The sequence below is a fragment of the Talpa occidentalis genome, unplaced genomic scaffold (assembly GCF_014898055.3).
Source record: "Talpa occidentalis isolate TD23 unplaced genomic scaffold, MPIMG_talOcc4v2.1, whole genome shotgun sequence".
Classification (NCBI taxonomy): Eukaryota; Metazoa; Chordata; class Mammalia; order Eulipotyphla; family Talpidae; genus Talpa; species Talpa occidentalis.
The window spans coordinates 11926712-11998800 of record NW_026555331.1 but is presented as its reverse complement, the minus strand read 5'-3'; the positions used below and the strand labels follow the sequence as shown (position 1 = coordinate 11998800).

General features: G+C 41.0%; 1 long non-coding RNA gene across 7 annotated transcripts; it reads right to left on the bottom strand.

Moving 5' to 3' along the window:
• Positions 1-19945: 19945 nt before the first annotated feature.
• On the bottom strand, positions 19946-61764 carry LOC119248360 (uncharacterized). 7 transcript variants are annotated; one of them, XR_008550565.1, is made up of 7 exons: positions 59917-60013; positions 58194-58292; positions 50937-51030; positions 49723-49775; positions 47604-47683; positions 23618-23938; positions 19946-19968 (listed from the first exon to the last, which is right to left on the bottom strand). It is a non-coding gene; the product is annotated as an uncharacterized LOC119248360 (long non-coding RNA). The 7 variants fall into 7 exon arrangements; XR_005126219.2 differs by lacking the exons at positions 19946-19968; positions 59917-60013 and adding exons at positions 22661-22980; positions 61617-61764 and having other exon boundaries at positions 58194-58234; XR_005125991.2 differs by lacking the exon at positions 19946-19968 and adding an exon at positions 22661-22980.
• Positions 61765-72089: the final 10325 nt, after the last annotated feature.

Sequence of the window (72089 nt, the reverse complement as noted above, 5' to 3'; positions counted from 1 at the left end):
CAACCATTGTGACTCTCAGTCCTGACTCTCAGAGGAGAAGAGCATGACTAACTGGAATGCATCCAGAACAGTGGGGCCAAAATGTTGAGCAACTCGATAATCACGTACCATTAGGAACAGCTGAAGGGACCGGGAACATTTGTTCTGGAGTCAGGAAGATGGGATCGCAATCTTAAAATATTTCACATGGCATCAAGCAGGAAGGCGGTAAATTGAGGCCATGAGATATTGAAAGGAAATCTAGAAGCCCTGGGTGCAAGTGAAAAAGAGAGGGTTAAGCAGAAGAAAGAAGTTTCCAGTATTTGGAGAGGTGCTACAGAAGGAAGTTTCATCTGATGATTCAAGTGACCAGTTGCCAAGAAATTGCAGGGGCAGGTGCTTCATGAGGTTTAGTGACATTCAGCCTCATAGACTTCAGATAATTATAGAAGATTATGAGACACTGAGGGAGGATACACCATCCATGAGATGCCATTGATAATAAATCATTATATATAATTACAAATATGTATAACTCCATTGAAAATCATCAGCATTTGTGTTCTCTTCTCAATGATGAAGTGGTAACAATAACAATCGGGGGCAAATGCTTCTGTCTCTACCTCTTCACCCCCCTTGAGAACGAAGATGCTTGAAATACCCCTTTGCCTAAGGGACGTTGGTGAGAAACCAGAGTGCAGAGATTTCCGCCCCCTCCTCCCAGTTGCTTAGGAGGGAGAGTGTAGGGAGGGGGTAGCTCCTGAAGAGGCTGGTACAGCTACAGGTTCTGAATTAAAGGAGGTGAGTGACAGCAAGTGTTCAATAGGATGGAGGGAAATTTTGGGTGTGGGATCCCTCAGACCTGCTTCTAGTCACACCACCACTTTGGAGAGACTGACTTCTGCAAGCTCAGTCCGTTCATTTATAAACTGGAGGTAATAATACTCACCTGTCAGTGATGCGAAGAAATCGAAAGCACAGCATGTAATTAAACACTAACTGTAATGTCTGTCAGGGGCCCCAATAAAGTCAGCTCTCTTCCTGCTCACGTGTACACATCACACCTCCCATCAGTATTCACCCTCAGCCCCAGCCCCACTTCTAACACCGAAGAAAAACTCCTCATCTGAAGTTATGATTTGGAACTTCAAACCAAAGTAAGTACTGTTAGGATATCTAGGAACTCCCAGGAGAGAGGGGGTGTGGGGAAAGCAAATGGAGCCTTGTAGGGGCAGGAACAGGACACAGTGCAGGTTTTCTTTTTTCTCTTTTTTCTTTTTTTTTTTTTTTTGTGGGACCCTCGCCAGCAGCCGGGGCAGAGGCGGTGGCAGCCTCGCAACCCAGCACTCAACCGCTGCGCCACCAGGGAGGCCCCACAGTGCAGATTTTCTGATCCCGCAGACCGGGTAAAGAAGGGGTCCTAGAGAGTCCTCTGTGGCTTTTGCAGGTCTTTTATTTAGATTTACCAGGCACATGGCAGGCAGGAGGCTGGCAGGGCTCCCAGCTCCCAGCAAGTCTTCACTCTGTCTGGGCTCTCTGGCCTTCTATCTGCTTCTCTTCTTCTCTCGGCTTCCACTCATTCTTGGCATCTGCTGGCATCCCCGTGACGCCGCCCTTATAAACTCAGTCTCTCAGCCCAGGTGTACCCACTCCAGGAGCCCGCCATCAGGCATGCATTCAGGACCACAGGGTTCCCTCATCTATCCTAATGGCGGGAGGGCAGAAAAGCCTGATACTTTTACCTTACCCTACAAGCGTTATTGACAGCCAGGGTCATAAGATTTAGTGTGGGCATCACAGAATTCCCAAGAAGCGACAAAACAAAATGGGGCTTGAAATTCCACGAGGGAAGCTCCCCTCTCTTAGCTAGAAAATCAGAACTCCTATTGACAATGAATTTTACACCAAAAAGAGCTCAGGCCTTTCAACCTTTTCCAGAGGGTGAGATTTGGTCCAAGAGGGGGCGTTGTCGTGAGGGCTTGGGAACCAGAGATGGCCAGGTCATAGGACTGAAATACTCAAAACACAAAGATACCAGAGACAAATCAGTGACCTCAGGGCTATAGTCAGGACATATCCAAGGCAGAAGTTTTGAATTTATGGTGCCACCAGGTTTGACTAGGCCACTTTAACACGTGGGGGAGCCTTGGAAAAACAGATGTCACAAACTCTCATTAAACTGTCAAACACATTTCCAGCATTTCCTCTCCCATCACAGATGATTATCAAGACACACACACATATGCATACATAGGGAGACACACACACGCCCCTTGATAATTTACTAGAAAAAAGCAGAAAAATGTCTGACAGGTTCATGAGATCTGGGTGAAAGAAAATTCTGTATTTTAATGTTTCCAGGCAGTAGAACTAATTCATCAAAGTTGCTGAGACTCATTCAGCTTGGCTACATTTCTTTAAATAGTTTCATAAATTTTGAAGAACAAATACCCACTATTGAGCACTAACAAGTCTGCCATCTAGTCGATAAGCTATTTGATCGCCATTCCTTCAACTCAGGATTCATTCAGCCAGCTCTTACTAATGATCACCTACATACTGGGTGCTGCCAACTTGAGGGCATGATGGGATGAAGGGAGGGCCCCTGTGGAGGGGCGATGGTAGCATGTCCTTTTCCCAGGTAACTGGAGAAGTATGGAATGGTTCAATGGGGAGTTAATTTGTAGGGGAAGAACTTCTTGGCAATAATGATTCCAAAGTACAGAGGATTCCTAGTGGGGATGTGGACCGATTCGCTCATAAGTGAATTTTAGGGAAAATAACAGCTCTGGATAAGCAGATTATAGTCGAATCTTATAAGGTCATTTTAAGTACTTAGACCCCAGGATCCTGAGATTGAAAGAAAGAACATGTTTTGCAAAGTGATGAGAAAACAGACTTGTTCCCAGCCCCGAACTTGAGACATGAAAGGCTAATTTCCAATGTGCGATTGGAACATGTGCTGGAGAAGAATCTTCCACATGGATTTGGGATGTTATACCATGAAAAACTGAAGTAGGTATTAAAATAGTGTCCATTTCAGAAGAGGCTGAGGATAAGAGGATGAGGAATTATTCCAGATCACTTAGAACCAGGCTGCCTCTTTGGACTCTAGTCCTGTAATCATCCTGCTGGTTTCTCCTGGTGCATGGAGGAAGGGTGAGCTTCAATGGACACACGGAAAGCTGGACATGGGGAAGCATGGAGAATGATCAAAGACATCTCAAAGTTCTGAGCAGATTTAAAGGAGAGAATGAGGATAGCATTGATAGAAATAAGAAAGGCTGCAGAGGAACTTCTTGGTTTGGAAATTGTTAATGTTTGGGTTAATCATGGCTGAAGATAATGATGATCATGAAAGGACCCCCCAAAAGCAACTAGAGAGTAATGATATTCAACATATAACACTTGAAGGCAAATAGCTTACGTGTATTTTTATATAGTGATTCTCATATTAAATCTAAGAAGTGTTATTAATGGATAAGTGGAGGTACAGAGAAGTTAACAATGATTCCCAGGGCAAATAAGTCATAAATGTAAAAACCAGGAACTGAGCCCGGTGGCTCCTAAATTCACACATTTATTCATTACACTTTACCGGAAGGAGATTTGGCAGAAATGCACAGAATCTATAAGTACACAGATGAGGAACCCCTGCCACATCCTTGGGTAAGTATAAGGTGTCTCTGCAGAGGAGAAGATTTAGGGAGAAAGTTAGCAAAGTACTTTTCACATGCAAGGGTATGATCTTTTTGTACAACTGCATTGCTTTTTTTCTCATAGAAAAATAACATAAAGAAAAGTGAAAACTAGTTCTGACAAAGTGTGTGACATAACTCAGGTCCCAGGAGAGTCTCTTTGTGGTGCTAATTTTTATCTGCTCACAAGACTGGCTTATTTATGTGGACCTATGGACAAATGGACTCAACCAAATAACAAAACAACCCTCAATTTTTATTCTTTTTTTTAAAGATTTATTATTTATGCATACAAGAGCTGGGGTGTAGGCCAGAGGTGTGGGGGGTGAGAGGATTCACCAGAGACAGAGTGGGGAGCAGAATAGGCAGATTGACAGAAATACATTGCTGAGGGGAGCAGTGGGCGAGACAAGAGAGGTCTGCTGCACCATGTGTGTCTGCTCCCTTGCCAGGGATCAAACTTGTGCTTCAGATAGCTGCAGATAGCTTCATAGTGCTGAGATTTAACCTCTTGTGCCACCAGGGAGACCTTCTTTTCTTTTTTAAAATCAGTTTTCTAACTGCACAAAAATAGAATTGAGCAGAATGAAGCCATAAGCAAGGACACAGACAAAGCTGTTTGTGTTTGCAGATGTGGTCAGGTCTAAAGTAGGTGGTGATTATCACAGTGTCACTATATTAATCTGTATTCATTCCAAAACTATGTCAATAAGATTACTGGTGATGTTTGCAGAAGATGACATCTTGATGCATCTGCTGTGGAAATGTTAACAGGCTTATAATAGAGAGACTTGGATTGAGGCAGAGCATATAGATAGAAGGTTCCTGCAAGTATGGTGGGAAAAATCATTTGGACAGGGTACTTGGAAAAAGAGTTGATTTATTAGTATTGGAAGGGTCCATGGGAGAAAGGAAGTGAGAGGTTATGAGAGAATGACCCCCTGCAATGGTGGGTGGGAGAATTCTTGCAGTGTGTGTGCTAGCTTTGCTGTGTGATGAAGTCCTTTTGGATTTCCTTAGTCTACACTGTCCAACATGGTAGCCAGTGGTCATTTGTGGCTATTGAGGCCTTGCAATGTTGCCAGTCTGAGTTGAGATATGCTGTAAGTGCAAGTATAAGCTGGATTTTAGAAATAGTGTAAAACATGTCAAATTTTTCATTAATAATTTACATTTGCTTTGATACTGAAAACCATTGCTATATTTTGTTACGTATATACTCAAACTTATTTTTTATCTGAATCTTTTCACCTTTTTTAATGTGGTGAGTAGAAAATTTACAATTCATCTGTGACTCAAATGTGTGGCTCAGGTTATATGTCTGTCAGGCAGCACCTGTCTTGAGTCTTTTGACAGGCAGGACATATCCCTGGTGGGAGGGAGAAGTCTCTCATGGTTTTGGTTTAGACCTAGGTGGGAGGGTCATTAGGAAAGAAAGGACATTGGCATCACTGCTCCCTGACCACAGAAAACCCATCCTGGAAGAAATAAGGTAGGAAGAGCTTTTGCATTCATGGGAAAGAAACTCTTTTGCATCTCTCTTGAGACAGGGGCAATGGTTGGCTTCCCAGGGGCTAAAATCCTGAAGTCCTGACAAGGGAATCGGAACCTCTGAGAAACAAGCTGGTAGCTTGAAGGTCAAAAACTAGACAAAAGTGCTGACTCCAGGACTGGGGGTCAGGATAGTTTCTTTTAATATAGTTCCTGCTCCTTGAAAAAGGTTCTAATTTGAACTCCGTTTATGCTTTCTGATTTCAATTCTTTTATGTTCTTTCTTAGTAAATATTTTTCTTAATTTCACTGCATCTCATGTTTGCCCTCGGAACACAGGGAAATTTTGAACAAGCCTAGGACAGGTCTTTCCAAGAAGTATGGCCTGTATCCAAGAAACAGACATGCTGATATGTACTGGGGATTTTTAAGTAAATGCTTGATAGGCAGAAACCTCCATGATGCCAGGGACCATGTCTTCAGATGTTATTGTTCACTGAACCCTCAGACCTAACATGGGGCCTGCATCAGTTACTAGTCAATGACTGAATCAATGACCCAAGAGAAAAAGAGGACGCAGTAAGATCAGCTGCATCTCCCCTCTCCCTATATGAAACTATTTGGCATATTTCTTGAAGGATTTAGCCTTACAGAAGTCAAAGCACTTACTGAAGTGAAAACTGGATGTTCCACAAATAATGAAGTAAGCCCCAATAAAATAACTTTAGTTACCATCAGTGGAGGAACTCTGATGAAACAGGGCCAAGGGCTTTACATGTATTATCTGATTATATCTACATCAAAGAATTAGCTATGATCTATGCAGCTAATGTAACAGTAAATCTCATTTTACAGGTGAAGGCACTGGGGTGTGAAGAAGTCAAAGAATCAGCTAAAATTTACAAAGTTCACAAGGGTGGAGCTGGAATTTCAATTCAGACAATATGACTCTGGAGTCCTTTCTCCCAATAACTATGCTATAATTGTATTTCAATTAAGTAGCATCCAGAAATTAAAATACGATGCAGAATGTCTCCTCATGAAGCCTTGCCCTTTGGTGGGTGAGTGTGAGGGCACATGATTGTGCCCAGGTGTGCCACCGTTAGGATACAGGGCATGGCTCCCTCTGTTTGGATCCATTCCAACAAGATAGGAATATTTCTTTGGGTTCAGCTATTGGAATAGCTTCTCAATATATTCACGTTTTTGGTTACATTAAAATTAGTGACTTTCAACATATTTGTGTATGTAATTAAGTTGATCTTCAGATTATCAGATTTTGTATTCACAGTTAATATATCTATTTTGGGTAGTTAATGCACTACCACTAGAACTGTGTTATTTAACACTACTACACACACACACACACACAGACAATGAATACATCCCTAAATGCAAAGAGCTTTCTCAGAACTACCTAATTAATACTGCAGTAGAACTAGGGAGCAAAGGAAGGGGTAAGAGCAGGTGCAGGCTTTTTTCACGTTTGAGCACACCTCACGCAGTGTTCGGAGGTAAAATGTTCAACAAATATTCATTGATTTGAACTGGTAAAATGCCACAAGCACTTTCTTAAGGTTTCAAACTTGGTTCCAAGGACCCCCAAATTACCTCAGTGGTCTCCACAGGGAGTGAGGCGCAAGTAACAAGTCAGAAACACTGAACCCCTCCCCAAGCAGTCAGCTCTGATCTTCTCTAAGTCATATGGAGATGCCATGGAAGATTTGGAAATAAGATTCTAATGAGAAAGAGCATATGAAAACCATTGATATAAGGAAGATCCATCTTTCCTTACACAGTAACTCAATCTAAGACTTTGGGGAGCTACAAAATAAGCAAAACAGGATTCCTGAGATGATGCTTCAGATGTAGTCTAAACACAGATAAGTGATGTGTTGGGGAAGGGCAGTTCCTCACAATATTAATCACGTGAAACGCCAGTTATTCAGCATGAGTCTTCTGGAGATCTGGGCCACCAAGAGAGTGACGTCTGCCACAGGGTAGACTAACTAATCCTCCTCGTCATTGTGTCCGTTCTCTTCCAATGCAAGTTTTCATAAGCAAAGTCCTGTCCTTTCTTTACTTCCGACACTTATGAAGTGAAATTCCCATCTGGCAGCTGCTACTACAAAGATAGAGTAGACGTTTCTGTGACAGGCTGGGGAAATTTTGGGGGCAACCCGACAAATTTGTTGATTTTCCCTTCTGCTCTGTGATGTTTCCCATAAGGACTGAGGGAGAAATAGAGGAACCACCTGACATGATAATTTTAAGGTGATTAAAAATGGGAAATAAGGTGTCAAGCTTTTCATGCCCAACTCTGGAATTACTTTAATTACAAAAAAATCTAAGAAAAAAACAGACTTCAGAGGTGCCCTCTCAAATGGTAAGAACATGCGGCAAAACTGCAGTGAATATTTTGGCAAATTTCCTTCATTAGTGTGTATTTTTTTTTTAATCCCAATGTAATCACAGTTCTGGACTTTTAATTTTTATCTTCTTTTTAAGTGACAAATAAATTGTCGGATGGTATTTCATCATCGTCCTCTCCCATCTCCTTAGAAATATAAATTGCTTAAGGGGGGGAGTGCTGTAATTTTAGACCAGAAAATACATGCCAGATGTCTTCTCTGAGCTGACCCGCCCAAGGATTGAGGCCTTAGTCATAAGGACAAGTTCTAAATATTACGGCAAAGCCCTCGGAATGATGGGTCTGAAGCTCACTTATACTTAACTGCTGGCATGCGGCTTTGTCTTGGTGTCTTGTATTCCCACTTCCATTGATGTAAAGGAAGCACCAATTAGATCACACTCCATTATTAGGGAACCAGGCACAAGCCAGCTGAGGCAGGGACCCGCCTTCTTGCCCAGAAACAATGTCAAGCCTGCCTGAGGGCCTCCCTCACACTTTGCTCTTGACATTCCCCAGCACACCCTATAAAGATGTCTAATGCTGTCCTGTTCACTTTGTTTATTTGAACTATATTGTCCAGGGCAGAGAGAAGGGAAATCTAGCTGGATCCTGGAGATGACAGCAGGGAAGGAAAAAGAGGCAAAAAAAAAAAAGACAAAATGGGAAAACAGGAAACAGGCAAGTGAGAAGCTCGGCAGGTTCAGTCAGGAAGCAGGATCTGTAAAGGTGCTAATCTCCACTGTGCAACTGGTTTGCTGGATGGTTTGCACGGATTCAGCGACTGTCTCTGTGCACCATGGTATTGCTTATTAGATAAGGGCACATCTTTGTTTTCAAGAGGAGTGGATGGTCTTTCCTTCCTCTACTGCTGTGTAACTGACTCCTTTTCATTCTTAAGGTTTCAACCTTAATTTTACCCCAGCCCTGACCTCCCTAGTTAAAGCACCATGAATGCAGCCTCAGTACTCTGTATGTTATTTCCGACTTAGCCCTTATCTGTAATGGATTTGAAATAGTTTATTTATTGTTGTTTGTTGTTGCTGTTATTGTTTGTGGCTTCTTTCTCTACATGTTGTGAAGTCCCAGAGAACACATTTATCTTATCACTACACTATCACTGATATATCACACCTGCCTAGCCCACAATAGATGTGAAAATATGCTTATTAGTTGTATGAATAACTAACAATGATTGAGTCTAGATGGCACATGAACAGAATGAGAATTTGGTAAAATGTCCTTTGTCACTGAAGTTATGTCTATCTAATAGGACTTTTAAAAATGCATTACCAAACACGACACTCAAGTCTTGTCAACTGATAAATACTCAAAATAAGTGAGAAGTCAGAAACTTCAGGGAATATATTTCAAAGAATTTCTATTATATTAATTCCTTAGAAAGGTTTTTAATGTGACATTTTTTGGTTAAGTTTTCTTAGCGCTTCTGACATCATTCTTAAAATACCCACCAAATTGAAACCCTTTTGTACTAATAAATTAAGCACATTTTCAATTCTTGGGTAGCCTAAAAAAAATGCTTCTATTTCTTTCCAAATATTCGATTAACAAAGAGTTAATTATTCTCAAGGAATAACTTATTTTTTTTTCACCAGTTAGGATGAGGGCTATTTGTTACAATCATAAAGAGGAAATTGCATGGGCCAACAGGAAATTTGGAAAGGAACTATTATTGGAGAAAATTATTTTGAAAGCTGAAATGAAGGAGGAAAGGGACAAAGAAAAATTAGAAATTGGAAATGAAGTCATTCTAGCCCCTCGCTAATAACCTCTGCTCCTTGGAGCTGAGGAGGCAGGACTAGGCAGGGGATTCCATACGGTGACAAAAGGGATGCTGAGAAGATCCTTCTAGCAAGCCAGGGCCATGCCACTCAATCTTTGCCCAGATGCAGCCAAGTCTGCTCCCTGATTCCTGCTTTCCTCATCTGCAAAATGGGAATGGCAAAATCTCCTTCAAAGGGCAATTGTGAGATGCAGTGAGGTCATGCATGTGAACTCACCAAGTCCAATTCAATTCGTATCAACTTCCTCCCATTCTCCAAATCCCAACCCCCTACACCCACCACCACCCCCGGAGCCTTACCCAGACTCAAAGTCACAGAATAAAGTGAGGCAACATTTATCTTCCATGTTCCAGTTCTCGCAGGGACCTGCCGTTTTTCCTATTAACTTTTTTTTTATGTTTTTTATGAGAGGACTTTCTCGCAGCTTTTCCCCACCGCCATGTTGATGTCTCTCCTGAAGGGATTAGGCTCAGTGATATAAGCCAGAAGGAAAAAGAAAAATATCGGATGGTTTCACTTATAACAGTATAAAGGCAGGAATGGGCACAGAGTAGGATCTCTATGACCGGAGCAGACGGGTGAAGGAGGAGAGAGTCCTGGAGCCCTCAGTGGCTTTTCAGGCTTGTATTGGGATTACCAGGTACACAGCAGGCAGGGGTGCTGGGGGGCAGGGAGGCTGGCAGGCCTCCCAGCCCCCAGCAAGTCTTCACTCTGTCTGGGCTCTCCGGCCTTCTCTGGTAGTCTCTGCTTCTCTCTGATCTGGTGGTTCTGCTTCTTCTGCTGGGGTCCCCGTGATGCCGCCCTTAAAAGCCCAGTCTCAGCCCAGATGAATCCCATCTACCTATGCCCACACCCCTACTCCAGGTGCCCGCCATCAGGCATGCATTCAGGACCGCAGGGTTCTGTCGTCTATCCTGGTGGCGGGAGGGCAGAAAAGCCTGATACTTTTTACCTTACCCTACACACAAAGAATTGAAGCTGATGTATAATGACTATAACGATTCCTACAAACTTACAATGCTCACTTATAAGCTCACTTATAATGACTATAATGACTCCTACACTTATAATGACTCCTACAAACAGGAATATAGGAGAACAAAATAAGACATAGGTGTAAAAAAAAAATAACAGTACAAAACACAACAAAGCAAAAACAGACAATTATAAACCAGAGACATCCTGCAGGGAAGGCGGGAGAGGGATCAGAGGGAGGGAGTGAGGAGCACAGGGGACTGAGGTGATGGTGCAAGGGTGCCTTGGGGAAGGAAATAAAATGGGGACTCAATCTGAGGGGGTGGGGGAAGCAAATATTGTCTAAAAAATTTAAAAAATGATGAATGTTAAAATAAAAAAATAAAATTTAATTAAAAAAGAATGAAAAAAAATAAAGTGAGGCAACAGTGACCTCCTCGATACAGAATCCAATACCATTGATTCTAATACTTGGGCTTGGCTTGTACTAGAAATCTAAAAATCTTTTATTTCATTCCCTGTGATGACAACCTTTCTTTTTTTTTTTTTTTAAGTGAATGATACTATTTCCCTACTGCATTAAACCCACTGTTGAAGACATTTCATTTCCCCCTGTAAGGGCAGGAATGGACACAGTGCAGGTTTTCTGATCCAGCAGACCTGGTAAAGGAGAAGTCAGAGTCCTCAGTGGTTTTGCAGGTTTTTATTAGGGTTCAGCAGGTACGTGGCAGGCAGGGGTGCTGGCCTCCCAGCCCCCAGCAAATCTTCACTCTATCTGGGCTCTCTGGCGTTCTCTGCTTCTGCTTCGGGCTTCTTCTCTTTCAGCTTCTTGGCTTCTGCTGCTACTGCTGGCGTCCCCGTGACGCCGCCCTTAAAAGCCCAGTCTTAGCTCAGCTGAATCCCATCTACCTATGCCCACACCCTATTCCAGGTGCCCGCCATCAGGCATGCATTCAGGACCGCAAGGATCCATCATCTATCCTGATGGCGGGAGGGCAGAAAAGCCTGACATTTTCTTTACCCTAAACCCCCCTTGATTACTGCAGCCTGTGAAATGACCAGGGTTGTAATCTTAATGATTTAGGTATGTATTTGTGTGTGTTAAACACATACATATTCCTTTAGAATCCATATATACAAAAATATATTATGAACACTTCCCACCAGATTTTCGTAGTCAAGCACCTCTAATCCAGATGATCTGGGGACCAGAAATTTGGAGTCCTCTTGTGGAGTCCAGTGCTCCGACCATTCTAGTTGGGAGAGTATTGCTTGGATCACAGCTGTATAATATTTGGGCTAATTTCCCCAAACTCAGATGCCAGAGTTTCCTAATATCAAAATCAAGCACGGAAGGATCAGAGAGGTCAGGGTTTCCATAGATGGTGTATGTGGGGCAATGATACATTGATATTGCCAGAGCTTCAATTCTTAAGCCACATTAATAAAGATGTTCAGTCCTAAGCAAGACAGAGATTAATCCCAAAGCCTTTGGCACTGATCAGGCCACTCTGCTGTTCAGAAACACCTCTTTTTTTTTTTTTTTTTTTTTTTTTTGAGAGAAGGGTATAGGATCAAAACAAAGGTGGTGGAAATTATATGGGGACTATAACCAAGATGAAAATGCATACATGATGCAAAAATGAAGAATGATGTAAAAAAAAAAACAGAAACACCTTTTAAAAGCCTATCAAAACAGTATTTGTGCTGAGCTCCAGGGTCATTCCATTTTTTTTTTTTCCCCTTTGGATCCAGGTACACGTACATCCAGGGACGTTGTTTGAACCAGTGCTGCTCTAAGCAATAAAACAACAGTGGTGACTAAGACAAGGCCCCGCTTTTCTTATCCAGGAGGGGGGAATGTTATCCAGGGTGGCCACAGTTTTTACAACTTGCCCCTGAGAATTAATCTAGGGGTCCTTCTCATGAAACAGGGAGAACTGAAGGAGATAGTCACAGACTTCAAATATTTGACAGAGAGTTGGGAGAGAGAGGGACTAGTTTTGTCCTGCCTGTTAAGAAAAGCAACAGGCACTCCCATGTCCCAGATAAGGTGAGATACGATTTACATGTTCAAAAGAGCAAAGGATTTCCTAGCAGTTAGACCTGCCTGATAATTAAATAGGAGTGTGTTTCATGTCACTGAAAGCATGCAAGGTGGAGGGGGATGATGGGACACATATCCAGGTATAAGATTCTTATCTACATTTCTCTGAAGCATGAAAAGAGAAGTGGGGAAGCTTCTCCTGGTAATTCCTGCCCGAACCCTGAACAGAGGTGACTGAGGTAGTCAGAAGAGCACAATCTTAGAGGCCCTAAGATCTGCTGTTGAACTCCAGTGTTGTCACTTCTCGCCACATTTTATTCTTCTTTCTATTCCTCAAACGTGCAAGGCTCGGGCCTCCCCGATGGTGCAGCGGGTGAGCGCTGGGCTGTGAAGCTGCCCACAGCCTCTGCAGCACTGGTTCGGTCCCCGGCCGCAGGGCGGGGGTCCCACATGGCGCACAGACCTCTCCTGCCGCCCGCTGCTTCCCTCAGCAGTGTATGTTATCTGCCTGCTCTGCTCCTCGCTCTGGCTCTGGTGAATTCTCTCACCCTCCCATGCTTCTGACTGTACCCAGTGCTTGTATAAATAATAAATAAATAAATCTTTAAAAAAAAGCATGCAAGGCTCACACCAGCCTTGGCTCTCCTCTATGAATGAGGAAGCTAATAAATGGGTACAGGTAGTCAGTTAGGGACAGGGTGCCCCAAGCCCCAAACCCATTTATCAATCTGAACAATCAATTGGAAGCAGGAAGGTGTCCCCAAACCCTGGTGCCCCAGATCCATTTATCATTCTGATTGGAAAAATTCATGGAACCAGGAGAGTGTCCCCCAGCTCAAAAAAGGAATGTTCAGAACACCAACACAACAGCAAAATGGCACTGGACCAAAGCTGGTTCTGGAAGGCAGACCAGGTAACTTGGGAAGACTCAGTATTAGCACAGGAGATGTGGTAGCCTAGGAAATCTCACAGGCCCACCCAATCAGCAAGAGACACAACAGAGAGACACCCAATGGTCATACCCCCATATCTTGCCCACTATTCCCATATAAGCACCTACTTCTTGCCCTCTCAGTAACTACCCATTTGGGACCCCTCTCTGGTCAGAGACCTTTCTTGTCCTTCCTATCTTTTCAATAAATCTCTTATTTTCTTTCACTTTTAGCTCGAAGACAAAAACCAAGAAAGAGTCTCCAGACTCCAGGCCTGTTTGAAACGCTGAAGTATCTGAAAACTCTAATTCGAAGAGATAAATGCAACCCCAATATTCAATGCAACATGAATGACACAATGGCCATGAATTAGAAACAATAGAGGTGTCCACCAAAGGATGAGTGGATAAAGAAGGTGAAGATTCCACTTAGCTATTAAAATGATACACTTAGCTATTAAAATGATAAAATCCTGCCATTTGCAACAACATAGATGGACCTAAAGAATATTGCGCAAAGTGAAATAAATCATATGGGAAAAAACAAATACCTCATGACTTCATTCATAAAGAAACAAAGCAAATGAGTGAACACATTAAAATAAAAATAAAATCTTAGACTACAAAATAGTGGTTACCACAAGAGAAGGGGGCAACAGGGTGGGGAAATTGGATAAAACAGGTCAATTGTATAGTAGCGAAAGGAAATTAAGTTTAGTTGGTGATGAGCACACAATAGTATATACAGATATTGATTTGTCTGTATGCCTGAAACCCATATAGTTATTAATCAATGTTACTTCCATTTAAAAAGGAAGAAAGATTGCTCCTTCTGGGTTTTGATAGATAATTCACTCCTTTGTGTCAACTGGACTATAGAGTTAATGGAGTACTTGACCCAAGACTGACCAGTTAGACACCTTCCCAAGAATTGCTGCAGCTACAATGCATATATGAGATGTAGATTTTCTACAATGGTAGGAGAGATGGCATAGATGCTCAGAATCTGTTGGCTACCTCACCCCCACCCTGCTGGAAGTCAACCCGGTATAAAATGAAAGCAAGCTGGCTCTCAGAGAGAAACAGAGACAGCAGATGAAAGGCTCAAATCAGAAGTCCTTAGGTCCCCAGGATAAGCCTTCTTGCCAGCTTGTGTTTATGTGAGATTTCCCGGCATTCTTATCAAAAATAACCCTTTTTGCTTAAATTAAGTTTAAGTAAGCTTCAGTATTAGTCATACAGTACTGATCAAATAGAAATCAACTGAGTGAGACTGTGACTGAGATAAAATGCAGGAAGCATTCAAATATTCATTGACCTTTTTAATCCATAAAAACATAGTACTTAGGTTACACAAACAGGACATAACAATGTAGATGATAGAAGCTGTATGTGTCCCATAGGAGTTTTCTCTCTAAATGGCCCAGAGCTCCCTGTGGTAGAGATGGGAGCCTGACTTGAAGCAACACTCAGCCTGACACAGACCCTTGGCTACACAAAATGCTCACACATCGCATTGGGAGGTGATCTTTGGCAGCTGACGAGGCAAGTCAGCATTTGCCAAAGGAGAGAACAACAGTGGAAAGGCCTCACTCAGGCTAAAGTTGCAGAGTTTCTCAGGGTCTCTAGCCGTGCTGGGTCCAAGGGCGTGCTGTGCAACTGAGTCATTCTGGAGGAAACCATTGGCTGACCCTGACCTGGGGGAGCACATCTTGAGTGAGTGTGGCCCACAGTGTTTAAAATGAAATATGCAGCATCAACCCACCCAGTCGCAGGGGATGCCACCCCACAGAGGGCTTGAGAAAGCTGCCCAGAGTGAGACATTGCATCCCACAGCCCTCCTCTGCAGTAGGAGCCTGTAGAGACAGAACTGCATTTTGGGGAGCAACTTCATGCAATCACTTGGTAAGAGAACAAACTAAACTAAGAAGCCAGATTTCCCCTCCTGGGTGACATCATTAGGAAGCACATAACTCAACCTTGCAACACTTATTCAAGAGAGACAGACATAGGAAGGCAAAAGAGTTTAGTAAAGCCAGCTGTTTCCACTTCTGAAAATAAAAATAACAAAATTTACAGTAATGCCAAGTTTCAAGTTTAACAGATACCTCCTAAGTCATCTGCAGGTCCTAGTGGGGGTCTTTTTGTGGGGCTGGTCGTCTTGGTTTTGTGTTGCCTGTATCTAGCAAACAGTATTTTGAGATAGCATGATGTGGGCTGGATTGGGATATTTGAAGATCTGGATTTAAATACTTGCTCTGTTACTCACCACTTGGGTGAACACGCAGGAGTCACTAATCTCTCTGAACATCATGGGGAAAATGGGACAAAAATACAATTCAATGTCAGAAAATCTACTAATATAGGAAAGCGCTTCTAGCAACAAATGGAGTGAGGTTGGAATGTGAGTATCAGTGTAGCTCTGGCTATACAGGTGGCAGCATGAACCCAAGTACAGAGGGAGGAGAAAGCAGTGAAGATTTGGAAAAATACAAAATGGTAGTGACATGTGAGTAGCCAAGGTGTTTTGATGTTATGTCTTGCTTGGAAGGGTCATACTGGAGCTTGAACTAAAGTGCTTGTACATTTTCCGGGAGGTAAAAGGTAAAACATACTTAATGGAGACAGACAGGATAGGGACTTGAATGTGGAAGAAAGAAAGGAAGAGGAGGAATATTAACTGGTACTGTGTGTTAGCTTCTGTGTTCAGAAGGTTTTTTTGCTTTCTCTTGACTCAAGTCCTATTCCATAACTTTCTTTGGTTCAGTCTTGCTTATCCTGAAAGACTAACTTCCAGCTTCTTTCCCCACATCTTAAGAAGCCCTATCAGCCACTTCTAAGCTTTCATATGCATAGCGTATAATTATCTCAAAATGAAACTAATATTACATCTGCCTTTCTCAACTGACACAGAGCTCCTTGAGAGCATGCATTATGCCTGTCCCTTTCTGAACACGGTGGTTACTAGAGAGGAAGAGGCAGGGTTAAGATGGGCTAAAGGGGATCAATTGTATTGTGATGGATGGAGACCAGCCTGGGGGTGCTGAACATAGTGTTGTATGTACACATGTTGATTATAAAATGCTTCACACATTAAACCTGTTAAGGACAGGGAGAGGGGCAGCCCAAACCCTGCAAACCTGCCTATTCTAAATGGGTTCTGCCATCTGCCGCATCAACACAAAAACATATGAGACTTTAATGGGAAGGAACTTTAATAAAACTAGGAAACAATACAGGAAAGGCAAAGAATCTAATTTTTAAATGAAGCACCCAGAGTTACCCGTCCCCTCGTGGGTAAAAGTCCATCCATATGGGATCGACCCAGAGCAAGGCCCCAAAGCCTGCCACAGTCTAAAGCATCTTCCAGTGGGGACCCACAGAAAAGGGTCAGAAACAACCAGACAAGCCCGGAAGGAAAAGAGAAAAATCAAAATCAAGATAAAAGCTGCCATGGTCACCTCCCCACGAGTCTCACCCACATCTGTGTCACCCAGTCCACGACCAAAAGACAAGCGCAGTTTCTTCACGTGTCTCTAGGCCCCATGCGCCTCCTCCAGGTCTCCTCCTGGCTCCATCCTGCTTCCTTCCTTCCTCAGTCTCCTCTGCAGCTTCTTCTCTCCCTGCTCAGCTCCACCCTCCCTTGGGTGGGGCAGGGAACCTGGAACCTCCCCCTTTCCTGGGAACACCCCTGTTACAAACCTACATAATGTTATTAACCAGTGTCGATTCACTAAAAAAGAATCTACAAAAAGAGCATCCAGTTTTATGGCAGCAGAGAGGACACATACGGAAATGAAAACTACATTTTGCAAAAGCAAAGGTGATACATCTGGGACCAGCTCAATGTGTTTTGAAAAGTACCAAAACTTAGGGCAGAAGCAGTAGCTCTGATGGAGGGAGACACAGGTGAGGATGGAGACACCAGAGGGATCTTGAGGCATTTTAATTTCCTTTAAAAGGCAAATTCCTTTCTTCCCCTCCTTCATCTCCAAATGCAAAGTCACCATTTACATTTCTATTAACCTCAACACCTTTTTCTTGTCTCCTGATTAGTCTCTAATCCTCAAGCTTCAACATCCCAATACCTGCCTAGCATATTTCTGAGACAGGACACCTAATGTCCCTGAGGGAGCCCATCTTGCTGTGACTGTCACCAGTAAATTTACTTCCAGTGTGATCATTGCAAGAATTTGTCTAGGGGAATGAATGATCAATCCTGAGTCAAGGGATTATGAAAACTTAATAGCATTGGAGCAATGTGGCTGTTAATGAAATACAGTTGGCTGCTCCTGCTATTTAGCACCCACCAACCCAACACTGTCAACATCACAATAAGATATTTATTCCCAATTATTTTACAGCAACAACTGAAATACAATATCATATTAATCATATTTATTATAAGTATCAATTTGAGAAATTTCTGACATGCCAGAAGATGAATAGGTTTATTATGAAAAGCAATTCTGCCTGGTGCCTGCTGACTGCTGCTGTGTAATAAATAGCTTCTGTAGGAAATTTAAAATATATAGATATAAAGTTAAAACAGTAGTGAAAACAAAAATAAAGCATTGATACCCTTCAAATGTCTGCTATTTCCAAAAGTCAAGCATAACCAAGATACTAAGTGCCTTTAGGACTCCGGAATATTAAAATAAGGTAGCAGAATATTCCAGACCCTGAGGAAAGAAAGCAATAGAAACTTCATGAGGAGAGCAAAGCAAAAGGGACATTGAAAGAAATGACATTTTATCAAAATACAGTGTTCTCCCACCAGATCCTCCTCTTACGAAACTAGCCCAGATATACTGCACTGGGGATGGTGCTGATACAATTGATATTGTCTACAAAATTGCTCCCTTATCTAAGAAGCCCCAATCCTTCAATCCTTTCAATCATTTCTAATATCTTCTTATTAGAAAGGTCTTCCTAATAACCTCATTACACACACACATCAAATCTTATTTATTGTATCTCTAATACCTCTGTAACTATATCTGCATTTGCCTCTTGTGATCATCCCCCACAGTAAACCAATTAAGAGGAGGAAACACATCTCAGATAAAATATTTTCTTGCAGTAAAGGTGTGTCATACCTGTCTAGTCTTGGACTAGTAAATTAGCATTGAGCAAAGATTTTGAGGTAGATTAAGATGTATCTCCTTGAGCATCTCCCAATTCAGGAAGGTGGTAGAGGTCAGAATTTATATTCTTGAAAAAGAGATCTATCAAATAGTGTAGCTGGCCTCACAAAAGGGAAAACAATGCCCTTTCACTTCCAAATTCAAATCAGGTGGCATCGCTTGTGGGAAGATGGCCATCCATGATGGAACTGTCAATTCTGCCTGAGTTCCTAGAAGTTCTTGTATCTTATTAGTGTATTGGTCACAATCTATGATGTTCCACTGCTCTTGTAGCTAGAGTGGAGGGCTCTGGGATTGAATTCATCTTATGTCCCTAGTGCCTACATATGATCAGGCCCATAGTAGGTGCTCAACAGATGCACACTGCAGTTTGAAAAAGGAGAGAACACAAGCTCACTGAGTGACTCGTATGGAAAAACAGTGTTCCTGCAATTCTGCCAGTAGAATGGGTTATGACCATAGAAATAAATGGCCTAGAGCAAAGTAATAATACCCTTGAGACCCTGAGAATATCCTGTTGTTACAGGATAGGGAGGGGGGCACCCTATATCAAACAATCAAAGCATACAATATCATAAGGTGACAGTCATCACTGACAATTTACATACATATCAGGTACTGAGAGGTTTTATGCACATTTTAGAAAACCGATGTTAACATTTCTGTACATGTCAAAGATTCCCCATTTTCCCAAGTGATGATGCTGCCCTTCTAGATTTACTTTACTAGGTAAGCCCAACAGGACAAATTCATCTAATGCCTTTACCAGGAGGAAAGGAAGAAACTTTGTGGAGTATCTCAGGAGCTCTACTGAGGTTCCACAAAATTTCCTTAGATCAACCAAATGACAGGCTACCAAATTTTTTATTTGAATTTAGATTTCTGGGAAGCTTTGCCATAAACATCAGAAAATAATAGCAACAACAATATTTAATCTCTATGAAGGCACCGGCGTAGTTTAGTAGTACAATGTTGACAATCAATCCATAACCTTTAGTTTTTTCCTCATAACTGGAGACATTTTTTTTTCAATGTCTTTACGCACCATGTATGTTTTAAACTCTTGAGGCCAAGACAGTTAGACATAAGGACATACAGACATACAACATATAGATGAAGACAGTTTTTTTTAGTTATGTCATGTGGAATATCTTATGTAACTGCAGTTTTACTCCATAGGTTCAGAAAAAAAAGTCAAAGTCCAAAAAATGTGGAGGGTTGCTGGCAGAAATCAGTTTCCAATTGTCATCCTACAAACCTAAGACTTTGGAAACAGGAAGAAAAAGTTTTATTAATCACAAGAGTTACATGACCTTGTTTATCACGTTAGGGTTTTTAGTGTTTAAACCTTTTATTAGAAGCCAATCCTGGGGTTTCCTGTACAGCAGCTGAAAGAGCAAAATCCACAGAGTTATCTTTTAAGCAAAAGGAGTCATCTTGTGTTAGCCACGAAGCAGGCAATCCTTGGGTTTCCTGGAACAGAAACTGAAAGAGCAAAATCAAAATATCAGCAATTAACTTTTAATTAAAAGGAGTCATCTCCTTATGTCTATTAGCCACTCTGGGACAGAAGCTGAAAGAGCAGATTTAACATCAAAGCACAGATTACACCTCCCCCACTCTAGGGAAGGACAACAGCAACAACAGGTATGAAAACCTGGTACAGTTACAAGATGCACCATAAAGAGTGCTTTCTGCAACAGACCTTCCTCGGTAGGAAGCAGAAACTTAGAATTTTGTCTTACACCAGCAATTAAATCCAGAATTTAAATGGCAAACATGCCCAAAACAAATTATGTAGACAAAATTCACAGCAGTAAATCCTTTAAGACTCAGACAAAATCTTTTCAATTTTTCTGATCCAGATTTTGCAAAAATTTAAATTTTCTCCAAGAATCCATCAAGGGGCCTCCCCGGTGGCGCAGCAGTTGAGTGCTGGGTTGCTAAGCTGCCCACAGCGTCTTCAGCGCTGGTTCGATCCCCGGCTGCTCCCCGGCCACCGGAGGAGGGTCCCACATGGCGCGCAGACCTCTCCTGCCGCCCGCTGCTCCCCTCAGCAGTGTACTTCATTTGTCTGCCTGCTCTGCTCCCCGCTCTGGCTCTGGTGAATTCTCTCACCCTCCCACGCTTCTGACTGTACCCAGTGCTTGTATAAATAAATAAACAAAATAAAATAAAATAAATCTTTAAAAAAAAAAAAAGAATCCATCAAGGCTACCAGCACTTACCAGTTACTGCTTAAGGCTACTCTTTCCTTAACACCCAGGCATACATTTGCTAATTTAAATACCACTGCTCCACAGTTGGCTTGAAAACTCCTCAGGCAGAGGTCAGGAAGTAGTAAAGACAAAGCAACATATCACTGAAGAGTCATTATTGCCTTTAGAAATGCTAATGAGATAGCAGAGATCACAAAAAGAAAAAAAAGTCCAAAGTCCTAGCAACAAGAACCTCTGAATTTTACAAGAGCCTGCCAAGTGGCCTCAGATGCCATCTTTGATCTGGCCACATGGTCCAACCTACGCCTAATCTTTTGAGTAAAACTGTTGCACAGAACAATTTTCACAAAATCAAATCTCTTAGCAAGTCATTACAAATTACACACAGACAACAGAATCTTTACAAAGCCCAAGCCAGTTTTTCAACACCTAATCTACATATAAAACAAACACACTTGAGAAAACAAAAATCACATTTGCGCTTATCGTAGCCATTGCCATAGGGAAGCCCACTTTCCCCATGGGGCTGACTAACCATGATGGCTCTGTCTTAAATCATGCTTGGTGCCAAATCTGTTACAGAACAGGGAGGGGGCACCCCAGACCCCGCAAACCTGCCTGCTTTAAATAGGTTCTGCCATCTGCTGCATCAGCACAAAACATATGAGACTTTAATGGGAAGGAACTTTAATACAGCACCCAAAGTTACCCGTCCCCTCGTGGGTAAAAGTCCATCCATATGGGAATGGCCCAGAGCAAGGCCCCAAAGCCTGCCACAGTCTAAAGCACCTTCCAGTGGGGACCCACAGAAAAGTATCAGAAACCACCAGACAAGTCTGGAAGGAAAAGAGCAAAATCAAAATCAAGATCAATGCTGCCATTGTCACCTCCCCATGGGTCTCTCACCCACATCTGTGTCACCCAGTCCACGACCAAAAGGCAAGCGCAGTTTCTTCATGTGTTTCTTGGCTCTGTGTGTCTCCTCCAGGTCTCTTTCTGGCTCCCTCCTTCCTCAGTCTCCTTTGCAACTTCTCTCCCTGCTTAGCTCTACCCTCCTTTTGGGTGGAGCAGGAAACCTGGACCCTCCCCCTTTCCTGGGGACCACCATGTTACACTGTGAGTAACTCTAGCATTGTCAACTGCTTGTAGCAGCAGTGTTGACCCAGAAAACAGAAATACCATTATGGTGTCTAGTATAATACCTGGCACATAGTAGGCCTCAAAGCAGTCAAATAATCCATCTATCTACTAGGAATTGTCACAAATATTGAAATCAATATGACTAAGCTATCTAAAGAGTCCTTGCCTTTTCCGTACCAGTGTAAATTTTTTGAATATCACTCATAGAAATACGCAACTAATATATATTTTTATTTTACCTTCATTATCTTACCCACAGCCCCAGCTTTTTCTTTCATAGGCTGGTGTAGCTGGAGAAGGGCAGTTTCTGGAACACTACTCACCTCGATTTTTGGATCAAATACACTATTCCAATCTTCACTCCAATTTTCAAAAGACATGTAGGAAATCACAGATCTGTATCGTTTCTTCCTTTGAAGTACTTTGTTGGGTAGAATTTATTTTGCATAGGATTATTTAAGATCACTTTTGAACTATAGCCTTTGTCTTATGGGATTTTTACAACCTTATTTTCTGCTGATACAAATGGCTTTTGATTCTTAAAAGGACAGAGCTGTATTTCCCTCACATATTTTTTAATAACTAAAAAGAATGTGTTTCCAGTAATAGTGAAGGTAGAACATTTTGCTACTAAAACTTAAGAAATGGGAGGTCTCATAATGAGATGCTGGAAAAATATTGAGGTGTTTTTGTTTTGTCTTTTTTTTTTATTCCATTCTTTGGATAACTGGTATAAAAATAAATAGACTGAAAAATATACTGAAAATATAAACAATACAAATGATAACAAATGTAACCTTTCAGCCACAATATTCCACAAACATATGCAGATATCATCTTTTTCAATTTTATTCCTGAAATGAGTGGGAAATAAACCATTGTGGAAGTTGAGTTTAGCATAAGATGTGGGTGTGGCCATTATAATTAAAGCAAAAGACCATTAAGTCACTCTGGAATCATTGTGCAGGAGTTGATAGCATAGATTTTGCAGGAGTTGATGGCAGTGGCTGGAGGAGCTGCAATTAGTGAGAAGGACTATTATCCTTCAACCTTAGTTAATAAACAGGAAGTGGCTGTTTCACAGGGATCCCAGAACTCTACAGACTGTGATCAAAAGTTAACTTAAACTGGGCAAATTCTATAGGAAAGAGTAAAACAAAGAATAAATGCAAGGTCTTTGTTATTGCAAGGGAGAGGAAGATAAAACAGTACAAGAAGATAAAAATGTATCCAACATTTTGGAGCAAGGTTGTGGGAAATTGGAACTTGAAACATCCTGTTCCATCAAGATAAGCAGTCCATTTGCTTTTATCTTACTTCTCAGAGAGAGTGAAATAGATGGGGTTAGATGCCCCAAAGAGGAAAACTTTAGCTGGAATCAATGGCACTGCAAGTACAAATCACCTTGCAGAGGAAAGCAAGCAGGATGCTTTCTGAAGAGAAAGGTGAGAGTCACAGGTCACTGATGACAGGGACACATTCTAAGGAATGTGTGATTATGTAATTTTGTCATTGTGAGAACATTACTGAGTGTACACAAACCTAGAGGGTAGAACTTACTAGGCCGTAGGTTAGGTATTGCCTGTTGGGACCGCTCATATTTGTGGTCCATTTTTGACCGAAAATGCACCTGCGAATGTGTTTGTGGAAATGATGGAAAAGGAATTGCATTTGTAGATGCATTTGAGGTCAACATTGATGCCATCTTCACAGCTCATCACACACAAAAAAAATATAAAAATATTCTCAGTTCTCTTTGTTGTCATGATTCTTACCTGTTGTGGTTGCAGGAGATATCAATGTACTTTTCATACAGATTAGGGTAAGACGTGCCTTCCATAGTCCCACAACCAGATAGGAAGGAAGGATTGGAAGTGGACACATGGCCAAATAAGATCTCACTAGCTTGAACTCATTCTTAACTCTGCATTGGAATGTGGAGTCTATGAGTCTCAATGTCAACATGAAAACTGCAAAAATGTTCTTCTGCTGGTTACAGTGAAGAGAACATGGTTCTGATAGTCAAGGCCCAGATCCTGTTTTTTCTGTGCTCCAAGTGCAATGACTGTATCACCACTGAGCTTCAATGTTGCAATCTAAAATGAAAAACAAAAACAGAAGGAATTAGATCAGGAGAGCCTGCCAGCTAAATCTGGCCCACCACCTGTTTTTGTAAATAAAGTTTTACTGAAACACAGTCATGTCCATTCCTTTACATAGTAGCTAAGGCTCTATGGTGTTGCAGTGACAGCTGAACAGTGGCAATAGAGAGTGTTAAGTGGTCTGAAAAGCCTAAAATGTTTATTTCTCTCCTTTTAAAGACAAAGTTTGCTGAGCTAGCACCAGAGAAATCTATGATCTAAACTGATCTTCTAAAAGATTGGGCATATAAGCTTCTACTTATGTTCACACACTGTGAAATACATCCTTCCTAATCTAGAACACAGAGCATGAATCAATAAGTAAAGCTATCCACATCAATGCTCAAATTAAAAATTTATTCACCTGAAAATAGAACAATTTTTCATGCTTATTATCATGTCTAGGGCTGTTATGAAGGGGGTGGAGGCAGAATTCCCTGTGTATTTTAAATATATTTCACTTTCATTATAAGATCACTGAGGCTTTTCTTGAGCAAGAGAGAGAGCGTGTGAAATAGAATAAGGCATCCAAATCAATAGATGAAATTTATTGAAAGGATGAGTAATTGGAGTAACGATACAGAATATCAAGCAGATTATTTAGATAGCACAGAAGTTTCCAGTTTGATCAGGTCAATTTGCAGGCCACCAGAAAGTACACAGTGAAATAGAGGGTTTGATCCAAGAGCCTTCTGCATTAGAAATAAGTAATTTCTCTCTTTAGCTATTTAATATCTTCCTCACGCTTAGAGGAAGAAAAGAAGCAATGATGAGAAAGGGAACTAATGAGATCATACAGCAGTTACCTGCACAGATAACAATAACAGAAGCCTTTTCACACCTGCTAATATTTCATATTATATTTATAGGTCTTTCCTCCGTGCAGACTTAAGGTTATGAGGAGAGGGGTAGATTGGGAAAATCCTCAAGTGGGCCTAGGGAAATAGTTGCCAAATGTACCTGGGTGTCATAACCACCCATGGAGCCAGAATCCCAGACATACTGAATCTTGGCTTCGGGCAGGGCACCCAGACAGTTACATGTTTCACTGGATGCTTAGGTCATCAGCTGTGTAGACAGACTTAGGAGTCCCCTCTGGAGGATAATATCTTCATTTTTCAGTGGTTAATATTGAAGCAACTTGCTGAAGAGTATGGCCTCTACCATCCCCACTCCTTATCCCATAGCATTTCCCTCTCTTTAAAATGCAAGTCCCCAGATTGGCCATGTCACCTACCATGGCCAGCCACATGAACCTCTTCATCAAACATGCTGATTCCTGGGGCTTCTGGGAAACTGTGTCACTACTTTGTGGGATGCTCTTTCCAATGTCTCCATGAATCCCTTCCCATTTCATCCAAGTCTCTGTTCACAAATCACCTTAACAGCGAAGGTTTCCTTGGATCTACCTTTATTTTCCACTTGGCACTTACTGTTACCTAACATTTCCTATACTTCTATGTCTGCTCATTGGTCAGTTCCTACTGGATACAGTTGGAAAGTATGTCAGAACAGAAAAGTTATCTTTGTTCACAACTGTATCTTCAACATTTATGGAGTCTTCATCTGGCACGTTGTACACTCTCAAAAAAAAAAAAAATTCTTGCAAATGAATGAATGATGAAAGAATAAGTGGTTCTTCTAAACATTGTCTGCTTGACTGCTGGTCCAGATCAATAATAGTCAATGGAGGCATGTAAAGAGTTTTGAAATCAGCTGGATCTGGTTTGAATCATTCATTTGTGACTCTGAGTCAGTTACTGATTCTTGCTGAGCATCAGTTGCTATGTGCAGAGTCGGGCACTGATACTGGAGGATTCTCATGAGAATTCCATGGAGCATCCTAATAACAAATCTCCAGGGAAATAAGCTTAAAGTGGGACTGAGGTTTAGGGTTTCCCCACCAGGAATAAGAGGTTGATTGGATTGGGACTGAGGTTTAGGGTTTCCCCACCAGGAATAAGAGGTTGATTGGATTCCCCAGTTGGGCTGCAGAGGAGCTCAAAGGAGGCTTTGGTTTCTTAATGCTGAAGGAGTGGGCGTTTGTGTAACTCTCATTTGGTGCCCTTTTGAAACACATTTAATCAAGATATTGTGAAACTGGGAGCAACAGGGAGTCTCCTCTGGCCAACATGCATTGGACCTTGTGCTAAGCAGGATGTGCCTGGCAGCTCTGCGTGCTCTCATGGGGCTGGCTGGGAATAGCAAGTCACTTCTACAGAACCAGTGAGCCAAGCAAGCAATTCCCTGTGGCCATGGAAAACAGCAATCTTTTACCCAAAGTCTCTGCGACTGAGATTTAAATTCTATAGTTTCCAGAAGAGAAAATGGAGAAAAGAGAAGAACATAGACAATCATACTGAAGACTTATATTTTTGATTACTTTCACAATCCAGCCAAGATTTCATTTAATCCCATTAATCTGTAGTTAGGATTATTGGCCTCGTTTTCCAGATGAGGAAACAAGACTTGGCAAAGTGTAGTTATATACTATATTATTTTGTTGCTCAGCACATGAGTTTGCGAGACCATACCCCAAGACTTGATTCTTTTCTTTATTAATTCTACAACTTCAGGAGCCATACCCAACTTTGTGTATTTGTGTTCTAGTTTATAATACTTCTCCCTGTCCTCTTCATCCTAGTCCTCCTTCTTCTTCTCCATCTTCATCAACATTTCTACTTATGGAACTGTTACTGAGATAAAATAAGCTACCAAAAATGAAGTACTAATCCCTGGGCCTTACCCAGAGTATGTGCTCAATAAATGCCAATATCGTCAAATTAATATTAGACTAAGTAATCCAATCAAGATTCTTTCATCAGCTGATCCTATGCTAATCTGCTTCTCTATTATAGCATCAAATTAATTCCACTGATTTGGGTGACAGCACAGACCTTACTGCCTAGGGAACTCATGTTTATCAAGAGCTTGAATTCCTGGCTTCTTGGTTCCCTCTGAACACAAGGCTCAACAATTCCAGTGGGAAAGTTGGATATCCGATTCTGAGAGTTCTTCAGGAAGTCTGGAATCTTCCTTGGAATCACATCCTCTTATGGCACCTCCCTTTTCTTCAGGATGCTGAGGACCTCTGGCCTCTGTGGACTTCATCCTCTCATACATTTGGTTCCCCTCACAATTAGTTCCTGGCACTATCATCAAAGTAAGCTCTCTCCAAGGACATGGAACAGGATGAAAAACAAATCTTGTATTGTAAACTTGAAGTGCGACCAGGGCAGGCACAACACAGGAGGGTTATATTGTGGGAATTGAGAGCCAGCGATGAAAGACAGCCCACTGCCTCTCTCCCAGGTGAATTGTGAGACTGTGGATGAGCCTCTATGCCCCAAATATTCCCACGTCAGGGCATTCTTAAGGAACAGAGCCTCTGAAGATTTCACCTAAAGTTAGAATCATTTTTCCTTTTTGTTCCAAGTCATAGCAGGGAAGTGGACTGGCTCCTTCTATCCAGAAAGTATCAGGTTTATCCCATAAAATCCTTAGGGCAACTGTGGTTTGCCTTCATCTCCTGACAGCACAGATGAGGAGAAGGAGCCAAAAGACACAGCATCTCTCTTCCAATGAAAACTCAACTTCAAAGATGAAAGTGACCACTGTTAAGGAGATGAAGTCACAGCCCCAGCAGGCCTTTGAAGCTGGAGGAGAAGATGTAAATTAAGCACAGACAAGCAGGGTATAAAAATAAAATCTTTCAAGGAAAAGCAAAACTTCTCTGCAATGGGTGTGAAAGTAAAGGAAGTGGGCCAAGGCGAGGAGGAGATAAACAGGATTACATGATGTAATCACACTTGAAAAGGCACATTAAATGAGAAATATAAAGAAAATACATGGAAGTTGTAAATTGTCTATTTTATCTGAGAACTTGTAAGAATCAAAGTGGAAGCAAAGTCAATATTCTCAATATTCAATTATGATAAACCCTCCTGGGGTCAGGAAACAGGATTTATTTATTTGCTGTTTCTGCAATATTGTTATTCTGGTATATGACAGAACCATGGGGTTTGGTAACATTGTATGGATAGATGCCAAGCGACATTCTGGAATTCCTTGTAGGTATTTCCTTCCCCCACCCCATGTCTCCTATTAGTCATTAATTCATGTATATATTCATTCAATCAACCATTCAATCAAAGCCAAAAGTCTTTGACTTTTCTTCATTTGTTTAAGTTAATCAAAAATGGTCATCATTGCTCATAACTAAGAACTCAAACTCACACAGGGCCCATGATGACTTTTTTTGACATTTCTTTACAGAAAATGCTAAATTTCATCTTTGGTTCTATTCATTGCTTTTCTGGCTTCTGAAAAGTCTGTACCATATTTCTGGCCTCTGGCCATGATAGAAGATTCTAAGGAACGCATTTTGCGAACATGCTCAACCACCGGACAAAATAGTACCTTGTTCATGTCAACTTCTCTGGTAATCCTCTCCTTTAACCAACTTCACATATCAAAAAATGATTACCTTAAAGAAAAATAGAGGATATAACTCTGCTACTAACCTGATCGTTAATGGACGTACCATAAATATATGTAGTCTATACAGTGGTCAATTACTGATCCTTCCAAAGCTATAGGTTTCTATAGTTCTGAGATAGCTCAGATAGTCTATCTGTCTGTCTATCTACCTACCTAGAAATCATATCTTAAATCATAGTTGGAATCAAGGAGGCATCAGATATAAAGGTTTCAGCCCACTGTCTGGCATGCAAAGATACTAAGAAAGTTGGTTTTCTCCCTCACTTCATTCTTCTAACCTGGTCCTTCAAAAGTCATGCTAGCCACCTTCTCAGCGCCTGCCCTTTGGGCTCATCACCTGGACCTGTAACTACAGACCATGAAGAATGGGAAATGGATGAATGACAATAGGTGCCTCTTTTGTCCCTTCCCTCTAGTTTTCGGGGTTGAATTTCAGCTCAAGGAACTCCTCTGCCAACCTCAAGTTTACAAGAGAAAAGGGTCATTTTTATACAATAAGTTGTCATTTCAGTCGATTCTCTATGCATGTTCTGTCATTTGAAATTTAAATGTCTATGTTTCTTTCTTCAAGGTACACACATTTTTTTTTTAATGGCAGAAAAATACTATGCTTGATCTTCACAAGCATCCTATTCTAATATGAAAGAATTCTGAGATGCATTCTCATTTGGGTGACTTCAGGATTGATTTTGTAGCAGCCCAAACATTCTTCCAGAATGGCCAGCCATCCAGACTTGCTTCACCTTGTGAAGCTATCGAGATGGTCACACTTCCAAACGCAAACACTACTGATTGTACATTTTTCTTAACTTCATATGAGAAAAATGGACATTTTATGGACCAAATTTGATTTTCAACTCAACATCTTCATTTCCACATTGGTGAAACAGAGTTAGCAACATTGCTTAGATCATGGATCAGGCTATTAAACAATTCCTTGGATTGCTTTTTAGAGTTTTTTTCTTATCTGAGTCTTAATATTAAAATATCCCTTGAATTAGTTCTTATAACTAAAGAACTGTAAGACTGGGGGAGAGCGCATTAGAGTCTTATCTGTAACATTAGTGTGCTGACTCACTAGGTAAAGAGTCTTCTGGTGGTTTTCCCTCAGGGTTCCTCTTAAACTTAAACTGATTTTGGGCAGCAACGATCATGTCACCGCATAGAAAAATGACCATATAATTCCATCATTCAAACCAGGATGCTTTGAGAGTAAAAGTGGGTGTGCTTAGTGATTAAGCCAGGACTGTGGGAATATACTGACATTGCTTTGGGGAAAAAAAAAATGGCTATTCCAAGGTTTTAACTCAGTTCACTTGCCTGTCTCCTGTAGATGTGAAGCTCCCTGCCATATTTAGTTTACTCTCTGCTGTCTCTGCAGCATCTGGCATAGTACCTCTCTACTTCAATAATCCTTCTGTGTCATGGCAATGTTATCACAATTTCATCTCCCCCAGTCTTACAGCTCTTTAGTTATAAGAACTAATTCAAGGTATATTTTAATATTAAGTAATGCATCAACTGTTCAACCTCTTTTGTTCACCTGGTTAACTTGTCCTTCATGATATCTGAATCCAGCTGCATTAGGGGTCATTTGTGTTCCTATAAGGTGTTGTCCTTCTGTCTTTGCTCTGACCACACTCTATTATAATTGCTGGTTTAGAGTAGGTGTTAGCCTCTGACTTACTCTGGGCTCTTTCATTTCTACATGTGAATGTAGTCCAGGGCTTGTCACAGAGAAAGGCAGCAATGCAATCTAGTTGATGACTTGATGAGTGGATACTTGAACAACAAAAAAATGAAATATTCACATTGAAAATGAGAAAATCCCATCCACCAAATTGATGTTTGGTTTGCTTGATATTAATTATGTAGGTATTTGGTAAAATATGGATAGCTAGCATGAGAGGCACACAGACTAATATAAACTTAAGGCAATTCCTGACATTAGCAAAGTAGGAAAGTAGTCTAGTCTATTACAAAGGACTAAATCTGACATCAGAGCTACCCATGACAAAATGTATTTAAAGGTGCACATAGGGCTGGTGCTCATATAAAAATCAACCTGTAATATTTGTTGCTGTTTAGCATTTTATTGAATCTCGTGGGAGAACAAAGAGAATGATTAAGAGCCGAGAAAATAAAATTCATGAGAAAAGGTTAGAGGAATTGGATTATTTAGCCCAGAGGAGAAAAAAAATATATATGTAGTCATTCAGAGAAATCTCATTATCCAATATCAATTCATTCAAACGAGGGTATAATTTAAACTGACAGCTATGTTTCCAATGAACAAATGACCTAGTATTCTTTTAAGAAGAAAAAAAAAATGATGTTCAGAAACCATTTAACTCAAATATCATTTTTTTTCTATCTGACTGCTTCTATTTAGATGATCAAAAATTTATTTTAGATGCTAACTTCTGGGTCACATCCTATATGGCAGTGGTCATTGCAGTTTACCAGCTATGCTGAAAGGGGGTCATGTCCTACTAGTTTCTGGCCCTTCATTTCCTATTCTCTAAAATGAAGGTGCTTGATCATTAATTCACTAAGTATCTATTGAGGACCTACTGAAAGCCAGGTTGTATGCTAAGTATTAGCAGTATGGAAGTTAGAACACAATTTGCATATTATGAGACATTTCCATTTAAGTCCCTCCCTTACTAAGCTCAGAGGTACCTGGAAGTCCATTAGACATGATCACATATATTCAGGGTGGTATGACCGTAGACAGGAAATTTATTAGCAAGGCATCCCTGTAGGTTAAAGCATATCCAAAATGCACCATTTACACTTGTAATCAGGGAAATGCAAATCAAAACTACCATGAGATACCATCTTACACCAGTGAGAATGGCACATATTAAAAAAACTAGCAACAACAAATGTTGGCGAGGGTGTGGAGAAAAAGGAACTCTTCTGCATTGTTGGTGGGAGTGCAAACTGGTCCAACCACTATGGAGAGCTGTGTGGAGACTTCTGGACCTACTAAACATAGAGCTTCCATAGGATCCAGCAATTCCACTCCTAGGTATTTACCCAAAGGACACAGAAACATCAACTCCAAAGAGCACCTGCACCCCTATGTTTATAGCAGCACTATTTACAATAGCTAAGCTTTGGAAACAACCCAAATGCCCAAAAATAGATGACCGGATCAAAAAGATGTGGTACATATACACCATGGAATATTACTCAGCATTCAAAAAAGATAAACACATGCAATTTGCAGCAACATGGATGGCGCTGGAAGGGATCATGCTCAGCGAAATAAGCCAAAAAGAAAAAGAAAAATACCGGATGGTCTCACTCATAGCAGGAATCTAGAAAACTTAAATAAGGGACCAGGAAAATGAATATAAGAAAGTGAAAATCAAAATCAACAAAAAACTATGAACCAGAGACACTTTTTGGGGGGTGGGGGGCAGGAGGGGAAGGATTGGGGTCAGAATGGGGCGTTTGCAATTGTATGGGGGAATATAAAAATAAAATTTATTATTTAAAAAATAAATAAATAAATAAATAAATACAACCAATTAAAAACAAAACAAAACAAAACAAACCCAAAAAAGGTTAAAGCATGGTTATTTCGATTTGCTTAATGTTTGGCCAGTCACTTTTTTTCTCTTTTCTCTATGCTTCCATATCTACATCTGTAAATAGATTTATAATCACTAACTATAAATTACTTTAATGGAAATTGTTAATTGGAACTGTGAATAGTAATTTGTAATAACTGCTTAAAAGTAATAGCAGTAAAAATTTAATGAGCAAAAAAAAAAAAAAAAAAAAAAAACCAAAATGCACCATTTAGGTGTTGGAGCAAAGGAGACAGAAAATTATATCATTTGATTTTTTTATCCACTTATTGCACAAAAGAAAATGAGTATAGAGCAAATGAGTTTGAAAGCTAGAAAAGGAAGGATATTTTGTGACTTGAGTACCAAAAACTGTTAGATTAAGGAAGTACCTAATGGTTAAGTGAGAAATATGAAGTTCATAGAGGTCAATTGACACACTCAAGTAGCACAGTAAGTTAGTAGTGAAATAAAGAATATAATTCTTGTATCCTGCTACCTAGTGTTTTTCCCTATCAATATTAGTTAATTGCATTCAGTTACTGTAATAACTAATAGAATGCAGTTGCTAATAACAGAATCACTATAACACAATAAACACATAAAGATTTGTCTACTATATAAGTCCCAGAGACAGGCTAGACGTGGCTGCATCAGGGACCTACACTTTCTGAGTCACTTGACCTTTTTAGGTATGTTGTTATCATCTTCATAATCACAAGAAGGCTGCCAGAGCTCCAACTATCACACAGTTTTTAATCAGGTATGTTGCTGCCTGGTTTATGTTCAGTTTTCTGTTCCTAATGAAAGACAATAAATATTGGGCAGGAAACTTAAAATCTATTTCATATCATTATTAGAGAACTTTCTACATAACTTGCAAACAAATGCATCACTACCCTTTGTTCTAGGCTCTTTTTCAAGGACATTTGATAGCAAACAGCTTTGGAAGCTAGAAATAGTGTATCCCTCTGGAGAACAGAAGGCATTACTTACCATCCACTATAATAGTTAATGTCTTTCTCAAGTGCAAAAGTTAGGCATGCTTATTGTCCATTATAAAAGTCCCAAGTTCCCTTCCTTGCAATACTCTCTACTGTGTGTGCAGGCATCACATAGCCCTGTCTGTGTCACTATATGAAAACTGAGGCTCAGAGAATTGCCCAAGTAAATGTTACCATCCTGGTTACTATTATTGCTCTATGTAATCAAGTGTCCCCTGTCTCTGATGCCAGGGTCTCATTTCCTCCACAAGCATCCATGCTGTTGTGACAGGTTAACTAGTTAGCATGCTAGAAAAACAAAATCTCACACCCCACATTGTGCTTGAAAACCATCCATAACTCGTTTTGTGTGATATAATATCTGAGGAGCCTAGAATGGGTGACTGATAGATGAATGAATGAAAGAATGAATGAATAAGTGAGTGAGAAAAAGACTCCAAATGGTGTTAAATGACCGAGGCCACTTGATATGAAATCCTGGCCATCCCACTTAGGAGCCTCACGACCTTCAGCAAAGTCACTAAACTTCTTCAACTTTAGCTTCTTGAATCAGAAGTCAGCATCCACGCCTCCACTTGCTCAAGCTCTGTTTACTCCCTAGCCTCCTACTGCTATTTGGCTTTGGGCCTCATCACTCCACAGCTCCTCTTTCAGGGTCTCCAGTGACTTTCTACTGCCATAGCCAACTGACCCCTCTCACTCCTTATCATATCCCCTGCTGCTCTGTTGACATTTAACTCCTTAAAACTCCTCCTTGCCTTGTCTTTGGTGAAAGCTTCCTTTCCTGGGCTCCCTTAGACCTCCAAGAAAATATTTATCTGTCTCGTATTACTTTCCTTACCATTAAGTGTGCCAGGACATCAGTTTGTACTCTCTACCTAGTTCTCAATCTGTAGAATAATGTCTAGACTATTTCATTTTCACAAAACCACCTCCAATAACACTGCATGTCAGGGTTTTTGCATCTCTATCCGGATTACTCTTCTGTGCACTGGACCTAGATTTTTTTTTTTTTTAATTGTACAAGCACTGGGTACAGTCAGAAGCACGGGAGGGTGAGAGAATTCACCAGAGCCAGAGCAGGGAGCAGAACAGGCAGACTGAGGAAATACACTGCTGAGGGGAGCAGCGGGTGTGGCAGGAGAGGTCTGTTGCGCCATATAGGACCCTTGCCGGTGGCCGGGGATTGAACCGGTGCTGCAGAGGCTGCGGGCAGCCTCACAGCCCAGTGTTCAACCACTGTGCCACCAGGGGAGGCCCTGGACCTAGAATTTTAAACCCCAACTCACCATCATTACCCGGATTCTTATTGGAACAAGCAAAAACACACTCAAAGACAAATGTATTATCTTCACCCCTTTTGGAATGCTTCTCTGGGGGAATGGCATCACTAGCCATGATTTCCCTCTTTAATGTCAGTAACCTCAGTCATTCAGCTGAACATTCCTATCCAGGTTCTCTTGTCTCACTCATAAATAATCTCAGATTGCTTGTCTCCCTTTCCTGTTGTATCTACACTAATTTAGGCCTCACATTCCCTGCAGCATAGGCCCAGCTTTCCAACCACGTCTCCACAGTCTTCCCTGTTGGATCATAGTCCCCAACAAGCCCCCGGAATGAAGCTGCCAAACAAAAATTTCACTGCACTGCTGTCTTGATTGAAACACTTTGCTCTTTCCCTCTGTCAAAGCAGTGCTAAGTCCCAGCTTTGCAGCCTGACACACAAAACCTCCAGATTCTGCCTCTGCCTGCCTCCTCGGCCTCAGCTTCCACTCTCCCCATCTTCCAAGCTGTCCAGCCAGCACGGTGGACTTGCCTGTGCCCCGGTCATGCAGCCCTCTCCACCTCCAGGGCGATGCTTCTGTGGCCGTTGCGCAACATGAACCTCAACCCCAGCCCTGAAATCTTCAGTCCTTCAAACACTAGTCAACTTTCTCCAGCTGTGGGAATTGCTTTCAGAAGTAGGACCCCCTCACTCCTAAGAACGGCCACTACTCCCTGGTGTATCTCCACAACTTGAGGATCTTTGGATTGCATTGAGCTCTTATACTAAGTTGCTGACATGTCTGAAGCTACCAAGAGGCAAGTTTTATTTACTTAATTATCTTTATATGTGCAACTGAAAGCACAGAGCCAGGCACACCCATGAGGTCCAGTTAAAGCATTTTAAGTGGCAAGGAAGCTGAGGATTTGAGTCACATTCACCGAAGACAGTCACTGAAGTAGAAGGAAAGGACAAATTTTACCTTCTTCACAGTTTGCCTCCAAAAACCCTGGAATGTTCTTAAGCAATCTCCACCCTCCTGGGTCCCAAAATAAAAAACCAAGAAGTAATATATTGGGAATTGCGCATGTGAGCACAGTGTCCAGAGATAAGCCACTAGCGAAAAGGGCAGCGCCAAGGCACTGGTATGTCCTGAGCAGCTCACAGAAAGGACAGGCTGGGGCAAGGGGAATCTGCTGTGAGGAAGCTGTCGAAGAGCATTGCGAGGGTTCGAAGGCGAGCTCAGGGAGGACAGAAGCTTCCCGGTGTAGAAGGCCTTGGGGAGGCATCATTACCCATGAGGTTTTTCTTTTCGTGTCAGAATTTGTCAGAATTTTCTATCACCATCACATCATCCATTTAAAAACTGGAGTTAGGGGCCTCCCCAGTGGCACAGCGGTTGAGAGCTGGGCTGCGAAGCTGCCCGCAGCCTCTGCAGCGCCGGTTCGATCCCCGGCCACCGGCGAGGGTCCCACATGGCGCGCAGACCTCTCCTGCCGCCCTCTGCTCCCCACAGCAGTGTGCTTCATCAGTCTGCCTGCTCTGCTCTCCCCTCTGGCTCTCGTGAATTCTCTCACCCTCCCGCGCTTCTGACTGTACCCAGTGCTTGCATAAATAAATAAAATAAATCTTTAAAAAAAAAAAAAAACCTGGAGTTAGTGTCTCTCTCTCTGAGATGTGAGAAGATTCGGTAAGGGATATATATATAAAAGCACTTCCAAGGGCCTCCCTGGTGGTGCAAGGGGTTAAGACACAACCTATGTAGCTATCTGCAGCCGCTGAAGCACGAGTTCAATCCTCAGCCAGGGAGCTTCCCACATGGCGCAGCAGACCTCCCCTGACTCGCCGGCTCCCCTCAGCAGTGTATTTCAGTCAATCTGCCTGTTCTGTTCCCCACTGTGTCTCTGGTGAATCCTCTCACTTCCCACACCTCTGGCCTATACCCCATTTCTTGTATGCATAAATAAAAAAAATAAATCTTAAAAAATATAAATATAGGGCCTCCCTGGTGGTGCAGCAGGTTGAGCACAGCACTGTGAAGCTATCTGTAACCTCTGCAGCGTGGGTTTGATTCCCAGACAGCCAGGGAGATACCCAGATGGCACAGCAGGCCTCTCCTGTCTCGCCTGCTGCTCCCCTCAGCAGTGTTTTCAGCCATTCTGCTTGTTCTGCTCCCCACTCTGTCTCTGGTGAATCCTCTCACCCTCCTGCACCTCTGGCCTATACCCCAGTTCTTGTATAAAAATAAATAAATCTTAAAAAATATATATTATATTTATGCTATTATGAGAAAGTAAGAGTCCCAAAATAGCCAAGAGGAGCCAAAATGCATGTGTGGGTTTAGTTTAGAACAAAATAGTGGCACCTTGATTCATGAGAGGATGAAAAAATAGCTGTTTACATTGGAGGGATAAGTTCTACTGTCATTCATTAAGTGTCAGCATTTTACTTTTTTTTTTTTTTTTTTTAAATATTAAATTTTATTTTTATATTCCCCCATACAATTGCAAACGCCCCATTCTGACCCCAATCCTTCCCCTCCCGCCCCCCCACCCCCCAAAAAGTGTCTCTGGTTCATAGTTTTTTTGTTGATTTTGATTTTCACTTTCTTATATTCATTTTCCTGGTCCCTTATTTAAGTTTTCTAGATTCCTGCTATGAGTGAGACCATCCGGTATTTTTCTTTTTCTTTTGGCTTATTTCGCTGAGCATGATCCCTTCCAGTGCCATCCATGTTGCTGCAAATTGCATGTGTTTATCTTTTTTGAATGCTGAGTAATATTCCATGGTATATATGTACCACATCTTCTTGATCCAGTCATCTATTTTTGGGCATTTGGGTTGTTTCCAAAGCTTAGCTATTGTAAACAGTGCTGCTATACACAGAGGGGTGCAGGTGCCCATTGGAATTAATGTTTCTGTGTCCTTTGGGTAAATACCTAGGAGTGGAATTGCTGGATCATATGGAAGCTCTATGTTTAGTAGGTCCAGAAAATCTCACACAGCTCTCCATAGTGGTTGGACCAGTTTGCACTCCCACCAACAGTGCACAAGAGTTCCTTTTTCTCCACATCCTCGCAACATTTGTTGTTGCTAGTTTTTTTAATATGTGCCATTCTCACTGGTGTGAGATGGTATCTCATGGTAGTTTTGATTTGCATTTCCCTGATTACAAGTGATGTTGAACATTTTTTCATATGTCTGTTGGCCATTTGCATTTCCTCTTCAGAGAAGTTTCTTTTTAGCTCTTCTGCCCATTTTTTGACTGGATTATTTTCTTTGTTGTTGCTGAGTCTCATCAGCTCTTTGCAGATTTTTGTGATCAGTCCTTATCATTAGTGTTGGGTGCAAAAATGTTCTCCAGTTGGTGGGGTTTCTCTTTGTTTTTGTTATTGTCTCTTTTGCTGTGCAGAAGCTCTTTAATTTGATGTAGTCCCAGCTGTTTATCTTTCTCTTCACTATCACTGCTTTGGGTGATGTGTCTGTAAAGATGTCTTTGATGTGCAAATCCCGTAGTGTTTCGCCTATATTTCCTTCTATGTATTTTATGGTTTCAGGTCTTATGTCTAGTTCTTTAATCCATTTTGAGTTGATTTTTGTGTATGGTGTGAGGTAGTGGTCAAGCTTCATTCTTTTGCATGTAGCGACCCAGTTTTCCCAGCACCATTTATTGAACAAACTTTCTTTGCTCCAATGCATAGTCTTTGCTCCTTTGTCAAAGATTAGTTGACCATAAATCTGTGGGTTTATTTCTGGATTTTCTATTCGATTCCATTGGTCTGTATGTCTGTTCTTGTTCCAATACCATGCAGTTTTGATGATTATGGCTTTGTAGTATAGTTTGAAGTCTGGGAGTGTGATGCCTCCATTTCCTTCTTTTTTTTTCAGTAGAGCTTTGGCTATTCGGGGTTTTTGGTGATTCCATATGAATTTCATCAATAATTGTTCTATTTCTTTGAAGAATGCCATTGAGATTTTGATTGGAATAGCATTGAATCTGTATATTGCTTTTGGTAGGATGGCCATTTTAATAATGTTTATTCTTCCAATCCATGAGCAGGGGATGTCTTTCCATTTCTTTGTGTCTTCTTCTATTTCTTTTAACAGTGTTTTATAGTTTTCTTTGTATAGGTCCTTTACCTCTTTTGTTAGATTTATTCCCAAATATTTGATTTTTTTTGTTTCGATAATAAAAGGGGTGGTTTTTTTGATTTCTTCTTCTTCAGATTTATTGTTTGTGTATAGGAAGGCCACTGACTTTTGCGTGTTGATTTTGTATCCTGCCACTTTACTGAATTGATTGATGAGTTGAATTAGTTTTTCTGTGGAGATTTTGGGGTTCTCTATGTATATTATCATATCATCTGCAAATAGTGATAGTTTGACTTCTTCTTTTCCTATTTGGATTCCTTGGATGTCTTTCTCTTGTCTTATTGCTCTGGCTAGGACTTCCAGTATTATATTGAAAAGCAGTGGTGAGAGTGGACATCCTTGTCTTGTTCCAGATCTTAATGGAATTGCTTTCAGCTTTTCACCATTGAGAATGATACTGGCTGTTGGCTTGTCATAGATGGCCTTTATGATGTTGAGGTATGTTCCTTGTATCCCAAGAATTTCAAGGGCTTTTATCATGAATGGGTGTTGCACTTTGTCGAAAGCTTTCTCAGCATCTATTGATATTATCATATGGTTTTTATATTTCTTTTTGTTGATGTGTTGGATAACGTTGATTGATTTTCGGATGTTAAACCATCCTTGTGCCCCTGGAATGAATCCAACTTGGTCGTGGTGAATTATCTTATGGATACATTGTTGGATTCTGATAGCTAAAATTTTATTGAGGATTTTTGCATCAGTGTTCATTAGGGAGATTGGCCTATAGTTTTCCTTTTTTGTGTTGTCCTTATTCGGTTTTGGTATTAGTGTAATATTGGCTTCATAGAACGTGTTTGGTATTGTCCCTTCCTTCTCAATTTTTTGGAAGAGTTTGTGAAGGATAGGCACTAATTCGTCTCTGAATGTTTGGTAGAATTCATTTGTAAATCCATCAGGTCCTGGGCTTTTGTTTTTGGGGAGGTTTTTAATTACCATTTCAATTTCGCTGCTTGTAATTGGTCTGTTTAGGTGTTCTATTTCTTCTTTATCTAGCTTTGGGTGATTGTAGAGTTGTAGGAATTTGTCCATCTCCTCTAGATTGTTGAACTTGTTTCCATATAACTGTTCATAGTAGTTACTGATTATTCTTTTGATTTCTGCTGTGTCCGTTGTGATTTCTCCTCTTTCATTGATGATCCTGTGTATTTGGCTTTCTCCCTTTTTTCCTTTGTGAGCCTGGCTAGGGGTTTGTCTATTTTATTTATTTTTTCAAAGAACCAGCTCTTGGTTTCATTGATCTTTTGGATTGTTTTTTTAGTTTCAATTTCATTTATTTCTGCTTTGTTTTTATTATTTCTTTTCTTCTACTGGTTCTGGGGTTTTTTTGTTGTTCTTTTTCTAGATCTTTGAGCTTCGAGATTAGGTTGTTTCTTTGAGTTCTTTCTTGTTTTTTGATGTGAGCTTCTATTGCTATATATTTTCCTCTTATTACTGCTTTTGCTGCATCCCATACATTTAGGATATTGGTGTCCTCCTTGTCATTCAATTCAAAGAATTTTTTAATTTCTTCTTTGATCTCCTCGTTAGTCCAGTGGTCTTCCAGTAGTGTGGCTTTTAATCTCCATGAGGTAGGATAGTTCCTTGCCTTCTTTTTATGATTTATTTCTAGTTTGATGCCTTCGTGGTCAGAAAAGATGGTTGGTATGATTTCAATCTTGGTGTATCTGTTGATGTTTGTCTTGTGCCCCAGTATGTGATCGATCCTGGAGAATGATCCGTGTGCGCTTGAGAAAAATGTGTACTCCGTTTTTTTTTGGGTTTAGTGTTCTATAGATGTCTGTTAAGCCCAAATGCTCTAGGTCCTTATTTAGAGCTTTAGTTTCTTTACTTATTTTTTGTCTTGTTGATCTATCCATTGTTGATAGTGGTGTGTTGAAGTCTCCCACTACATATGTGTTTTCTCTGATGTCTGTTTTCAGAGAGGACAACAGTTGTCTGATATATTTTGGTGCTCTTTCGTTTGGTGAGTATATGTTAATGAGTGTTATTTCTTCTTGAAGTATTGTCCCCTTAATCATAATGTAGTGACCATTGGGGTCTCTTTTTATTTTTTTGAGTTTGAAGTCTGTTTTATCTGATATAAGTATAGCTGTTCCTGCTTTCTTTTTTGGCCCATTTGCTTGTAGGATTGTTTTCCATCCTTTGACTTTGAGCCTATTTTTATCTTTTGTAGCTAAATGTGTTTCCTGGAGACAGCAAAAGGTTGGGTTTTGTTTCTTAATCCAGGCTGCAACTCTGTGTCTTTTTATTGAAGAGTTTAGTCCATTTACATTTAGAGTTAATATTGATATGTTAGCATCTGTATTTGCCATTATGTTTGTCTTTCCTTTGATTTTATTTATTTATTCTTTTAATAACTTTTTTTTTTTTTTGGTCTTCTTTCGTTGTTATTCGTCCCTCTGAGGTTCTGGCTTTAGGATTCCTTGTAGTATTTTTTGGAGTGGGGGTTTAGTCGCAATGAAATTCCGGAGTTTCTCTTTGTCTGGGAAGGTCCATATTCTTTCTTCATGGAGGAAAGAGAGCTTTGCGGGATAGAGTATTCTTGGTTGGCATCTGTTTTCTTGGAGTCTGTTGACTATGTCCCTCCACTCTCTCCTTGCCCGTAGTGTTTCTTCAGAGAAGTCTGATGTCAGCCTGATTGGTTTTCCTTTGAATGTTATCTGTTTCTTCCCTCTTGTCAGCTTCATTATTTTTTCCTTGTCCTGGATTCTTGGGAGCTTTACTATTATGTGTCTTGCTGTGTTTTTCCTTTCGTCGTGGAAGTTTGGTGTTCTTCTTGCTTCTTGTATATCAATTTTCAGCTCCTTCTTCTCATTTGGGAAGTTCTCTTCAATTATATCCATGAATATTTTCTCTGTTCCTACATCTCTCTCCTCTCCTTCTGGAATTCCTATAACTCTTATATTTCCTTTCCTCATGGAGTCAGATAGTTCCCGAAGTCTTTCTTCATTCTTTTTCCTTCGTACTTCTCTTTCCTTTTCTGTTTTGGTTCTTTTTATTTCTGTGTCTTCAAGATTACTTATTCGTTCTTCCATTTCATCTATTCTGCTTTCATTGCTTTTCCCAGAGTTCTTTAGTTCCTCCATTAATTCTTTGATCTCCTGCATTTCTCTTACTTCCCTCTTTAGGGACTCAATTTCCTTCTTCTGATCTATCACTTTTTTAATCATGGCAATTTTAAATTCTCTTTCTGGAAGGCTCAGAAGTTCTTCCAAGTTGCTGTCGTTGCAATCTGGGAGTGGTTTTCTTTTTGTGGTGTGCTTCTTTCCTGAGGAGTTTTTAGGTTGCGTGTGGTTCTTCTACTCCCTACTGTCTGTTTTCTAATTTGTCGTATGCGTTGGGACACTGTGTTGCTCGGACTGACTGACATCTTGGGTGAACTTCTCCGCTCCCCTCTGGCTCTTCCAGGAGCCATCTCTGTCTTCTGGGGGAGCTTTCTGCTGGTTTTAGGCAGTTTTTACTGAAGAAATGTCCCTGTTCTCAAATGGCGAAGCGGGATGCAGTCCCTGCGCCTCCGGTTTCAGGCACACTCTTCTGCGCACCCGGTCTGCCCCGGACGTGGGTGCCTGCTCCCTCTGTGGGCTCAGACTGCTGGTCGGAAGGGGCCTGGCGTGGAATAACTTCCCGGCTGGCCACTGGGTCCTCCAGAAACCTTCTGCCCTTTTCAAGCAGTCTTAAGAAATGTCCTGTTTTATAGGGTGTTAGTGACTTTTTTTTTTCCTGGTCGCTAGGTGGCGCCAGAGATCTCTCCTATTGTCCTTGGGGGGCTGTTTTTTCGCCTCCCCCCACCCCGTGGGACAGAGAACAGAGCGGGAATGGTAGGGTACACCTCAACAGCTTTGGGGTGCTGTGTCTGCCTTGTGCCCCACCGTCGTGGAGAAACCACGCCCCGAATTTTCGTGCCCCGGGTCTCAGTTCAAAGCCCTCAGTTCCAGGACGCGGGCTGTAGCCCAGTTCAGTGGCGCGGGAATGGCGCCTTTTGCACCGCTCCCATGCCTGGGCGCCTGGATCCTGCTTACTCAGGGAGGGACCTTCACCTCAGTGAGGACCTCCGCGCGTCTCCCCGCAAGCCTAGGTAGTCTCCCCGCAAGCCTAGGTCGCAGGCGCGGGGACCTGGGCAGCCGCGATCCAGGTCTGCACTTGCTTTTCAAGCGCGCCGAGCACTCCGCGTTTCCGCGCCAGCTTACCGGCAGCCCGGGCTGTGTGCGTGTCTCCCGGGGTCTTTGTTCTTCTCTAATGGCGCCCGGAGGAGCCGTTCGCTCACCGCCACGGCGGATCCTGCAGGGTTCGCCTCAGCTCCCGTTCACGGGGTGTGGTGGCTGCAATAGTTCCTTTCCGCTCCCAGTCCCGCTTGCTGCCTCGTTTGTTCTTGTGGGCCGTTTTGGTTTGTTGTTTCCTCCTCTCTGCGGGGTAGGAGAGTGCCGCCTCTGTGGGCGGGGGAGGGGAGCAGGGTTCTGTGCTTCCCTCCCTTCTGGTCCTCTTTTATGGCCACTTTCTTCTTCGGGCAGTTCGCTGGCGTCACCCGTTTATCTTCCGTGTCCCAGTTCTCACTGGGACCTGCCGCTTTTCCTCCCTATTCACTTTTTTTAATGGGAGATCTTACTCGCAGCGTCTCCTCGCCGCCATGTTGCTCCGCCCCCCAGCATTTTACTTTTTATTAATTTATTTACTAGCATACTAATTTCCTCCAACAATAGATCTTTCTTTTTTTTTTTTTAATAAATTTTATTGTTATATTCCCCATACAATTGCAGCCCCCCCATTCTGACCCCAATCCCTCCCCTCCCGCCCCCGCCCCCCTAAAAGTGTCTCTGGTTCATAGTTTTTTGTTGATTTTGATTTTCACTTTCTTATAGTTATTCATTTTCCTGGTCCCTTATTTAAGTTTTCTAGATTCCTGCTATGAGTGAGACCATCCGATATTTTTCTTTTTCTTTTTGGCTTATTTCGCTGAGCATGATCCCTTCCAGCGCCATCCATGTTGCTGCAAATTGCACAACAATAGATCTTTCAATTGATATTGTAGTCCTCAATTTAGACTAAAAATACAAAGAATGTTAAAATCACTTTTGAAACACTCAAAAAGAATTCCATGTTCTTCCAGCTATTCTGCTGGCAACTGAAATTGTGACAATTGTTATTGCTCTGGTTCAAGCATGTCTCCTTCTCTTACAGTGTGTGGTAGATTCTTTTAAGCTAGATTTTATTACAAAAATGGATTTTAAAGGTCACAGTGTGGAGTGAAAATTCACAAGTTGTTACTGCAGTATTAAATACTGTAGTACTAATTGCCTTCAAATTACAAAGAAAGCAACACACATACAGGATACAGCACAGCTCAGCTGGTAATTTCTAGAATCTCTCATTGGGAAATTGACAACAACTTTATCGGACGTAACTAAGCCCTCGTGTCTTTATTCTGTTTAAATCTTTCTGCTTCTCCTTTATCCACGACCTGTCGTGTCCACTCCTGTTGTGCCTTCTCCCTTAGCAGTTTCAAACTACGGAATCATTGCAGTGAACGCACTTTCTGTGATCATTCCTCAGAGTTTGCAGTCAGCATCAATTATATTACCAACGGATACCAGCCTACCTGATATTTCTACTTGCATGTCCCACAGACAATTTAAACCCCACACATCTAAATTTGAATTTGTCTCTCTTCCCCAGGGCAGAGTCTTCTATTTCTTATTACAACAAACACAAATCTCACGCTCAGGAGAACACAGACTCCAGAGTCTGATTGCTTGAGTTGAACTCTTGGATTAAATAGTAACTAGCTGTGTGACCTGGCATAAATTATGAACCCCTCTGTGCCTCATTTTTTCTCATCTGATATTATTAAGTTCATAGAATTTTTATTGGGATTAAATGAATTAGCAGGTGTAAAACATTTGGAAAGGTACCTGACATGTGACAATTAGCATACAATAATCACAGCCAAGAAATATCCCGTGGAAGTCATCCCTCTTATATGCAATTGATCACTTGCTTACTAAACTTTTCAACCCTGTTTGCATGAATTACCCAGCATCTTTCATCTGTACTAGTACAACAGGATCCTAAACGGTTCACTCATTTGTTCATCCATTAGGCAATGAATATATATTCACTCTTGGTTCTGGACCTGGCATTGTACAAGAGAAAGGGAAGCAATCGGAATTAATATGAATAATCCCCTGCTGGCCTAGTCTTCCTCTCCAGAGCAATCTGCCAACAGTATTGTGCTTAGTCTGTGCCATCTCCACATCAAAGTCTAAACTGCCAGCCTTCTCTGATCTGGTCCTGTTTCCCACTCCAGTCTATCGGGTTCCCCATTCCTGTTTGCTCCCCATTTCCTGCTTGAACCCCAACTGTGAGCACTCAGCTTTGCTTTCTTTCCTCTGGACCATTGCACCTGACATTTCCTCTGGTCCCTAACTCCTCCCTCCCAAGCCTTTCCCAAGAGCTGGTTCCTACCGACTGTTTGTCTTTCCCATCACCAGATCTATGTTCCCACAGCACACATACCTCAGTGCCATCATGGGCCAACATTAAGTGACACTACAATATCTGGTTCATTCATCTGAACACAGGAGGGTTTATTTGTCAAGGAAGCCCTCACTGCCTTAACAACATAGTCATTTCCGTGGCTATATTTTCATAGAGTTGAGTGTGTACTTTCTGCTCATGTGAGCAGTTGGAGGCAGCTGTCATTGTTAGCAGTTTGCACTTGTGACCAGGTAATCATGGTCCCAAGCCCTCTAGGTGACTATGCTTCCAGCAATTGAGGGCAGGGATGGTGGAGAAGGCCCAGGTGTCCCTGGAAGTGATGTTCTTCCCTTCTGTTCATCCTGTGGGCAAGAGTCCACTCTCAGACTCTTCACATGATTGTAAAGGAGGCTGAGAAAACTAGTCTTTGCCTGCACAGCCCCTTTTTGGCAACAGTTCTTTATTCTAGAAAGGGAAGTGCTTATCTCCCATGGAAGACTCGTCATTTCTATCTCAGCTGGTAAATTCCCTGAAGCTAGGAACTGTGCCTTGGTTATTTTTTCTGTTTTCTCTGCTTAACTTAGTGCATAGCACTTAGGAGGTTTCCCATAAATATGTGTGAAATGAAACAACACTTTACTTCTCTGGATCCAGCATGCTGTAGTCCTCTTTACATAGACCAGGAGAGATTGTCTAGGTCTCAAATAAAATTTATAAATTTATTAACTTTCACCTTTTTATAAACAAGATCTCCTAAGTCATGTGGTAATTAGGTTTTTCTCAGCCTCTCTGCTCACATGTTGCCTGTTGGTGACAGAAGGGTGCTTCTCCACTGAGCAAAATACTGGAAATGCTGTTTTCCACTCACAGTAGGTTTCTGTGGGGGAAGGAGGAGGTAACTGGCCCATTAGTCATGATGCATTAGGGCTTGCTCTGGCATTTAGGAAATGCTTGCATTTTGAGTTTGCAAGATGCTTCTGTTTCTCAGTGGCACCAGATGGCCGTGGAATGTGGTTAAGATTCTGGACCTTAGAAAGAAGTAGATAAGCTTTTCAGAGTATTTGCAAGTTCACTGGCTGGGTGATCTTGGGCAATTTACCATCTTGCTCCAAACCTATGTTGCCTCCTCTGTAAAAATAGAGAATAGGGTCTTTGAGATAAGATTAGATAACTCTGAAGTATTGAACACAGTGTCTGGTAGTCAGTATGATGGTTATTGCCTTTACAACCCACCTCAGGTTTGCACACATTACCAGCAAAAAAAGATGTGTGAGCAGCTTAGCTGAAGAGTGACATGAAAAGAGCAGATCCAGGGGCTTCGGTAAATGAATTCTAGTCCTGGCTTTTCTGCTCTCAATTGGTTTGATCTTGGGTGAATTACTTTGCTCCCTGTCTTTAGTTTTCCCATATATAAAGTTGGAAGTTTGGGGAATGATCTGAAAAGCTCTTTTCATCCTTGAACTTGTATGATTGAATGTTCGCTCACTATCTGAGTCCCCAGAATTATGTTGCCTGAGCTATTTTCCTCAGTTCAGAGAAAATTATGAGGAGAGCTGCTGACGAGGTTTATTTTGGGTGCAATGTCCACTCACCCTTGTTCTTGGCATTGAAGACCAACCTCCACGAGCAAAGTGCGCTCCAATTATGACTTCAGTGTGCTGGCCCAGCAAAGTCACTGGACGTTGCCAGCAAGAATGGACGAGTGTTCCAGCCATGAGGCAACTGTTCTGTTACAATTCATAGACAGGGACATGTCTCCGGGGCATATGCCTGTGCCCACCCCAAAGAGGTCATCCTAGGTAATTTTCTCTGAAGAGAAATATTGGTAGGAATATATAGTCTCCAATTGTAGACAAACTACTACCCCCAGCAGAGTGAAAAAGCAGAAAAGAGCTGCTGAGTAGGCTTCAGAGGGAGACTACATTTCTCATCATTTCTAGACCATGTCACTTTGTGCCAAGCATGGCTGCTGACGGCTAGGCACACGGAGATGAAAAAGATGCAAAACTGTGTACATGTTTTTAAGGGTATGACATTTTTTTAAGCAGGTATACTGATAACTAAAGCAATCTTATTACTGTAATATATAATATCATGGACATTATCCACACCTTAAAAATTATGTTTTTAACAAGAGAAGTTGGCATCTACTTCACATTATTGATGGCATGATAATCATTCAGAAGCACCAAGCAAGGGCTCCTTAGAAGAATCTCATTCAAAACTCATTGGTCTCCTCATTGATGATTTCCCCTCACAGGCAATATCAGAGAAGGAAGCTTGATTATATTGGAAGACAAAAGAGTCAAGACCTAAGAGAAGAAGCATCATTAGGGAGACAAGGGAGTGGAAGTTTCTAGAAGCAATTCTCCTTCAGGTGTCCTGAGACTAGTCTTTGCTTGTGCCTTGTGTGCAAACTGAAAGACCCACTTGTTAAAGCTGTGTTATCATTGATTTTAACCTGCGAGATACATGCCCAGGTAGCTCATGGAACTTACTGGAACTACTTTTTAAAAAAATTCCTAGACCTACCTATGGATCAGCTTAAAGACAAAAGAAGCTTCAGATCCCCTCTTAGGTCAGCTAAGCTGCACTGGAGTAATGACAAACACTAACATTGCAGAGACTTAACAGAAGTTACTTACCCATTTCACAGTCCAGCAAGGGCTGCATTACTTTCCTCTATGCTGCAACTGTCCCTGGAAATCATGTCCTTCTACATTGTCTTGGAAGGGAAAAGAGATTTGGAGGGTCAGGTTTTTAAAGGCCATGGCCAGAATGGCTTACATCACTTCCACGCACATTGCATTGCCCAAAATACAGTCATATGACTCCAGCCTTTTGCAATGAAAGTTAGGAAGTAGCTTCGTGAATTCTCAAGGAGACAGGGAAACACACGTCCTTTGTCCCCCGCCCATACTCTCCTGTAACGCATGCTTCGCCCAAGCATGTCTCCAATCCTTTGTTACAATGCCCCATGTCCTTTATATTTTCTGCAGGTGAGGCTTGAATACTGTGCATTTCTGCTCTTACTTGAAGTAAGCAAGCAGCACCACAGTCTCTCTGGGTATTGCTTTGCCACTGCCCCAATGTCTTGTACCTTATGCCCTAAAGCAAAAAAAAAAAAAAAAAAAAAAAAAAGGAAAATGTCTTTGATGACAAGGCCTTGATCAATTTAGCCAGAGCCCTTCATAGGACGTCATGCTGCCACATTGTCTCTGGCTGCTGTTGGAACTGTGGATTTGCCTGCAACTGGACTTTGGACACAGCCTTCCAAAGCCAACTTCTGTTTATCCACCAGCATCCCTAAGCCAGAGAGTACGTTGAGGTAAGACCAAGCCAGATGGACTATTTCCCATCCAAAGGCACTTAGAGTCACCTAGAGACTCTAAAAGTTAGCAAGGAGAGTAAAAGCAATTTGGAGAGGTTTGATCTGCGGTTTTCCAGCTATTAGACACATGAGGGTGAAGTGTGGGACCCAATTTATACATTCTTGGTGTAGAAAAATGTACATTCATTTTACAGTAAACCTTATAGGGAGAACTACAGGTATAGTAATGGATTCCATTAAGTGGTAAGAAAGGAAGGAAAAATTTTCATGGAGGCGATAACATGGAAAGTTGAAAATTTTTTAAAAAGGTAAGATTTTTGTCAAGTGGGGCCAGAGAAGGGGGAGAGGAGAAAGCACAATTCAGGCAAAGGAATGGTATGTAGGATGACATCAAGAAAGAGCATAGTCCCTAACCTTCAGGAATAATCTGGTGGTGAAAAGCTAAGCTACTTATACAAATAGTCTGGTTTGACCATCACATTGGCTTACTGAGTTTCATTGGAGCTTCAGAATTGTTCTTTGATTTGTGATGCACCTTTGTAAAGTGACTCAAGGACCTGAAGGAAAACCCAGAGCAAGAACATTTGGAATCACTGGCTGACTGGGCCTCTAAAAGATCTGCAGGTGGATCTGCAAGGCAAGCCTGTGATAGAGCAGCCACAGGAGGTGGAAAGAAAGCTTCAAATACATCCCTTTGGGGAAAAAGAGGGGTCTTCTCTATTCACAGAAGAAAAACAAAAAGCCCTTTGGGTAGTGATTCAGAGCAAGCATAAAGAGAAGAAATGGTAATGCCACCTGCCCTTCACACCACCTGCCCTTGCAAAAATCAGATTTTATTACTCTTCTTCCAAGTCGGTGAAGCAAGGACACCATCTTCACTGGGTACCCAGCACTGGATGGCTTAATCTTCACAACAACTCTCAAAAATCTCAAAAACGCCTCTTACTGATAAGGAATCCCCCTGAAAGTGGGTAAGACATCTACGATTCTCATCTGAGATTGAGCCAAGATCTGATGTGGGATGCTCGGAGTCCAAAGCTCAAGCTGTGTTCATGAAGTGATCAGAATAAGCTCCCACCCACCCTGAGCACTGGCAATGATGACTCCCCTGGGACAGAGGAGGGTGTGGGAGAAGGCTAGGTAGGGCATCGGGAAGTTTATCTGAATTCAGCGTTTCCTTCGCCTGGAGGAAGGGACCATAGAGCATCTTCCAGCTTTTTTCTAGAACGTATTGTAATAACCTTTCTCTCTACTTGGCTTCTAATGTTATTTTAATTTCTGTGTGCAGCGGCTTTTCATCCTGAGTGCATTACAACATTCCAGCCTGCACGTCACCCATTTGCCCTAGCAGAGTGTCTTGAGGGCTTAAATGCTCAATGTGGTAGAGGAAAGGTTAGCATTAATTTCCTTTGATAAGAGAAGAATTTGCTTACCAAATATTAAGCCGGAAAGTTCACTGCATTCCTAGGGCAGCGTTCTTGTTCCTCTGCAGAATGGAACACGACATAGTATTTCATTACCAGCTAATTTCTTCTGTAAATGAGTGAACACTTTCTAAATTTAATTTAACAAAACAAACATTTATTGTGAGCCCACACTGCTCTAGGAGGAAACACACACGTGAACAAGACAGTCCCTGAACTCAAGACTTCTCAGTTCAGTTGGGCAAAGTCAGTATAAGTGTTGGTGAGGTGGGGGTTACACTTAAGGTGCTGGAGGTCACTCTACCAGTCATTGAAGACTGTCAGAAAATCCTGAATTGGTTGATTGGCAAAGCAATGGAGTCTTTTGTAGGTATGGCTATTTCTTATTGGCTGAATAAGGTTTTGGTGGCTACAGAATAAATACCTGATGTTAGCTTGGCTATGGGACACAGCTCATGCCTGGGAGCAGAATGCCATACAGTCACAGATAGTAACGCCAGAATTTATTTAAGCCCCTAATGAATGTCACCTACTATTGTGGAGCTTTAACCCCAAGTCACACTAGCTCATAGAGATATTACCTCAAGTTTGTTGATAAAGAAACTGATCATCAGAAAATTAGTTAACTCATTTAGCCAGACTCAATACACCGAGTTGTGGCTCCATTTGACTTTTCCTAATCTTGTTTTTAAGTTTCAAATTTTATTAGGATGATTCATGGGACACCTTAGTGCCCCCTTAAGGTGTCGTCTTTCTGACCTCTGTAACAAAATCCCTGCCTCTTCAAAAAGATTCCTTACTCAGGTGGGTATGATACCAGTTCTCCAGCTTGATGTGAGATCTGGCGATTTTTCTTCTTTCACACATTGTTTTTGTCCGGTCCCAGGGAGTTTCACAGCATGTGTACAGAAATTGCTATTCATCATGTCACAAGGGGACTCGTGCGCACCTCCACATGACTGCTACATATTCTCCAGGACTTTCCTCCCACAAATTGCAGCTACCATTACTCCCGTGCCCACCTCACCCAAAATTCTCTCTTCCTCCTCATTTGGGAGACCACCATACCTTTTGGGGGACTGCCCTTCACCCCACAGTTTGTTTATGAACAGATTTTAGGTAAAAAGGCAGGATGATTACTGGGTTAATTGCATTATTTTCTCTTATTTTGTTTCAGCTTGTTGTGCAGCTTTCGAAAATTCTTGTTTTAAATTTTTTTATACCATTTTTCTACTGGTTTGTGACAGGAAAGTAAACTGGAGGAGGGTCCGTCCTCACATAGCAGATGTTCTCACCATGTAACAGCATTTGTGGAGCCTGAAAGGGGAAGCGTACATTTCAATGAAACGTGTACAGTCTAATTCCATTGTGGAAAAGTATAAATTTATGTCAGAAAAAGACCTGAAAATATATAAATGATATGCTTAACAGATTTTCAGTTGGTAATATTGTACTTTTTTTCCCCTTCTTTTTCTTTTGGTCTCTGATAGGAAACATACATTTCTCAAGAGTCATAAAAAGGAAAGCTTTAGGGAAAATTAAATGATAAAATATACAGTGCTCAAAAACAAAATTGTAACTCAAATACGCCTTCTGTATTCATCATTAGAGTCAAGTGGTGCCAATCAGAATCAAGAATATCCTACTAAAAAATTTAACGGCACTATTTATGCATCCAAGAATAAGTTACTGCTCTTCAATTCAATTTTTTTTCTTTTACTCAGACTGAAAAAAATGGACCCAAAGTGTTCCTTCATTGTTCACAACAGCTTTCCAAAATTCCATCAACGCCTCCACCTCACAAAGGGTTTCTGCTGAAAGTTTTTCTTGACACATTTGTCTTTCTGAGTTAAAAAAAATGTTAATTGTTTTCGATCATTTGTTTAAAATTTGCTCTTTTATTTTTTTTCCTCCCACTCTGTCTTGTTTTATCCTGAGAATAAGAGGAAGTTGAAAGTTGCTACTACTGAGCAGACACCATAGTCTCTTTCAAACACATGGTCTTATTTGATCCTCAGAATAGCTATGCAAAGTGTTTATGTTTGCCAGGAAATGACAAATTCTATTTAGTTGGGAACCATATATTAAGAGGTAATAGAGCTTTTGGAAGATTTTTAAGTTAATAAGCAGGATCCAGGACTAATCCCTGGTTTCTAGATGTGCTTTTCAATTCAGTGATGATTTGGTGAAATCATGTAGGATCTCAGATGGATCAATTATTCACAGGTACCAGGGGCTAAGGCTTCAAGATACCTATTGGTGGCACAGTTCAATGCATAGTAGAGAGTATTAAGAGGATGGAACTTGTAAACAGTGTAAGATTCCATTGAAAGAACAAGTATCTAAATGCTGAGAAACTTCTGTTGGATTCTGTGACAAGGGCATCATTGAGTCACTATGAAAATGATGTTAATGAAGTGTGTTGCCACTGGGGCATCAACAACATTATGGAACAGTGCCTTGTTTGATGGAACTCCGTCTGTGGAAGAAGTCAAAGTTTCAGAGGGAGGCAACCCTGGGAGGGTCTCTAGAAGCTTCCCGGAAGAGGTAAAAACGGAATTAATTTTTTTGAGATGACCAAGAATAAGTCATTCAAAGTAGAGGGAAATGCATTCCATCCTTGAGGAACAGGAAGGACGAAAACACAAAGAAGAGAAGAAAAATAGTTTATGAAGAGCTGTGAGATAATTCTGTATGGATGAAGAGTAGAGAATGCGAGGGATAGAGGGCAAAAGGCAGAATAGAGAAAGATTAATCTGGAGAAGGCAGGAGCAGCCAGATTCAAATGCATGACTTCTCAGGAGGCCTCCCTCCAAACTTCTGTTTTGTCCTTGTCCAATTTAGGAAATTGTTTTGTGGGGGTTCCATTACATTCAGCTTTCACTTGCTGGAAAAGCCTGGACTGGCATATGCCACAAAACAGGTCAGCCAACGGATGTACAAGGTCAGAAAATGACTTTCTGTCAACATTCATCTCCGCTCCTTGTCCCCCGCCCCCACCACATTAACGAGAAAATAAGAATGCCAGCCCAGCTGTCCTGCTTGCTGTCACTGGGTAAATTATCTTTTATTAAGGATCTGTAATTGTTCTTCACTGAGCTGTGACCTAAATTTAGTGGTGCTGAGGAGTGAGCCCCAGCCAACAGGATTTCCCTGAGAACACGATGAAGTTCCTGTATCAATTCAATTCATTAACTAGAAAGAGTACAACCAGCCAGTTTCTTTCCTGTTCTTCAGTGAATCATTTGTTTAGTTGACTAGAATTTTTTTAGGATCCAAGTCCGAGCTGCTGTGAAGAAAATGAGACAGCTTGGCTTATTCAAATTCTTCCTGAGGCATCGACTCTGAGGCAGAAACCAGATCATATTAAATGGATCTGGCTTTCCTGCCATTAAGGACCCTGGGTTTACTCACTGGGTATTTTCACCCTGCGGGGAAGAACTGCCCTCAATACAGGCAGGGTGACTCCGGGTGAAATAAAGGGGAATTAGTGTGGCTTGCTGGGAGAGGGAAAAAGAGAGAGAAAGAGAAAATAAAAACCAAGTAACATACAAGACTGGAAAAAGTTCCCAGTGGAAATGCATGTTTTGCATTAAAGCTCACTCCAAGGAAGGGGAATAATGCAAAATTTTAGTCCTTCCCCAAACACTCTTTAATCATGGTAACCCAGTGGAGGTCCAGAGAGGTAAAGCAACTTTACCTAAGAAACAGTCTCTCAAGAACTGAGACAAGATTTAAAGCCACGTCTCTGACTCTAAGTCCTATATTCCATCTCCAAACACAAAGTGTCGACTTACTGTCAGAGGGGATTGCTGACCAGCAATAGTCAGGAGGGCCTGGGAACCTCATAGACTGATACGAATACAGATAGAAAGCAAACAACTGTCACAGAGGTCTCCCCTCATTTTCTGACAGTCCCCCAAAGAATCATTTTATGGCTGCTTCTGTTATTTCTGGTTGGAGCTACCTGATAATTGAGCATTTACTGCCTAATCATGCACCTTTATGCAAGAGCAACAAAGGTGTGTGGAATGGAGGGGCCAGTCTACAACACACCCTCATGCGGGTTAGTCTTGAAGGAGGAACCTAAGACACACCCTCATCTTCATTTACATTGGCAACGTATTGCCATTGTTATTATCTCAGTTGAGTGTTAGCAAATTTGTGAGGACAAGGATATTATGCACAATTTACAAATTAATAAAAGAGGCTTGAAGAGTTTAGTAATTTGTTCAAGGTCACATAGACAGTGAGAGGAAAAACTTGGTGTGGAGCCCAGAGTACTTGGCTCCTGGTTGGGTCTTTTCCAGTTTACTGTAATAACTATCAAGGTTGACTTGCAAGAATATGAAAGTTGTATGTCAATTATGACTCAAGGTGAGGTTTTGGAATCTGAAAATGGATCTGCTTGGGGAAGAGACATAACACAACTTTAGAAGAAGAACCTTCTTCTGAGCATCAAATTTGGAGTGTCATCATGTCTTAGTTTGGGCTTCTATAATAAAAATGCCATCAACTGGGCAGCTTTAACAACAGAAATATATTGCTCACAGTTCTGGGGTCTGGGAAGTCCACAATCAGGTGCTTAACAATTTGGTGCTTGGCAAGACCTCGCTCTTTTTGTTTTGCATATTGTTGCCTTCTTGCTGTGTCTTCACGTAGTAGAGAGAGATTATAAAGGCACTAAAATCATTCACCAAGCTTCTGCCCTCCTGACCTAATTACTTTCCAAAGGTTCTACTTCCAAATACTAACACATTTGGGGGTAGAACTTCACGTATGAATTTGGGGGGGAGCACAAGAATAGCCCATACCACATTCCATCTCTGCTCTTACATAGCTGAGCAACGTTAGACAAGTTTCCAAATGTGTAGATGGAGGTGAGGAAAAGTAGAAGTCTACATTGCCTACTTTATTGACAGCTTTCCAATGTAGTCATGAGGCTTTTTAGATAAAAACATTTTTAAAATATAAAGTACTCTATGACCCCCAACATTACCTTAAACTTTGACAGTTTTGGGTGGCTTCCTAAGTGTTTATAGGCATTACCCTAGCTGACCATCAGAGCAACTTAGACAGGACAAGAATTACCTGCCTCAATCCACAGGAGAGGTAACCATGAAGTGTTATTTTTACCTCCATATTTTGGGTAGAAGGGGATATTTGGATCTTTCTTCTCCTCCCCTTCATTTCTTAAAGGAGAAAAAAAATAAGCTTGGCAAGCTTAAATAAAGCATTTTGTTCAAAGTCAGTATGGTTCAGATTAAACTTGAATTTAGAGCAAAGTCTTAAGTCTCTAGACTAGTGCTACAAACTCAAGTCCTTTAGGATTTAAGTTTTGAGAGGTTACATAAGTGAAAAAGTGGGTGGGAAGAAGGGCAAATGGCCTAGTGTTGAGGAGGCAATAGGGAGTGGGAGGGGCCTGTAGCAAATTGAGGAATGCATGATTCAGTAAAAAGAGTATAGGAGCAACTCATTCCAGCTAGTTGTTGCCATGCAATATTAGGCCCAGGGATTCAGAGCCTCCATTTCTTTTTCCAAAATGTTATTAAGCTATATATTTTTTATGCAAAATTGCTCTGATTTGAAAATATGGGCAATTAATTTAAGTGCAACCCATTTTTGGTTTAGCACTGCAGTTTGAATAAAACCTATCTCTGGCTCACAGGCTCTTGGGTCAGTTTGCTTCCTGCTCTCACATGGTTTCAAACTAAGTTCTGACCACTTAAGAATGCATTGAAAAATAGTGTAGTCGGTGAAATTGAGCATACACTCCAGCACCAAAGTGTCTGGGTCCAAATCCTAGCTCTAACATTCACTAGGTAAGTGACCAGGAGCAAATTATTTTATTTCCTCCACACCTTCACCTCCTATCTGTAAAATGGTGGTTGTAATAGGAATTACCTCTTCTGGTGACTGAGAGTCACCAGAATGACATGACTTATTAAATAAACAATTCCTGACACATAATAAGAGCTATGTAAACATTAGCACTTATTAGCACTCTCATCTCAAGATAAACATCTAGAAAATCATAACTACTTAATAGTTAATGTTCAAGTCACATTATCATCTATTCCTTCTAGCTAAAACAGACTGAGGTGATTCTGCTTAACCTGACCTTGAAAAGGAGAAAGCAGTTTAAAATATGACCTGAGGGAGCAAGGTGGGAATGATCACTCAGTTTCCCGAAACTTCAACCAGGGCTTCGTTATTCCCAGCTGCACTGAAGAGCTTCCTTCCTTGCTTGTGTCTCTGAAAAGGGGAAACGCTTGCAAGGACTCTAAGAGGAAGGAAAGGGGACCTTTTTAATTAGCTTTCTCTTTTGAATGACGCCATCCCAAATCTGATTCATTTCCATGAATTGAGGAAAAAAAAATAGAGTGGGAAGCTCTCTGGGAAGGAATGAGTGAAAACTGTGAGGAGGAACACAGGTTAGAAGGAAAGCTGAAGTTGAAGAAAACAGCCATGCAACTTGACTTTCCATCACGACCCATATTCAAGCCAGGATGATGTCAAAATCTAAATTCAAAATGGAGACAGCAAAATATCTGTCTCCGTGGTTGAAACTTGGAGGCCAAGAGCGATGGATATATTGGTGTGACCTTCCCTCAGTGTTCTAGGATGTACCATCTAGTGTATCTGGAATTTTTCATGGAAGGGTCTTCAGTTAGAAGAGATATTTCTGTCTGTGATATTCCACAGGGTGATTTTCCAATTTCAGGCCAAGTTATGGTGTGGGGTGTGTGTGTGTGTGTGTGTGTGTGTGTGTGTGCATGTGTTACACTTAGTAGTACACTTACAAAAATTACACAAACCCATGTTCTCCTGAAAACATTTACACAATGACAATCCATTGTGCCTCTGGGGAGAGTGAGGAAGAGCAAAGACCCAGACCCACCCAATTGGGAGTGAACACCATTCTGTTCTCCAAGTCCAGTATTAATGTATTTAAAGCATTTCCCTTCTACCCTCATGCCAGTCTTCTGACGCTGATGCTATGAATGCCCCATTGTAAATGTAAAGAGAGGCTCATGTAAGTCCACTAATTTCACATGCCCACTCGTCTATCAAGTGGGGTTTGAACTATGTGTACTTCATTGAAATCTTATGCTCTTTTCACTTCCCCATACTACCTCAAAAAGAAAAAAACACCACAGTCTTGATCTAAAAATTTTGCCCAATAGACTCTACATAAGGACATCTGCTTTACAACTGGTTTCTTACACATAGTCTCTTCTCTCCTCCAATCCATTTTCCACACTATGGCCAAAATGTTCTTCCCCAAAATATATTTGCTATAAAATATTCTTGACTACTTTAAAAACTTTTACATAGCTAATAACTACCCACAAGATAAACAGAAGATTCCATTCTCGAACAGTTGACAACCTGCCTTTCTAAGTTCACCTTCCTCCAAAAATGCTTCCAGGATTAAAGATGCTGACCATTCATCAAAACACCATTTGCCTTCATGTCATTGAGTTTATTTTTAATAATAATGAAAAAAAAAGCCTATTGACTTTTCAAGACATGTCCTCAGTAGAAATTTCATTGACTTATGATTTTCTACCAATTTCCCCCAGCCAGGCACCATCCTTCCAGTTCTGTGACGCCATAGCTTAACTGTGTCATCGATTATAGGATACAGTGGGTGAGAATGGTTCTCTGATAATTGAATGACTCCATCATGTCTAGGTCATATTGTATTCAACATCAGTGTCCACTGAGGGACTCACACCTGGCTTCATTTTCACATGTATTTGTGCAAGGAAAGATAGAAAGGAAAGAAAGAAGAGAGGAAGGAAGAAAAGAAGGAAGCTTATCGATATGACTATGTTTTCATAAATAGAAGAAACAGATTAGAATCATTGTTCTAAATGAAGTCTTCAAGTTTTTGATGCAGCAAATAAATTCCTGGTACAGCGTCCATTATATTGTATATCTCCTACAGCCCACGAATGTCTGTATGGGTTTAAGTTGACAAGATTATATTGTTTGTCTCTAAATGTTGATGAAATATTCTTTGGAGACTTTCATGCATCAGTCTGTTAATATTTCATTTTATCATGGCTAATGACAACTCAGTCTGGCCACAGAGAAAACTCAAATGGGAGCAGATGGTTTTCCTATATGTTATTTGCTTTGTTGTCCATTTGTTGTTTGTTTTTGTTTAATTCCAAAGCCTGCCTCAACTCCACTTACCATACAAATGTTTCCATCTGGGTCAATAGGTGTCACTATTGAGTAATACAAAGACGCCCTTCACACCCACCTTTTTGGTGCTGGATGGTTGCAAGGCCCACCCTGTGCTCAGTCTTGATTTAACCAAATAAATTAACTTTGTGGTCATTGTGCCAGTTGCCTGAACAGATCTCTAGGGTCACCAATATATTTTTCCCCTAAATACCTAATAATTGAGTAGAACCATATAATTGATTGCACCTATTCAAGGTGGCAAATAGAAGGAAGAAACTCACCATTTCCATCTTTAGGAGATCAGGTTGTCAATGTCTTGTGGCTGGAGTGAAAAATTCTGAGCTTTAGGTGCCTGAACTTCCCTAACGAGCCGTCATTGGCTTAAACCAGAGGGACATTCACAGTTCAGGAATAGGAGAGGGGAAATGTTACGCATTACCCAAAACACCAAATTACTAGTCTTGATCATAGATTTCTGAGAAATTCCCAGAGTTAATCAGGGAGAACTTGAGAGGGTAATGTACTCAGCAAAAATAGGTGGGGATAGAGCAACAAAAGCAGGTGGAAATTGTTACGATTTTCTTACTCTAAGGGGAACATTATCTAGGACACGTGGGTTTGAGAATGTACTAGGATGGAGTGGAATGTGAGATGATGTGTTGTGAAAAATGATGAAATTTGAAAGAGATTTAATAAATAAACTACAATGAGATGAGGTACAATGGAATATGGAGAAGCATGAGATGGAATATGGGATGTGTGGGAGAACTAGATGTAGATAGACTATAGATGCAAACAGAAGAGAATGACAGAAAAATGGCTAAAGTAGACTGAGACAGATTGTTGTGTCAATTTCTGAAATGGGATAGAGAAATGCAATAGGAAGGAATAGATCTTTTCATAAAAAGCTTTGAAACAAATAGAGAAGTGTGTTTAATTGGCTTCAAAGTAATTAGCAAACTCAAGAAATTATCATCATAATTCTAGTCCAAATGAGTAGACACTTAGGGACCTAAAAGCTTGATGCCTCTCTTGAACTATCCTCAAGTGGTCACCTGCCTTAATAATTATCACATACACCTGGTACCAGGTGACATACACCTGCTACACTATAAAACAACCTTCAATGTTATTGGCATTCTGCTAAACACTTTCTGTGTATTATTTCATTTGAATCTCACATCAGTCAAATGGCATAATTACTATTTTGATCTCCCTCTCATAGATAAGGAAGTGGGTCATCTAAAGGTTAACCTACTTGCTCAACATTATACATCTAGAAAGAAGTAGAATCAGAATTCATATGTCAGGTGGTTCTGTTTGAACTCCTGGGTCCTGAACAATTACATAAACTATCTCACCATGCCAGAGGCTCAAAACTTTGGACATTGCAAGCACGGACATTAAGATTGGTATAAATTATGATTCGGTCACAAAATGTCATCTACAAAAAGGGTAAAATACTTGGTGGAGGCACAGGTCTGATATAAATATAAACAATGAAGCAGGGCATGATCTCAAAGCCATTGGCTCTGCTGTCATAGTCAACACTTCTAGAACCACACTCATCCCAAACCTCTTTAATTAAAGACCATGTGGGGATTCCCTTTCCTGTTAACCACTCTGAATTCTAACACTTGTTTGCTCAACAAACTGTTCCCAAGAGCCTTCTGCATACAACCTGGTTATTAATTTATTCATTTCATATGTGAGCACCTATTATTTCCCTTAGGTTTCCACAATAACAGATTCAGTTATTGTAGAAAGAGACTCAAGAACAAAGAAGGAAAGAAATGTAATTAGAGGTTGAGAAACTGTCACACTGAGATCTTAAAATGTCATCTTCTACAAGTGTCCAGTGAGGATATGAATAGCTGTCTTTGTTGAGTATTTACTACTTGAGAGGGGTTGTAGCCTGGGATTGGTATGGGCTGCCCTATCAAATACTGGCTCTGCCACTACATAGCTTTGGGCCCTTGCGTGAATTACCAAAACTCTCTGTACCTCCATTTCTTCATCTGTTAAATGGGGATCAGAGGACAGGTTGAAAGATAAAAATGGATTCCTATGCATGAAGCAATCAGAGCACCGATGATCACAAATGAAGAACTTCATAATGGAGCTAGTATTGTTGGACAAGTTCTATGTCATGTGTTTCCTAGGCATTATTTTGTTTTATCCTTATGAACATTCTATAAGGTAGGTGTTATGATTTTCATCATTTCATCTTGGAAACTAGGGTTCCTAGAAGTTAAGCCCATAGCAAGTAAGAATTTCAATTCCAATTCAAAAGTTAGCGCTAACTGTTGTGAAATTCTGCCTCCTGTGTAAGCTGTTAGGTAGTTAACAGAGCATAGACAATGATGCCAGCAATTGGGCAGAAAAGAAGTACTTCAAGCAGTCCTGGAGGGGTGAGGAGTGTGGAAAGGGGAGAGGAATACATGGGTACAAGATTTCTTCACAAAGAAAAAAAAATTAAAACCACTAGGGCATCAAAGAGATGTGACATCTCTTCCTGGAAATAGCTCATAACTTCCTGAGGGCCCCACCCAAGACCACATTTAACCTCCTCAGTGCTTAACCTCTACCTGCTGGTTGCCTCCTATCTTCCTCTTATCACCCTTCCTGGACTAGTAGCCATAGCCATTCCAACATGGCACCGGGTTACTTAGTATCTTTTGCATGACCCTGCAACATCAGGCCTTAATGTCCTGTCACCTGGTCCATGTCACCATCTATCGCTCGTGATTTCTGGGCCCTTTGCTGACTGGTCTTTATTTTCACTAGGCCTCCCTTAACCCATTCTCTAATCTGCAGTCAAAGTGACCTTTCCAAAGCTCTGGTAGGTATGATCATCTCAACACATTTGTGTAATACCTTCTTTCCATCACACTTCAATAACGTCTAAAATCTTTAGCAGGAAGTATCAGGTGCAGTTTCTGTGATGAGAGGAAATATGATTGGTGGGCGAGCAGAGGCTGATAGGGTGGAAAGTGAGGTCAAGAAGTGACAGGGGCAGGAGTGTGCCAACCTAGGCCACACGTGTGGTGTGATTTCCCTTCCTTTGGGAGACTAATGGCTTCATGACATCCCTGTTCATCCTAAAGTTCATAAAAACCTGTTCAGGAGGCATCTTCCTTCTGCTCACAGTCCATGTCTGATCATTTAGGACACTTTGACAACTCTGTCTTCGCCAGCACCAGTCAGCTCCCTGGTCTGAGACACCATCTTCTTACTTGGAGAATCAACCCAGGGGCCTTGTGATGATCTGGCTGCTCCCCCAGCTGCACACCTCCCAGTCACCAGATGTCAGGCACAGCAAGTCTGGTATATTCTCATGTCTAGATTTTTTCTAGAATAAATTCTGAAGTCCTTATTGGGCATAAAGAGATCTACACAAAACTGTCTGCTACTCCCTGCTCCTCCTTATCTCCTCATCTCATATCTGACCTCATCTCTACCACATTCCTTTTACTTCCCAATGACCACCTCCATGCTGATCCCCCTACACTTCCAACACCCCCTGCCTCTGAGTCATCATCCTTGCTGACCCTTCTCAGAATGTGCTTCCCACAAATATCCACATGACTTGCTTCCTAGTCTCATCCGGGTCTTGATCCAATGTCATTTTGTCAGAGAAAACATCCTGAAAGGGAGTAGAAATACTCATGGCTTTTTTTTTTTTTTTTGCCCCATTCTCCTACCTTAGTTTTCTCGCTATAACTTTCTTCCATCCAGCATGTTCTTATTCTGTGTCTATCGCTCTCTTTCCCATCTTACCCATTTCAGTACATGCTACATGAGTGCAAGGACTGTGCCTGCTCATTCTCAGCTGTATCCCTCCTGCTAAAAGAATCCATGTCACATGGTGGGTGCTTAACAAATAATGGAAGTGGATGAATGAATTCCTATCTATTCTGAGAAGCTGTGGCTTCACAAGACCAGTGCTGTTCACCGTTGTGTCCTCAGTGTAAAGTGTGATTTATAAACTTTGTTGAATTCAGGAGTAAATGGAATAGGGGATGAATGAATGATTCAGGTGCTTCATTGATTGTTGGATGCAGTTCAAAGAAAATACAGTGAAAGGGTTTGGAAAGGGTTAGAAGCAGGGAGATCTGCCTGGCTACTAGTCACCTAAGAAGGTCATCTGGGAAGAGCAAATCAATATCCTGGCTTCAAAGGTCCATGATTGGATTCTCAGGAGAAGAACAGGATAGGCAGAGGGCACCGATCCAGAGTTCAGAAACAGCACAAATGAAACAGTAAATGATTTATCCCAGGATACTAGAACCTGTGAATTTTCTCCAGTCTCTGATGTGAATTAGCTTAAAAAAAAACTAATTATAATAAAGTGAAAATCAAAATCACCAGGCAACTATATACCAGAAGCATTCTGAAGTGGGGCAGAAGGGAGTTGGATCAAAACAGGGCAGGAAGAGCACAAGGAACTACGGTGACGGTGCCCGGGTGAACTGGTGGTGGGAATTCCACAGGGAATAGAATCGAGATGATAAAGCATACATTGTACACAAATGAAAAATGATGTAAAAATACACAAAATAATTTTTAAAAAATCATAAGAAAAAGAAATAAACAAGAGAGAAAGTCCTGTGTCAAATGCCCCATGCGGCAGAGGAAGCTGAGCAGTGCAGAGTCCAGGGTAAGCAAGGCCCTTGGGTATGTGAGGGTATTTCAAAGTTGACTTTTGGTTTTCTCAGGAAGGCCTCATGGGTGTGGCCAGGGGGACAGTTCATGTGGAGTCTCGTGGCCTAACCCGAATGGGAGTCCAGCCAGCCACAGCAGCAGATGCATCCCGAGAGGTTGCATTACTGGGCAGACACGACTATTGAGCCACTTTTTGCTGACCCACCCGATATGCAAATAGGTGCACATCTCTTGTTTTGCTTCAGCAACTGCCTTACCTCCAGCTCTGCAAGAAGTTGATCAATAATGATTTTAGTTAAGACACTAGGTTCCAAGAGACTGAATCTGAAAGGATGTCTTGATATAAAGAGGAAAGTAAATGGAGGGTGGAGGGCATGGCATTCAAATTTCAGAGAACATAAACAATGAGATTTCTGTGTTAAGTCTCCCGGAGGCAGTGGGATGGGGAAGGAAGAAAAAAATTGGCCTCTCTGATTCAAGCCTCAGTTCCAGACCCTACAGACTGAGATTTTGAGATGTCAATTAAGATTTCTCAGCCCATTTTATCCAAAAAAAAAAAAAAAAGTCACATAATTACATAAAAGCAACATCTGCATGTTTCACAAAGTAAAACACACTTTTATCGGCCTATTCTTCCCAATAACCCCATAAAGAGGGAACTGTTAACTTTTTCATTTTGCAGAGGAGGAAAGTGACACTTGAAGGGGGATATTGGTCTCAGGAGGTGTCTAGGGACTGGTGGTGATGCAGTCACTCAGCCGTGCCCCTTCAGAAGCCATGCTCCAGGGATCATCACCTAAATGGAAAATTAATCCACATCTTTTAAATAACCAGATATATCTCACCACCTCTCAATAAGCAACTAAGAAGGCAGGGGTAACTGAATTCTACCTCATTTCCCAACCACCTCCTTCACGGTTATCACATAAAAATCATGCATGTGGGTCCATGAAAAAGACAAGCAAAGGTCTGAGTTATTCTGAGCTGGCTTTATGCTCTAAACTCTTAGTAAACTTGACAGAGTTACAGGGCCCAACCAATACACTGGTGAGTCTGTGGGATCGTTATGTCAAATTTCATCATCAAACCACAGGAGACAGATGCCTAAGAGCGAAGGAGGATTATGAAAAGCACATCTCGGGGCAGATGGGGGGTTTGTCCATCCTAAAGAATAGAAAGGAAGGAGGAGATGTACCTATACTCAGGCAGCTTACCTTTCTACAACCACTGATGCCATTTAGTGATCAACCTGAGTGTTCAGTAGGGCCAGGATGATGATGAGAAAAGCAAGATGCCTATGGTGCAAAATTTTAAGAGCAGGCACCTGAGTGCCGGTGCCACTGGAGATGCTGCACCTACAAGTCTCACACTGTTCCCCCTCATCCTGACACTCATTGTGCTAAAATTAATCCACTGGTCAGTAAGTTAACTTTGGAAGGAAGGTCTAGGAGAGAAGAAGAGAGGGGACCTGCATCTCCCGTCATAGATGAAGATGTGTCTTATCATTGCCTTCTAATTATCATTCTTCTAGATTATCTGTCCTTCTTAAACTTTAAAATGATTGTGAGGATTAACTGGGGATGTGTTTCAATCCTATTCTGATCCAGTAGGTCGAGGGTAGGCCTGAGATTCTGAATTTCTAGTAAAATTCTAGAATTTCATCAGAATCAGTCCACTGAACCACAAGGCCAAGAAATGACATTCTCGAACCAGTGATAACTGGTACAAATGATCTCTGTTCTACAACCACATCAGCACAAAGCAAGAAGAGAACAGCTGTAGAATGTGGGGCATGTGAATAAGAAAACACAGGCACATAGATATTTTCAGAAGTGTAATGAGAGATTCAGGGACTTGAGATAGGTCTGATTTTCGCCACTCAGCTTATGATTGTTTCATACTGTTTCATTTCCAAACTGTTTTGGTTCAATCACGCTGTCCCCAAAAGGGGCCCATTACCTCAGGCTTAGACTCCAGCCAGCAGAATCTTGTAGGCACCTTCGCACATGCAGCAATTCTGCATAAACCCTGACTTTCGCATGCAAACAAAGTGACTAAAAGTTAAACAGTCATCTTTAAAAATGAGTAACATTCGGCACAAAAGTCTGTACTATTATGGAGATAGTTCCTATTGCAGAGAGACAGACCGAGAGAAAGAAAAACAGAGACAGAGATATTGTGCAATTTCTACCTCCAAAGAGAATCCTTGGACCACTGATTATAGTTTTATTGAATTTCTTGGTAATGATATAAAAAGATTGAGTACCTGATATGTAAAACAATTATGTGAAACATGATAAACTGAACTTTCTCTTCCCCTTCCAGATCTATCTACCTTTGCATCCTCAATTCCAGTAAGATGACTCATATGTAGTAGTTACTTCATTTGCACTTTGATGTATTAATAAATTATTGAAATAAATAGAGAATGGAAATACCATAGTGCCAGGTGATGTTCCATTTTGGAGCATATTGGGGGAAGAAACATAAGGTAACAGCCTTAAAAGTGAGGTGTAAAAACAACAAATCCGGGAAGAAATGTCAAGGGTTCAGACATTTATAGTAAAATTTTAGTTTTTGTGAGCTGAAATTTAGATTAGGAAGTAGGAGGGAAACCTACTTCTGGCTGGACAGTATAAAGACGGGTGAAGGAAAGCTTCAGGGCTGACTACAATCCAGTTAGGATTTATTCCAGGAACTGGCCTAGGTAGGAAAGCACTAGGTAGCCAGCCTGACCTTGTCAAAAACGGTCTCAGCAACTACAGTAGCTCCTTATCTGTGTCTCATTTTCTACATATTGCACTTTTTCTACTCACTGGAACAGAAGATCCACAAGGACAGGATTTTTGTCTGTGTCTTTTACTCTTAAATACTGAGCATCAAAAGCAGAGCCTGTAATAGAATAACTACCCAAATATATATTGCACATTGGATGAGAGAGTTAGTGAGATAACAAATGAATGCCTCTAGGAATTGGAATGCAGGGGTGTCAGTTTCATGGGGGACTGCAGTGCCTAACTTTGAATCAGGATTGAATAGCTATAGAGTGCATGATATGGCCCTGGTCTAGAAGAGATCATCTCTCATTAAAGGAAACATGGCAGAAGCCTAGAAGTGGTTAAATAATGATTCAAGGACTAAATTGTAGAGCAATAGTTTCAGAAAAGGATAAATATTTTCAGCATCTTAAATGAGGTATTTTCATTGGAAAATGAATGTAGAAGACAACAGGAAAGATTTGTATGAAGTAGCCACGACAGAAATTTTAGAGTTGGGACTGGATATGACTTTTAAAAAATTGTTTATGGGTCTTTGGAATCTTTCCCAAAGAGTCAAAATCATAAAGAGCAAAACCATAAATATCTATTGTCTGACAAGCTGATTGATCTCCGTTGAAATCTTGCATGTCATTGCTATTTAAAAGGCTGACTTAAAAATGATGTGACTGGGACAATTTAGGTGAACAGACACCTATGGTTCATGGAATTCTCTAAAGTAATGAGTAACAAATTCAAGAAACAAGGAGTACAAGATAGAGAAATTATATCTCAGCAGCACCATAGCTCCATGCCTACTTCTTGCTTTTGACTATGTGGACTTCAGATGTTACCTGCATGCTGCTCAGTCTCACGTTATTTGGATAACTTGGGCTAGTGGCCCTTCTATGTCTCTGTTCTGAATTTAAAGAAGAGAGAAGGGGACTAGTTTTCAAAAGCAGCAATTTTATGAAGTAGCTCAGTTGGCCTGAATTTTAGGCCATCACATTGGGGTTGGTGAGAATGGCCCATGTTCAGGCCAGAGAAGAGGGCTGGCTGGTTCACAGCCATGCACCCTTACAATAGGTGTGGTCTCTTCCATTGTCTCCTGGCACTGGCGATATCAGCTGGGGGAAGGAGACTCATTGAAACTTCTTTCCTCAGGAGGTATCTGGCCACAGTGAACTACAAAGGCACTTTCCCTTCCTCTTGATGAACCACAAGGCGTTTTAAAAATAATTTCTAAGTTGTTTCTCAGTGAAGTCATTATATCGAAGATAATCTATCAAAAGTTCAAAGTAATATCAAAGTCAAGCTCATCTGAGAGAGGAAACGCATTCATTGCAGACAGACAGCTTTCAAGTCACATGCGGCCAGCCAATGGCCACATTATCACGATGCTCCCTCTTCTACTGGTAGAAGAAGTTTCTTAAAATTATGTGAAATTGGGCATGAGGATTCAATAGATGCAGAAATAACACAAAGCTCTCTCATTGTCCTCTCTGCTGCTTCTTCTATGTGGAAGGAATGAAGATAAGGTATCAGGAGAAAAAGGTGATAGAAACACTATCATGGCGGGTTGTGGGAAGGCCACTAGTTACTTAATTGGGAATATTTATTGCTAGAAAATTTAAGAATCCATCTGAACTGATTCTAATATCAAGTGCTTCTGAAGTCTAATAGTAATGTTAGATCTCATAAAGGTAAAACATCAAAATTGCTTGTAAAACACAAAAATGAACATGTATTAGTAACTAATAAGTAGCAAGGGATAGAGGGACAGTGGAGAATGTGCCAGTTACTCAATTTCAATTTCTTATTCATATTTATAGATGTAGAGGGTCACCTGCATAAATGTGGTGATTTATGCACACCCATAATAAATTTTTACAATTATTGAAACTAAAAGTAATTATCCATGTCCAGTGATATTAAAGTTTACATTTTGAATATTAAATGATAGTAAGTATAGAGATATGCAAAGCTTTCCAAATACCCATGAATGAATGAATGAATGTGTGAATGAAGGTGGTGATTGCAAGTGAGGTTCTTATTGCCACCTGGTGGCAGCATACCCTAATTGAAGAATTAGTCTGTGACATAGAGAAGTCTAGAAATATAAAGTGACAGAAATCACATCACATGACACAATATGACACAAATGAAAAGTAAAGGGTCACGGGTTCTGTAATTTAAATCTAATACTTGTATTTCCATGTTTGAGAAACTCAGCTCCCTGGAATTTAGTTCTGCACTGGTAAGAGTATTAATTTCATGAGTCACAAAGTCATTTACCCATCAGGTAGCCTAAAGCCTACAGTTGCCATATTGACTAAAAAGGTGATTATATCATTTTTGATGGGCAAGGTGTAGCTGAAATAATATTGATTGCAGATCTAAGCCAGTTTTGGGGTCTAGGGTTAATTGTTCCTTCCCTCTCAAAAATCTATGTAGTTCAATGAATTTATGCACATACTTAAAAATTTATTTTATTAAACTAATCCCAGTGCTCAAGCCATGACTCATATCAATTACAGCATTACCTCTGGAGGTGGACACAGATGTCAATATTTTTGTTTTTCACAAGGACTTCATGCACTGTCTGAGTGGAGTATCATTGAACTGGAGTAAAGAGCAAGTTGAAACGTGAGCCAAAGAGAAGTGATTTTCCTGTTTACAAATTAGACAAACCTACAGCAAAACTAGATATAAATTCAAGTATATATGAAGAATATGCAGAAAAAAGTCTCCTAAAATTCTTCCGAAACTCTGAAAGATAGTGGAAAGTAAACTTCAGTGCAGGTGCTTTCTAGATACATTTCCTTTCCTCTTCACCCACATGGTAGGTAGACTTTATTACCCCCCTGCCACACACAGTTTCAGAAACTGAAGCAAAAATAGACATTACCACAAGATCATGCTCATTGTAAATAGCACAGACTAATTGAATCTTTACTCAAATACCATGGCATTTTCATGACTTTTCTGACTTCAAATTTAGGAAACTGAATAGCCATCAGATTTCCAAAGATGTCCTTTGATACATAACCAACTTCTTCTCCAGCCTTTCAAGCCCCTAGGGCCAAAGCGTTAGCAAGTTTACAGACAAAGATTCAGCTCAGGAACCTGATTTTTCTTGTATCTCTTCTCCCTTTTTACAGGTCAGCCTACTTCAAATGCAAAGAAGGTAATACTGCTAGTTGATCAGATGAATCAAAGGCAATTGTGTGATTGGGAATTTCAGTAGAATGAATGACTTTTTCCGACCATAGATGGGCTGCCCCAGTAGTTCAAACTGAGCGTGGGATGGGGTGTATGTGTCTGTTCTTACGTCCTATATTTTTGGACTTTACACAGTCCTCTGAACTTACCCAGACTTCTGAGACTGTATTTCCTTTTTCTACTAGGTATCTTTTTCTCCCATTCATTCATTCATTCATTCATTAGTTTTGAAGCAGTACTTGTTAATAAGATTATGTGAGTTTTAGATGCTTTATGTCACCACAAAAGTCTAGATCCCATCCAGGATCATACCAGTGATCCTTAAACTCACCTATTTCTCCTCCTAGCCCTCTTTCCTTCTGGCTACCAAAAATCTGCTCTCTGCAGGCATTTTTTTGTTTAATTTAGTTTGTTTTGTTTGTTTGGTTTCTTTATCTTCCTACTGGGTATGTTGATGATGCAATCATTCGAACAGTAAAAGAAGACTTACTAATCTTCTGTTATGAATGTTCAGTACAGATTCCCAGCCATGATGCTTTGCAGTCTGGCAAGAGAAGTTAGCCATGCACACACATTAACCATGACAAGCATGCCGTTTCCTTGCTTGAAATCCCTCTGATGACTTTCCTGTGCTTTTTAGATACAAACTTAGGTATTTCACGGGTCCTAAAAGACTTCTTGATTTGTAGCTTGTCTACCCCTCCAAAATCTTCTATCTTCTTGTTTATCTTTCAGTTCCTTCATATTCCCTTCTTCCAGCAGGACTTTTGTATTTATCTTTCCTTCTGACTACAGTTCAGTTCCAACTCCCATACTACACTCGTGGGCTAGTAATCTATTACCAATAGCCAACTATCATTAACCTTAGTGTCTTAATTCACAGCCATTGTCTTATTTCATGGTTCTGTGGTTGGTGATTTGGGTCACGATCTTCTTCTCGGATCTCGTGAAGTTACTTCCGCAGCTGCAGGTGTCTGGCATCTGCGCGGGAAAGGATGAGCTAAGAAGCCTTTGCTAACATTTGGAGCAGCCTGTCGGTTGGGTGGACTCAGGGGGCTCAGCACAGATGGCTCTTCTTATAATCCAATAGGCCAGACTGGACTTCAGTTGGCAGTCTCAAGGCCATCTTCCAAGACAGAAAAAGCAAAAGTGGGTACTTCTGACACATTCTGTTGGATGCAATGAGTCAAAGATTCAGTATCAGTAAGGCTGATTCTAACCTTTCGATGGGAGAAGTTGGTCATTTTTTTATCTACCACACCTGCCTGAGAAATACTGCTATTTCCTCAGATGTCAGTTCCCAGACTCCTTCTACAGAAAAACATGACACACTGACTAGATGTGATCAGATGTTTCATTATGTGCTCACAAAACACCCTTTTCTTTTTCCTTAAAGCATTTGTGTCATTTTATAAGCCAATGTTTATTTGTGTGGTTTCATTAGTATGACTTCTCTCCTCAATGATATTCTTCACGAGGGCAGAGACAAAGTCTCTATCTTCAGTGTTTACCAGAAATTTGGGCCCACAGAAAATATGATAAGAGCTTGTTGACAATCACAAGACCGTGAAAGTAAGTTGAGAGTAAAGTGGTTTCAAAGTAGGCTAGCACTTTCCAGCTGTAGACCTTAAGTTACATAACCACTTTACATTCGGTCTTCCTGCCAGCAAGCTGAGCATGTGCACATAGTAGGGACCAAAATATGCCTTTAAAAGCAGGATGAGATTTATCATTGAATTTTCATGAAAAGTAAGCATTTTACCTCATCTAGTTTTAGTGTATGAATTCTTAAAAAACAGATTTATTAACACCTATAGAGATTAATAGCAGCTCATTTTAAAATCATGAACTGTGTTCTAACTATGTACCACTTATGTATAAATAAGAGTCAAGGTAGATGATAAAGAGATTCAGAAGTCTTAGGTCCACCTTAGTCCTACCAGTACCAGTGAAAGAATTTTCGTAAAGTTCAAGGGTCTTTTTTCTCTACTTTTTTTTTTTTTTTTAATAAGCAGGTGAAGAGAATTTCCCATGGCTAATCTACTATCTTGTCAAAAATACCCATGGTTTGTCAGTTAAGCCCCCGATATTTTTAGTGCTGGAAAATCTGTCAGAATGACCAAAAGGGCCCACATTTCAGAGTAGCAGAAACAAAACCACGGGGGTAGACTGAAATGAAATGCAGTCATTAGTAGTAAGTTTGAGGTTGACTGCTCTTTAAAAAAAGAAACAAACCAGTTTCTGCTGTTTTTCCAGTGGTGTCAGTGCTCAGGGGCCCACTTCACTTTGTACTCCCTCAGAGTCAAAAGTATGCCTACCCATTTCTGGTTTCCTGCCATTGTGTTTGAAAGATGGATTTTACATATTTGGGGTAATCACCAGGGTAAACTCTCCAGTGAAGTTGACCTTCATAAGTTAAAAATATTCTAATTTGAGAAACTCAGTGCTCCGTGGGTTACGAATGACTAGCCATCAAGCTGTTCCCACCAGGGCAAATGACGTCATTTGTACCTGAAACAAGAGATACTATTTTTAATCATCTCATGCTCTCTCTTTTTTTAATTTCTCCTCACCGAAGATGTATCCAAAAGGATTTCCCACAAGGTACTGTGGTGGAAAGGAATTTCAAGAAGCATGAGAGAGTGACATCAAGAGAAGAAATGCTCACTAATGTTTTTTAAAATAATGGTGGTTGGAAAAGTCATGACGTATTTTTTCTACACAAAAATGCGTCATGATTTTTCCAACAATCCAATATCTCTGGGCAGCAGGCTCCCATAATCTCAGACTTATTTGAATGAGCAATGTATTAGAGACTTTAGGTTGGGCTGTGATAACAAATAGACTCCAGTTTGCAATAGCTTAGTGCAACACAAACCTCTGTCGTGTCTTTATGTGACAGTCAAGTGAAGTGGCAAATAAAGTGTCTGTTTTGGGGGGTAGGGTTAAAGTTTTGCTCCACAGTGTTCAGGGATCCATGATGATAGTGATTCCATCATCTTGAACATGTAGCTTCTAAAGTCATGCTATAGGTTTTCGTCACTCTCATCCAGAAGAGGAAAGGAAATAAAGACAAGAGCAAGGGAGTGATCCACATCACATCCATCCACACTCCATTGACCAAAACTCAGGCCCAGAGCCACAACTAACTACAAGAGAAGCTCGGAGAGGCGTGCTTATATCTGAAGGAGAAAAGGAAGATGGACTTTGGTAAACAGTGTCTGACACAAGGTAATGACGAAAGACAAAGTCAAAGCTTTCATTAAGAGAACATTGTTCCTCATTGTTCCTCTTACTCCTCAAAGGGACCCTATCTCACCCACTAGATCAGCTTCAATGCAGTCTTCCTGTCTCTACGTTCTCAGGCCTCCAATCAATTCTGTGCAGAGTAGCAAGAGTCATTTTTCTTATCAGTAAATGCAATCCTCTCGTCGCCTTATTCTTCAATCACTCCTGTCACCCCTCAGATAAAGGAATATTCTCATGGTATACAGCCACCTTCTTAATCCAGACCTTAGGCTGCGTGAGGTAGAG